Here is a 72,089-nt window from a genome sequence, read left to right as displayed (position 1 = left end):
TTGTCATTTACGTTGAATAGATTTGTCAGGATTTATCAATAATTATGTTAATAATAATTTTAAGATATTCGTCTAAAACAAAATTTTGTTTTTCTTCATTTTGTTTTAACTCAGATTCTCTGGTTCCAGTGAAAATGGTTCAGCTTGGTGAACCAGCAACCTTAAAGTGTGATATATCCAAATACATCAGCAGTAAAGTATACTGGTACAGGCAGAGTGTTGGGGATACACTTAAATTAATTGTGACACTATATCGAGATACAGAACCTGTGTATTATTCTCCGTTTTTGAAATCAAGATTTCCTGCAAAGAACGCAAACAATTTTAGCAAACTGACTATTCTGGAGACAATCCAAGAGGATGAGGGAATTTATCATTGTGGAACCACAACATGGCGTGATCTTGAATGGAGTGGGACATATTTGTTAGTTAAAGGTAATAAACAGACCAACTTTTACAAACTTTTTAATCTTTCAGAGTATTTTTTGAAGAATGTCATTGTAATACATTTTATATTATGCAGGAAACACTGAAAGGACATCAAACTATATTGTTGTACAGCAGCCGATAGAATCAAATCCACTGCGTCCAGGAGACACAGCAACTCTACAGTGTTCAGTTCTCTCTGATTCTGAGAACAAGACGTGTCCAGGAGTTAATAATGTTTTCTGGTTCAGAGCTGGATCTAATAAATCTCATCCAAACATCATTTACACTGATGGAAATAGGACTGATCAATGTGAGAAAAGATCTGACCATCAGGATAGATGTGTTTATCAGCTTTCTAAGAACGTCAGCTCCTCTGATGCTGGGACTTACTACTGTGCTGTGGCCACATGTGGGGAGATATTATTGGGAAACGGAACTACAGTTGAACTTGGTATGATTTTGTTTTATTTGCTGGCATTTATACTAAACTATGTTAATATCAAGATAAGTTATAAGACCTTTTAAGAATGTAATTTTTGTGTTCTTTTTTGTAGAGCGAACAACACAACTCGTGTTTAATCAAATGGCAATATTAATAAGCTGTTTGGCCATTTCAGTCATTGGAAACGTTTTCCTCATCTGCAGACGAAGCGTATGTAAGAAAAGTAAAGGTAAGTGTTATCTGAAGGTAAAGAGTCATGCCTTTTACAAACAAAATCTTTAAATGAGTTTTCCTATAACACCATAAGGTAAATTAATTGTTAATGAATCTGTACGACACCTCCTTCCCCACAGTGACTGCCTTTACTTTGTGTACCTGAATTTGTTTAATGCATGTATCTATGTCTATGAGTGAGATTTTTGTGACAATAAATTCACAAGGTAATATCACATTTAGTGCATTTCACTATTATAATTTATTGTTACAATGTATATTTTAAGGATACGAAAGCGCTGTGACAGAAGTCCAAACCGGCAATTTGTTCCAATCAGTAAGTACGAGAAATTACAGCTGTTCAGTTCACATATGTCTAAAGAGTTCCTCATCACAATCTAAACTATGTTTGTGTGTTCTTATTATAACACAGACTGAAGCTGATATAAACTACGCTGCACTGAATTTCTCTGAACGAAAAACCAGAGGAAGAAGGAAGAGGGAGTTTACTGAGACTAGTGTCTACTCCTAAATGTTGATGAAGTATCAACATATTGAGTATGTCCTTGAAAATAAACCTGACATCCTTTTACAGAGTCTATGTTTGTGACTTTTTGGTATTGTTAGTTTCAGTCTTTGTCATAAATTTGCTTCATCACTAATGCAATTTGTGCTGTCAGTATTTGTTGTACTTGTGACATGAGTAGTTTTTTATCTGTGAAAAATGGTTGCCTTGGTTTTCACATTTAGAAGAAGATTACATTTAGTCCCTATGGGGGTAGGGTGGGGGTCAGTTTTATTTTAAGGGCTGGGGCTGGTGTTGGGATGTTTAATTACTTTGCACAAGAGTTCTTTCAGAATAAATACACATCTATGTGCTTATTTCACCTTCTGTCACTGTCCTGGATCTTCACTCAACTGTTTTGAGTTGCACTTTCTTGTTCTTAGTTAAGCGTATCCTGAGTTTCCTCAGATCTTTGTCATGTCCAGTGTGTGAATGTGCGTGTGAATGTGTGTGTGAATGGGTGGCTGACTGAATGGAGTGTAAAGTGCTTTGGGGTCCATAGGGACTAAGTAAAGCGCTATACAAATACAGGCCATTTACCATTTACCATGCCGTCGTTATATCCTTCATGTTGCACACGCTCTATCAGTCAGCGTTAGCATTTCAGTAAGCCTACTCATACCCTATTCAGTTGCAATTACAAGATGAGTAGCCTCGTTCTCTTAGCATTGAGCCTAAACCTTGGACTCATGATATTATGATGGTTTCCAATGTTCAGCCAGTCCGAGTGTATGGGATTCACATGTTACTTCATTTCAGTGTTTCTTTATATTATCATTTTATAAATGTGTTGTAAGTTATTTCATCAACAGTTTGATAAAATGCACATTTTGCACACTGCTATCTGCTTGCTTGCCTTGCAACCAACATGCACTAGGTGCTAACAAAGCTATCTGTTAACCCTTTAAGACCTACCATAGAACCAAGTCCGCCAGAGCTTATATTCTATTTTTACATGCTGAGGAGACATTTTTGGGAGCATTTCAAGTTGCTATACATCAATACAACAATTATAGCCCAGATTTTAATAATATGTATTCATTAAGTGCATAGTAATTACATAAATTGCAAAAAAGTGCAAAAAACTACAAAAAAATTGAAAATCGTTTTTGCTTTTTTAACATATATTTCTAGTTAGAGAAATTTAAGAGGCTTATCCCTCAAAACTGTAAATACAAAAAAGTTTCCTACCACAGGAAATTTATTTTGAGTGACTTCATAGTTTTATTTTTGAAATACAACAATTTTTATATACTGCAGGAAAAACGAATATAAATATTATACTGCAAATTTGCAAAAAAGCAGCATATGCATCAAAATAAACTATTTCCAGCAGTGCAATATGAGTCCTAAGCATCCCAGAAACGACACAGAAAGTCATAAAGTCAAAGATAACTTTTAAAAACACCAGTATAGGCTCATGAGGCCCTGATGGTAAAAAAAAACTACATTTCCGCAAAAATGACGTCACTTCCGGTTTCGGGCAGGTAATGGCGGACATGCAAAAGTTCGCGCTGACGTCTATTCCAACGTAGGAAGTGTTATGAACAGCTGATCGGATCGGCAAAGCGTGTTTCTGGAATATTATGTTTTTGTTGCTGCAAGTGCTTTTTATGCAGTTTTTGCAAAGCTATATGCGGAAGGAAACTGTGACCTAGGACAAGCTGATGGCATAAGATGTAAGTACAACTCCTCTGGTTTCATATGCAAAAAAATTATTGCGCTAGCTCACATGGTTGCAGAGCTACCGGGATTTAAAAATAGTTACGCAAAACGGAGCGTGCCCGCTCCGACCGGCTCTAAAGGGTTAATAGGTACAGAGTCTGCCAGAATATTAAATAAGGACCAAGCAATCATCAGTCTGCAGAATCTGATTGTTGTTTATGTTTTGAAACAACAAACTTTACATTATCTTAATAAGCTGTCATGTTTTCATCTTATGAGGCAGCACGGTGGCACGGTGGTTAGCACTGTTGCTGCACAGCAAGAAGGTTCTGAGTTCGATTCCAACATCAGGCCGGGGTCTTTCTGTGTGGAGTTTGCATGTTCTCCCCGTGTTTGCGTGGGTTCCCTCTGGGTACTTCGGCTTCCTCCCACCGTCCAAAGACATGCAGCTTGTGGGGATAGGTTAATTGGATAATCCAAATTGCCAATAGGTGTGAGTGTGAATGGTTGTCTGTCCCTGTGTGTTGGCCCTGCGACAGACTGGCGACCTGTCCAGGGTGTACCCTGCCTCTCGCCCTATGACAGCTGGGATAGGCTCCAGCGCCCCTGAAAAAGGATAAGCGAATGGATGGTTTTCATCTTACATCGAAGCTGCAATCCCTATTAAGGATACGTCAAACTTAAATTTAGTATCACTTCATAATCAGTGTCAAGGTACAGTTTAGGTTCAATAATAAATTTGAAAAGAGAACCTTCAGCATTTGCCACCATCATTCTGCAGAATCCTGTAAGTAACACCCTACAAGTTGTCACACCATCTAGCTAAGTCTTGGTTTTAATCTAAAGCATATCCTCTTGTGGAATGTCATGTTCATGTCAATTTTATGTATATTTAAAGTGTCTCATGAAACATAAAGGAGAATATAAAATTCACTAACACTAAATTATGATTGATATTTATTTCAGTTTGATTTACTCAACTCAAATCTGATAGTACATAATATAAAGATCCACATAATCTTAACATATATATTTTTGATTTAAATAGCCAGCATTACAAAACATATGTCCCATCTCTAGCCTAATCTATTTTGCAGTGCTACTAACAATAATATATCAGCACGAAAATTGTTAAATATTCATTCTTGATGAGGAGAGCATTTTACTGGTAGTCTATCATGCCAGAATATATGCTGTCATCTGGTAGCTCCCACTTATTCTTCCATTTTTTAGCTTTTCTCGAGGGGAAGTCCAGCGCCGCATAGTTGACTCCTACTTCTTCACCGTCCTGCAGATTATTAACAGAAATTAGAAGACAGAAAACAGAATTGGAATTTAATAACCATTTTAAAACAGTTTTACAATTTATATTAAACACACAGAACATAGTCATAGTTTGAAGTTGAACGTGAAGTGTGATACTGAGGCCCAGTCAAACTCTTTTCATGCCTAAACTTTACTAAATCTCCCACAGTTTACTTTTAGCAACTTTTTGAAAGGATGTGAGGTAAAGTCGATTACTACCCTGTAGTTTTGCCTGTATCTCAGTATGTCTCGGTTTTCTCATAGAAAATGCTAGCTGTGTGTTTCAGCCCTAAGAATCTGCATTGACTTTGCCACCCATGGCATCTGTCCAGTGTAGGATGCTAACATTATGATCATGTTTTTTGCAGTATTTACAATATGTACCACATTACTCAGTTGATCTGCAGTTGATCTACCCTGGTCATTGATTGGAGGCTGAGTGGAGACGGTTTCTCCTCCTGTTCAGAAAAAGAAAACATTAAGAGTGATTTATTTTTAAAGCCTTTTAGGTCAGATCCAAGAAGCTAATTATCAAGATTATAGTAATACTGCATAGGGCATCCATTTGCTCTAAAAACAGCTTCATTCATGGAAACATTCATTTGAGAGTTTAGTCTTTCCTAAATGAAGCTTATAAGGAAGCTCTGTAGTCACACTTATGTTTGCTTCCTGGGTATTTGCTGGTTAGTTTATGCTTTACATCACTTCCACTTTCCCACACTACCATTGTTCCAATGCTGACATCACTGGTCTGGTCCAATCATCTTTCTGTCCACCTTCTTCAGGCCATTCAGCCTCCTCTCCGCATACATTAAATCTCACTGTTAATCTGTCATCCTGCCTTGCAAACACCTTTGTGAAACCCACCTCCTCCCTATCCCTGCCTCTCTCATGTCCAGCCAACTTTCCATCTTCATCTCCACCACCAGCGTTTCATTCTGCTGCAATGGGGCATCAGAGTCCAATCTCCAAATAGTTTAAGTGAATTCTGCATATCAATAAATCATTTTTAATTCCTTATTGAGCTTGTACCTGAAGATTCATACTGCTAAACTCTTGCTTTACCACTTCTGAAATAGACTATTAGATTAAAATCTGTCTGCTGAAATGACTGCTTAGGTCAAGTGGAGTCATTGTCATGCTAATGAAAGCAGTTTGAAAGCACTTGTGCTTAACGTTTGAGTAATCTATGTTTTTGACTCATCCAGAAAGTCGCCACTTAAAGTTTGGTGACATATATATGTAAGGACTCACACGGCAGGTCTGATCGATCCATGCAGTTGATAATAATTCTAATTCTGACCAAAATGTATCACGCCGTGCATTACTGGGTGCAGAGCACAGGACTGCAGTTCAACATGGTGTCTGTTAGATTTTGTTCCAAGTTACAGTTTCCTACAAAGAACCAACTCTATTTTAAGATATTTTGTTTAATACATAGCTATGTCCTGGTTTTAGTAGCATTTCTTAATGCTTTATCATGTGATTCGTTAGTTCAGTAGCAAAGCCTTGTTGAGTCCAAAGCTGTGTTGAATTTCTGATGTGAAACATTAAGGCAGTTCTAAAGGCAACCGGTACTAGCAAGGTAACTATTACTGTATACTAATGTTATACTATTAATGTGTATACACACAAATGTGGTGTAATGGAAATGTGATACACCACTGTACCTTTGGACTGTTCACAAGTTGGCTTCTTTTTTCTGGAGACAATCAGACCAAAATTTACAAGCACAGAGAAGATCAGCAGCGTCACAAGCACAGCACTGAGCGGGAACTCATCTGGAACGAGAAAACATCCCAGCAGACACTTTACATCCCATTTATGTAATTGTGTACTAGCGCACATCTACATGACTCACTGTTAGACCCAATTAAATTTCATGCAGATGGCTTTTATTGATTTATATTAATTACTAATATTTTACTCATTACCAAGTTAATAACAATAAAAAATAAAATCATTCTCTCCTCGTAGTTTATGGAAAATTGCCTACAGACAATGTTTTTTCTCATCAACCTCAGCTGCACTTTTTTTAACTACACAACAGAGTGTATTGCAATCCAAGGTTCATGGATAATGAATTATGTTGAGCTGAAAGTAAAAGTTTTCAGCATCAGTAAGGCAGATGTCTTTGGACTTGACTTTATCACCACGGTAACATACGATAAAAACACAATCTTGTCTGTAGCAGGTTATATTAGTTTCATTTCGCTGAAAGTCCAATATTTTAGCTAATTATTTTTAGTGAAAGTAAGCTTTAAGAGCAATAAGGATTATCGACTGAAGGAAAACATTTTATACACATGTCACTTGTTAGGTCGTATCATAATAACACCACCATATGAAACTGAAGTTAAAGTAGTACTGCTTGTGTGACATATATGACTTATTTTTATGTTTTGTCTTAATGCTTCCAGGTGTTTTTACATAGCTGCAATTAGAGCTAATAGAGCTCAAGTAAAAGAAAATTATCAGTTACATTTGTTAAGTACTACATTCCTTTTCCCCCCATTCCTCTAATAATGTTCTGATTGGACAAGTTTTTTTAATTGTGTCCCCTTTGTGTAATTGTGCAGAGGTTAAATCTAGGTTAACAGAAAAAGATGAACATGATACCTGTTATCTCTGACTAGATTTTAGGTTTTCTCAAATCCAGCTGCCACAAAGAAGGCCTGGCTATGTTCAGCTTGCTTCATAGTGCAACCCTCTACTGAACATCAACACGTTATTATTTAGCTGTTCCAAGTATGGCTTCACAGATCTTTGATGGGGTTTTCAAAAAACCAAAACTAATACTAACTTGTCTGTATTCTTTATTTTATTATGAAGCGTTGTATTTTGAGATTGTATTGCATCCTAAGTGTTTGTGGCCTCTAGCTTGACATACTTAAAATAAAACCATCTAAACTAAATGCATATAACAATATGGACAGCTAAGATGCAGAGGCCTTTAGGTGACACAGAACGCTGCAGGAAATGAGTAGAAAACATTCACATAAAAGAACAGAAAAAGAACAAAGACAGCAAAGGCAACAAAGGCAGCAAAATGGCACCTGCAATATGACAAACACAAACAGGCTGCGGGCTGTAAGCCTTGAGAACATTATATGTTTATATAATGTATTTAGAATTGTCAGAACCTCAAGCTGATCTAGGTAGAGTTGCTTTATTAGAGGCCTGAAACTAGCATCTGAAGACTTCCAGTATATATTCACAGAAATACAGGCAACAATGATCACTATAAATAATAATATTTTAAATAAGACTTTAAAAACATACTTGTCACCACTTTTGTTCCTTCACCAAACAGGATCTCACTGCATGTCACCACGGCACAGTAGTACGTCCCAGCATCAGATGAGTTTGTTACAGTTTTGGACAGACTGTAGTCACATCTCCCGTCCTCTTTATTTCTGAGACTGCCGTGGTAAATGCTGCCTGGATGGGATTCTGATCCACCTTTAAACCAGTGCACTTTGTCTTCATCTGGACACTGATCTGTGTCATCTTTGTTCTCAGAGAGGAGCGAACACTGCAGAGTCATTGTATCACCCAGATGTACTGACTCCACGTCTGAAGTTTGTTTCACGGTGACAGATTTCTGCAGCGTTTTTGTATCTGAGTGAATTACAAAAAGACACAAAATAGCATTAACTGTAATTATTTGGGCTTAGAAGCAGATATGAAAAAAACAGTCAAATTAAAATACGTTACCATCCACGACCAAAAGTGTGCTATTAAAAAATTCCATTATGTATGCCGTTCCTGCTTGGCATAAGTAAGTTATTTCTGAGACTGCCGTGGTAAATGACGCCTGGGTGGGATTCTGATCCACCTTTGAACCAGTGCACTTTGTCTTCATCTGGACACTGATCTGTGTCATTCTCGTTCTTGGAGAGGAGCGAACACTGCAGAGTCATTGTATCACCCAGCTTGACTGACTCCATGTCTGGAGTTTGTTTCACAGTTACAGATTTAAGTTGAGTTTTAGGATCTGTGTGATTCACAAAAATACATGTCTGTATTTGGTTTGATTTTGACACAGATATAGAAAGAAAACAATAAAATGAATATACTTTACCTTTCACTGCCAAAATTGTGCCATTTATAAATTCTGGTTCATATACCGATCCTGCATGACAGAGGTAAGTTGCTTCATCTTCTTTGCTTACATTTCTTATGATAAGAGAATACACATGACCTACTTTTGTGGCACTGAATCTTGAGTTGTTAAATTGTCCACTGAGGGATATTCTTCCATAAGTTCCTTTAGCAACTGTTTCAAGCAAGTATCCAAAATTCAACTTATACCAGTAAGAAAACTCTGCATTATTTTTCACATATGTCAGATTCACATCATCTCCAAGTTTAGCCTCATGTAAAGACATCTGCTGAGGAATCTCTCTCATTTCAATCAAAGCTGAAGAAAAGAAACCAACAGTAGCAGTTAGAACATGACAGGACAAAATACTTAAAAATATGTATAATCATCATGCAGTTTAAAATATTACAGAGCCTTATACAATTTGTCTTATATGATTTACAATGCTACATCCCACAGTACAGAAAAAGTAAACTCACACAATGTACTTAGAAGAATCAAAGGAACCAGTCTTCCGATCATTGTGGTACCTCAACCTTCTCTTGCACAACTGATGTCTTCCCACTCAAAGGAAGATTTAGTCACAAGAGGATCAAGGTTTAGAAAGTCGAAATCACAGTGATTGGCTGAAACACAGAAAATGCACTTCCTGTAATATTTTACAAGCCCTTTACAGCGAATATAGGCTGTTCTGTTTGTTTTCAAAGATAATTCTCCAGGAAGAGTAACATAATCTGCATTTGAAAACCTGAATTATATATACATGGAAATACAGTTGTATTCAAAACAAAATTGTGTTTTAGTTTGTTTATGATGAACAATCCACACAAGATAACCACAGAAATCTTGAGCAGATAGTTTTACCAATCATTTGAACAAAGATTTAGGAGACTATGATTATCCTCATACCCTCAAACACCAATGAACAACAACTGACAGTTTTTTTTATTAAAATAATATATTTTTTATTATTTTATTATATCTCATCTCACACCCTGAAGTTGACCTTACACTTTCCATAATTTACATACCAACCATGCAAGCAAAACCATCCTTATACCCAAATTACAGATTTTGGCTTTAAATTTAGTATCCAGACTTAAAAAATGCAGAGAGCCACAACTAAATAAATAATGATCAATCAAACAAAGTTAGGTTGGTTGTGCCCAACAGCAGATCCTCTTTGCATTTGCTGTGACTGACAAACTCAACTGGATAGTTGCTTTCAGATGTAGCTACAATACTGCACACATGTAAGATGTAAATACCCTATTAGAAGGTTTGTTCACTAAAAAGATTAACTTTGTTTTAGTCATTTTTTATGTTTTGTTTGAGCATCTGAAACAACAGCAAAGCCTGAGTTGTCTATCTGTAATCAAAAAGATCAGCACTCCCCTCATTGACCAAAGCAGTACAAGAGATCTATAATGCCTTACATTTGTTTTTGCGGGGATCAGAATGAGTGTAAGCAAAACTTATCTCAACTTTTATCTGCAGTGCAGCTGTTTGCTTCCTGCAACTCTCCGTCTCAGTCACACAGCCCAGCCCAACGTTTTTTGTCCCTTATATGCGTGAATTAATAATCTTGCTATCAATTGTGCAAAGAAAGTATAATATTATAGCAAACCTACATTTTATTTCCCTCTATGCTGGCGTTGTCTCATGGCAATCCATGTGACAGTAATTGTTTCATACATTCAGTAAGCTAACCGTTAACTTCGGTCTCAAGAAATAACTTCTCATACACAGCATGTTCTGATCTTTCTCTAAGCAGCTTTTGTTTTATTCATTGTTTTCTAAACCCACTCAAATAAAGCAAAGCTTAATATTAAAGCAGTATAAATGGAGGTGTAATTCATTATTTACATGACTGAGTTTAACTGCCAACTCTTGTCCAAGAACATGAATCATTGGATTAAATTTTGTATAATACTAAGTGCTTTGCGACTTTGTTTTCAGTGCAGTTGTCTACTGAGGTTACTGACGCTACTGGACTCCCACTCAAAAACAAATATGTAATGAAGTAAAATACTGGTGTTTGTCTTTGGGTTTGTTAGGTTTCGGGTGGTTTAGGGTACAATTTCAGTATTTTCAAGAATCCTGTTAATTCTTGTAACTTAGCTTTTGTATGTGAAATGAATAAAGTTTGTTCCTTTTTACCCTTTCAAGCTATGTGTGGATGTTAGTTTGATTTTAATTTATAAACTTTTGTGATTTTTCAAAACCTGCACCACATATTGACTAAAATATTTCCATAGTGCAAATCAATTGCTTTATTGCTGAAATGAAAGATGAAACTTTGAATGAAACTGAAATAAAGCGTGAGAAATAAATGCGGCTTATGATATTAAAGTTCTTCTTTGGAGCAAAAGGAGATCAATTAACTAAACTCATGTTTTGATGGTTAAAGTTCACTGTACACATGCTGGTTGGTGGGCCTTACCACTTCAGAGCAGAATGGTAATCCTCTAATCTCAGGAAATGAGACATGAGACACTACAGGTTACATAAATAAATAATGAAACCCCAGTGTTTGAGTTTTATTGTATTTTGCTTTCCACTTGTGTTCTAGTTTCAGTTTAATTGACCTTATTAAGTGCTACGATGCCTAGGTTGCTGTGTTAGTCCTTTGCTTTGTAGATCTTTTTGTGTCTTCTCCCCTGTTCTAAGTCTCCCTGCTTCATGTCTACCTGTCATGTTTCATGTCTCTGTGGTCAAATTCCTGTCATGTCTCATAATGTTTCCTGTTTATTTTGGAAGTCTTGTTTCCATGTTTTATGTACTTAGTTTTCACTTCCACTGTGGCATGATTATGTTCATCCTAGTCAGCTGTTTCCTCATGTGTCTCCACTTCCCCCGGTCACCTCATGTGTGTATTTAAGCTCACAATCTTCCTGCGTTCAGTGTGGTGTCGTCTGTGTTCCCTCCCCCATGTCTAGTTTTAGACTTCATAGTGTCCCTTCATGTTTCATAGTATTATCAGTCTTCATAGCTTTCATTGTCTCTCTAGTCTTGTCACAGTTTATTAATAGTTGTCTTAGTTTGGTCTCAGCCTGTTTGCTTTATTTTTGTATGCTTAAGTATCAGCCCCCAAAAAAGGCTCATTTTTCGTTAAAGTTAATTCCGTCTCCTCGTCAGTGTCCGCACTTGGGTCCTCCACTCATTCCTCCCGCAGACCGTGACCACAAATTCCTATTTTATTTAAATAAACATGTACTGAGAAAATGTCAGGTTTAAGTAATACATGGATTTTGAATGTATGTAAAAATAAAACATGATGATTAAAATGTGGAAGTGAGTGAGAGAGAGTGAGTGGACTGAAAGAGTAGGCTTTAGGATATTTGCTTTTTCTCCAATTGAGTTTCTGAATTTCTGAGTGAACTTCCTGAAAACCATCAGTCTTTTAGACCACATCCCCACAAGACTGAAAAGGAAGTCATACCACTGATCAACGCGTTAATCTCTATTTATCAGCTATGTACCACAGGCCTTCAATATGGCAGTAGTTAAAATTTCTTTTTTTTCTTTTTTTTTCTTTTTTTTTTTAAATGACATCAGAAACAGCAGTATGCGACATTACGTGATGGCAGAGCTTCAGTTCATCCTTTGTCATTTTTTTTTTTTTTTTTTTTTTTTTTTAATAAATAGGACAGGGGGAATGAATGAGAGAAAGAGGGGGAGAGAAAGAAAGAAAACCAAAGGGGAGAAGAGACGGTGAGAAGGGGGGGGAAGAGAGAGAAAAAAAAAAAGAACTCCTGGGTCACCTGTATGGAGAAAAAAAAAACAAACAAAAAAAACAAAGTAGTTAAAATTTCACTTACATGTCATTACTTGACACTGTGTCAGTTATAGGCCAATCTCAAACCTTACCTCTTATCTCAAAAATTCTTAAAAGGGTAGCTAACTGATCATCTGCTGAGGGATGGTTTATTTGAAGATTTCCAATCAAGTTTCAGAGCTCATCACCGTAACAAAACAGAATTTGTGAACGTTACAAATGATCTTCTTATGGCCTGTGACAGTCGATTCATCTCTGTGCTCATCCTGTTGACGATAATATTTTACTTCAGCAATCATAGCATGCTGTAGATATTGAAGGTTCTGCACTGCAGTGGTTTGAATCACATCTATCTAATAGACTCAGGATCAGTTGAAGACATAACATACGGCCGAAAAATGGCCGAAAAGGCAGAACTGAACTGAACCCAAACGCAGAAACCCAAAGCGGAGGTGGCACAGTGTTTAACAATGTTTATTGATCTAGCACTGGTTGAACTTGACAGTAGCTGGAAACAGTGGGAGAGCTATGGTACAAGAAAACAAGGTAAGTAAAGCATGTCGCAACAAGAACATGGAGCATGGAGAGCCGATTACCAACTGCCAGTGAAGGAACGTCAGCGTAGAGCTTAAATCTCTCCAGCCTGATCGCCTCAGATCAGCTTCAGGTGAGTGGAACTGCTGAAGAGATGACAGGCCTGCCAAGGAAACTCAAGAACCTGGTGGGAATTTCCAGCCAATCATATCGTGACAGCATATATATTCACTGCTACGTGGATAGCACCCAAATGAATCTACCCATGAAGCCAGATAACACACACCAATTGGTTGAACTGCAGTGTACTGCAGGAACGTCTTCAAGATATAAAGATCTTGATGACGCCTAATTTTCTGCTTTTATATTCAGATAAAGCTGAGGTTATTGGTAGTTTTTGACCGGGATGTGTCCTTCAATGTGTATAATAAACAAATATATAGGACACATCCAGCACACATCCTGTCTTAGAGTGATGCTGAAATAGTAGTTCATGCATTTATTACTTCAAGGCTGGACTATTGCAATTCATTTTTATCAGGATGCCCTAAAAACTCTGTGAAAAGCAAGAACTAACAGGGACTAGAAAGAGGAAGCATATTTCTCCTATGCTGGCTTCTCTTCTCTTCTCTTCTCTTCTCTTCTCTTCTCTTCTCTTCTCTTCTCTTCTTGGCTTCCTGTTAAATCCAGAATTAAATTTAAAAATCCGTCTCCTCACACACAAGGTCTAGAATAATCAGGCCCCATCTTATCATATAACCTTATAGTACCATATCACCCCAATAGAGCACTTCGCTTTTAGACTGCTGTTGTACTTGTCGTTCCTAAGATATTTAAAAGTAGTATGGGAGGCAGGGCTGCGTTGTCGTTGGGAATATGACCCCCTATGAGCAAGCACTTTGGGGACAGTAGGAAGAAACCTCCTGCAGAACGGGGCTCAGGGAGGGGAGGCTGTCTGCTCTGACTGGTTGGGGCAAGAGAAGGAAGACAGGATAAAAGACACGCTGTGGAAGAGAGCATGAGATTAATAACAAGTATGATTCAATGCATAGAGGTCTACTTACAAAGTGCTCTAGTGCGAAGTGCTCTAATAGGGTGATATGGTACTACAAGGTCATTAAGATAAGATGGGGCCTGATTATTTAAGACCTTGTATGTGAGGAGCAGGATTTTGAATTCAATTCTTGATTTAATGGGGAGCCAATGAAGGGAAGCCAATATAGGAGAAATCTGCTCTCTCTTTCCAGTCCCTGTCAGGACTCTTGCTGCAACACTTTGGATTAACTGAAGGCTTTTCAGGGAGTTTTTAGGACTTCCTGATAATAATGAATTACACTCGTCCAGCCTGGAAGTAATATTTGCATGAACTAGTTTTTCAGTGTGACTCTGAGACATGAAATGTTCTTATTTTAGAGATATTGTGCAAATGGAAGAAAGCAGTCCTATATATTTGTTTAATATGTGCATTGAAGGACAACTGAAGCGAAAGGTACAGTGGGTAGATTAACCACAGAACCCAGTCACTCAATTAAGCAACCAGGCTGGTGAGTCACCTGTAAGGTCACAATTTGCCTCCAATCATTCTGATGCACAGATAAATATACGTGACACTAATTAAGGACAAAGACACATAGTGAAATTAAATGCAAAACAGAGGAGACTTTTAACTACAAAATGAATTAAGAAGTAATTCAAATTGGAAACATCTCAGAGAGACTTGACAAAAAGACAACACAAAGCAGGCCGATCTAATAAATACTGGAAAATGAGTTAGTAGAAAGCAGAATACAGACATATGAACAGAACTCAGAATGCAAAAACATAGAAACAATAAAAAAATCATCTTTAGATAACAATGAGAAACATCCAGTGTGTGAATGTGTGTGTGAATGACTGAATATAGTGTAAAGTGCTTTGGGGTCAATAGGGACTAAGCAAAGCGCTATACAGGCCATTTACCATAAAACTCTAAGTAACCCAACAAAAACCCACAGTATGACATGTACAGGTGCAATTCTGAAGAGTGTGAACCCTGTTGCACAGATAAAGGAATCATTCAGATGTTGCAAATGTTTTATCGTTGCTTAATCAGGACTCTGCAGAATTCACAAATTTTTGCATGACAGGTGCATAGACAGGAATCTTTTATGTGTGGAGAATATTGCTCTCGCTTGATGCATGTAAACTAGTTAACAATGACCAATGCACATGCAACTGTGCAGATACAGTTTGACAAAATCAACAAGGCTCTTGTACTTTCATTTCAAAGCACTGTGGTATAGGTACGTCAGCGTCTGTGAGAGAACAAGCAAAGCCACATGTGGCGGCTGAACTGTGCGATGCAGGCTGTGGCTGGCTACTTCTCTGCTTCCGACACCCCGCCAAAACCTGTTTACTCAGAACGCATATGAATTTTGGTATCAACAGGATATGTAGCTCACTGAAAACAAGCCTCGGCAAGCTATTTTTAGCTGTAACTGTTAACCTGATAGTTTTCAGATCTGCTGTACTGGACATTGTTTAATTAATGCATTAATGCAGAGGAGTACAAAAAGAACTGCTTTCAATCACAAACTCCACAGAAGTACAGCTGTGCTAAAGATCGAAATAAAAATAATTTCAGTCACGTTTTGAGAGTTAAAATGTGATGATGTTAAATATGTAACATATAAAGTTTAATCGATCAAAGGTCAGAAGAGGTTTGCAGACCACCAGGTTAACTTGGGTGTGATTGGGGAGAAAGTGAAGACAGATATTAGAAACCACAATGATTGCTGTCTGGTTTCTTATGAGGTGGGTCAGGGGATCAAAATATTTGCAGACCCACCAACCACAGTTTGGTTAAAAGTGAACAACCTTTGATTTTTAAACACTGTTCAAGTTTAGTTCATTTACCACAACAGGCTTCATAATATGTACAACATACTCTATGCTTTGAGAGTCTTGGTTTTGAAAAGCAAAAGGCTTTTGGCAAAAGGCTCTAACCCAATTCATACTGAGTAAAGGAAACTCATATAATCAGTATGAATTTGGAACCAACTGAATGGCTCAGAAATGATAGCTTAACCTTTGAACTCTGTATGATGTTGTCAGGTACCAGCTGTGTTTTCCTGTTGTGTGCAATGTGTTCTTTAGCACTGGTTCTCTGACCCTCCAGTCGTGGCCACAGATAACAGCCACATTTACCAAACCTGCAACGTCCTCATTAGGAAACTGGAGGGGAGGTGGTTAGGGTTATTTCTGTTAAGAATTTGTGTTTCACTTCAACTTCCAGATAAATTATAGACACTATATGCAGCTAGATTAAAGTTAGTGAAATATTATAGTTTGAGTTAAAACACGTGCAACTGCCCTCCCTCACATATGCCATAGCAAATGGGCCATTTTAGTAGCTTTGACAAATACTAATTGGCACCCCAGAGATAAGAATAAGATATAGCTAGTATTAAGGGACTATAATATCAGATAGCGATTTGCAGAACTGATGGCTTCCTGTCTGTTGGCATCTCAAAACTTCAAGATAGGCACTAATCAGTTATTTAATATACTAATGTTTGTGGATGCTGTGCATAACATGGCTTACAACATAACTATGTTGCGTGACTAAGCAGTGCATTGCTTTTTCTAAACAAGTTATGAAGGAAACCACATTGCTGCAATGGAAATTCTTACAGAACAGTCGTCATATCACATGTCAAGTGCTAACGTGATGTGCTACGAGTTGCTAGTGCACAAAATATTTGCTTTAACTTTAGTTGCCTTGCGGAAACAGGTTTAAAGTTAGCCCCTGCACAGGAACTAAAAATAGAAAGCAAGAGAGAAAAAAATACCCCCTGTGGATTCACAACACGCAACCACATTACTGCTGATTTTTCCACTCACTGCCTGTGAAACATCAGCTAAAGTATTGTGGATAAATTACCTATTCTAAGTTACTTGTTTATGTTTTTTACATAAAATGAACTCAATGCAAACAGATTGAAAATAAAACTCTGTATTCTTTTTTGTTAATAAAAGGAAGCTGGTATTATATGGATATGATGCAACAGAATTCACTCAAAGCAACAACATAATATGTATAAGACAGCCGGCCAGCTCTCTGCAATGTTGATTTTTCAACTGAACACAAATTTGTTTGGCCTTTTTTTCATTATAAATGTTTTAAGTTATTAAGGTCAATTGTATAAATTATTTTAGAAATAAATTTGAAATATATTTTATTTCTATCTTCTTGATAGGGATAAAAGGCCATAATTAGTCATGTTACTACAATAAAAACTGTTGTTACATTAGCTCTCATTATTGAGTAAAATGAGTGTATAACAGTAATGATGACTGCTCTTATTTGCTGCTGTCTTAAAGGACGACTGAGCTGAGGTCACTGCAGGCCCAACATGTTGACTAAGTTGTGACAAATGCTCTGTTGCCATCTGCTGGTGACTTATTGGTAATTTTACTTAAATATTTCTACGTTGTACAAGTATTATTTAAAAAATCAATACAACTATTATTTTAAACTATTAAATATACTATACTGAAATATAAGTTAAATGTAACTAATAAAAGAAGAGATTTTGACTGAATAAAAAGGAAATACAGAGGTTTTGAAGCAAGTGTTTTTTAACTTTTTACTGTTTATTTGCTCTAAGGTCAGCTACTAAAATTGAGTCCATTAAAGGTTTTTGTCTAGATGTTTGTTGCTGCCTGTTTTTTAATGGAGCAGTTACCTCATGTCATCTTTCATGGCAATGGCAAAGAAACGTTGTAGAAGCCTACTTGACATCAGTGTGAAATCAATAAACCACCAGCCATTTCTCTCCATGTGGGCCATTTTTATTGCACTCGTTTTTAATGCATTTTCTAACAAATTTAACTCCACATTTTAAAAACACTTCCCAGTTTCTTCCTTGAGGTTACAGCCAGCATTCATCCATATTAGGAGACGATTTGGAGAAAATTAAATGATTGCAGAAAATGGCTGTCAGATATGGATGATTTATTGTCATGTACAGTTGCCTGCACAATGAAATTAGGTAACAAAACCACAAAGTTGTGAAAGTAAAGAAAGCAATATACAAGAAAGAAGAAGAAAACCAATATAAGAATAAAGTTGAATATATCAAATATTCACATTCAAGCTCAACAGAATTGTCCAAACTGTTTTTGCTTTATGTACTATATTTCCCAGAGAAATATAAAGAAAGGGAACTGCTGCTCAAGACTTTTGCATGGTACTGTACATGCATTGCTAAATGTCTTGATGCATGCTCACACGTCCAGGTTAGGAAATCCCAAATAGTTGATTCCGTCAACTGCTGTGGAACTTTGGAAAAGAAAGTGGCGCGAAATGACACGCAGCTGCACTACAGCGATGTTAAAGCAGCAGAGTTTACTTCTACGTTTACAAGACAAATTATTGAAATTAAATAACGATATTCATCGAGTTTAATTATTTTACAATCTAACACAAGTACATTGTAAGTAGCTGTGATTAAAATACCTAAAATGAACAGTAATTAGCTACTCTACTTTTTCAGTGGAAAAGTGATTTAATTACAGTAACGCATTACACCCAACACTGGCCTCACTGCTAAAGAACAAAATGCCCCTAAACTCAACATTCCTCTAAAGTGCAGAGCTTGAGGTATTTGATGCATTTCTTGCAATACTAAACCAGACATAGACAATCAAAAGTGAAAAGTGAACAAAGAGAATAAAAAGATAATATGCTTTAGAAACAGATGAGGTTAGGGAGTGTACACAGGGAGTGTACTTTTGAGTGTCTTCTGTGTTAACCAATCAAATTCCTTTCATGATCTAACCCAACACGCTCAGTTCACCAACTTAACTTGCTGAAAACCCCCGAGAAGGAGCAGTGTCAAGATGGTGGTGTTATGGGTGATGTTGCTTCTTCTTCATCAAGGAGGTAAGTACAAATTTATTCTCTCCATAAATCTGAAACTGGATTATTTTTGTCAAATACATCTGTGAGCATTTATCGATAATATTTTTATAATAATATTTTGAAAACATTTTAACCTAATATGAAATGCTGTTGTGTTTTAACTCAGATTCTCTGGTTCCAGTGAAAATGGTTCAGCTTGGTGAACCAGCAACCTTAAAGTGTGATATATCCAAAGACATCAGTAGTAAAGTATACTGGTACAGGCAGAGTGTTGGGGATACACTTAAATTAATTGTGACACTATATCGAGATACAGAACCTGTGTATTATTCTCCGTTTTTGAAATCAAGATTTTCTGCAAAGAACGCAAACAATTTTAGCAAACTGACTATTCTGGAGACAATCAAAGAGGATGAGGGAATTTATCATTGTGGAACCACAACATGGTGTGATCTTGAATGGAGTGGGACATATTTGTTAGTTAAGCTGATCTAACTCATATAACCTTTGAAAGCCTGAACCTAACATGTGAAGACCTCTATTCACTGAAATCAATACAGCTGTAATCAGTACAGATAAACAAAGACTAAAATATGAATTTAAAAATATATTAATTCCGACTTCAGTTTTTTTCACCAAACAGGATTTCTCCATATGTGAGCAAAGCACAGTAGTATGGTTTTAGCATTAGATGATTTGGAAAGACTGTAGTCACATGTCTCGTCCTCTTTATTTCTGATACTGTCATAGGGCCTGGAAGGGACTCTGGCCCATCTCTAAAAGAGACAGAAAACCATTCACACTCAGATTCACACCTATTCAATTTAGAAATATCAGTTAACTTCTCCCCACTAACTGCATGTCATTGGACTGTGGGAGGAAGCTGGAGTACCCGTGTAGCAGGCACGCAAACATGGGGACAACATGCAAATTCAGCACAATTTGTTCCTGTGAGGCGACAGTGCTAATGACTACACTCTGCTCCCTGTATGTGCTGTGTGAGCTGTATTTATTTATTTTCATTCTCATTCCTTTTCATTCTTACTCTATTTCTATGCAAGTACAATACTGTTGTGATTATTCTTAGTTTATCTTATTTCTGTATATATGTATATTTGATTTTTTTCCTCTTTTTTTTTTTACAGTTTTCACCTTTGAGGACGATATTTTGTCCCACTGTATACTTGATGGGTTGACAATAAAACACTTTACTTGTTATGTTAGGGTTAGGTCTCATTCCAAAATGAATTAAATTCATTTTTCACCTTAAAATTCTGAACACAACACCCCATAATGACAAAATGGAAAAAAAAAAGTTTTCTTGAAATTTTTGCTAATTTATTAAAAATAAAATACAGAAATATAACATGTATGAGGAGTAGTAAGTAGAAAGTAAGTAGTAGTAGTAAAGACTGGTGTTCAAAATGGCAGAAGAAAATGAATTTGCTGCATAATCTATCATATACATTCATAACAATAAAGACAGAGATTGGTGCAAAAGTACAATAACAATAAACACAAAAATATAGGTGTGGTGAGAATAAGGCATGGCGGGACCACGGAGTGTCATTCATGTTTTGAGCCATCTTTATTTACATCTCACCACAACAACACACCAACCCCTGAGTCCCCCGTGTTTTAACACGGCGGGCGTGATGTACTTTATTCGTCAAAGGAGATGTAACACAGAATATAGCATAGAATAACTAAATGCATTAACAATATGATACAATGTTTTTTATGACCAAATTCATTCAAATCAATGAAAATTTTAATTGAAAATTTTATATTTTTAGTGCTAAATAAAAAAACAACAGCTGATTCAAGGCGGTTTGCGAGAGTTGTCATTTTGTATGTTACAGCAGCGGCCCGGTACCGGTCCGTGAGTTGTTTGGTACCGGGCCGCGAGAGTTGAGGCTCAGGTGTGAAATGTCTGGTTTTCAGGGTTTTTATCGGTCTTCAGCGTTATTTTGTTATCGTTTTAATCGTTAACTCGGTTTCCCTGGGTCTTGTCACGTGTGTTATGAATAACTTTTCTTTTTTTCGGTACCAGTACTAGTTTTATTTTGTTGTATTTATCCGCGACACCTTAAAGGCCGGTCCGTGAAAATATTGTCGGGCATAAACCGGTCTTTGGCGCAAAAAAGGTTGGAGACCGCTGTGTTACAGTTAGTCAAATATCCTACTGTTAGTCTCACAGCTACAGTGAGTAAACAAAAACCAGTCCACCAGATGTATTATGCTATGACATGGGCCTTTTATATGTTTTCATTAATGAAGCATGCCAATATGAGTATAAAAAGGAATAATTTCATAATCAGTTTTATTAATTCATTGGATTAACCTTTGTTGTCTACAATGTTTTCTTTGATATTCTGGTTCCAAAAATCATGAATGTTCTAAATTTAAGAAAGCAAAGCAAGAAAAACCTTTAGTGTCTGGATAAAATAAGAACTGCGATCACAATCACACAGAGAGCCAGCAGCATGCCGAGCACAATGACAACCGGGTCCCACTTTTGTCCTAAAATCACAAAACAAAATACACTAAATTCTTTCATTCTCATTTATAATTTGTAAACAGAAAATATTATCAAATGTCATGAAAGAAACGCTGAATAGTTTTTACCATAAGTGGATTTCACTTACTAATAACATTTTAAGTCAGTCTCTGTGAGCCATGACATGCTGATAAATGTGGAAAGCATTAAGAAATTAATTCTGGGCTTTTTATTAGGTTTAGAAGTTTAAGAGTTGTATGCCATTTAAGTCCGCAAGTCCACAGGTAACAGTAGCAAATCAAATATTACATTTACATTAATGCATAATATAAGAATTACAGATATTTTTTAAAGTCTTATCAAATGATTCCCTGAAACATAAAAACAGTTTCAGTGAAGTGAATTAACATGTAGGAAAAAAATCAGCAAAAGATTTTAGACAATTATAAGTGTGACCATTTAAGATCTCTATATAATTAAACAAAGTAATTTTAAAAAATATACATACCTATCTCAACCACAGTTCCTTCACCAAACAGGATCTGTCCACATGTCACCACGGCACAGTAGTACGTCCCAGCATCAGATGAGTTTGTTACAGTTTTGGACAGACTGTAGTCACATCTCCCGTCCTCTTTATTTCTGAGACTGCCGTGGTAAATGACGCCTGGATGGGATTCTGATGCACCTTTAAACCAGTGCACTTTGTCTTCATCTGGACACTGATCTGTGTCATCTTTGTTCTCAGAGAGGAGCGAACACTGCAGAGTCATTGTATCTCCCAGATGTACTGACTCCACGTCTGAAGTTTGTTTCACGGTGACAGATTTCTGCAGCGTTTTTGTATCTGTGTGAATCATAAAAAGACACAAAATAGCATTAACTGTAATTATTTGGGCTTAGAAGCAGATATGACAAAAACAGTCAAATTAAAATACGTTACCATCCACGACCAAAAGTGTGCTATTAAAAAATTCCATTATGTATGCCCTTCCTCCTTGGCATAAGTAAGTTGCTTCATCTTCTTTGGTTGCATTTGTTATGGTAAGAGAATAGATATCACCCACTTTTGTGGCATTGAATCTTGAGTTGTTAAATGGTCCCTTTAGTGATATTTTGTCAAAACTTCCTGAGGCAATTGTTTCAATCATGTTTCCAAATTTCAGCTTATACCAGTAAGACAACCCAACATCATCCCTAGGGATTTTACATGTCAGAGTCACATTATCTCCAAGTTTAGTCACAGTTATAGAGCTCTGGAAAGGATCCTCATCCCCTTCGGTCAAAGCTAAAAAAAAAAACAAAAAAAATACGGTATCAGTTAGATTCGAACATGACAGGACAAAGCACCTTAAATTTAACAAATATTACTCAACCCTATATCGCAGTGTCACATGTTTCAGTGCAGAAGTAAACTTACACAATGTACTTAGAAGAATCAAAGAAAGCAGCCTTCTGATCATTGTGGTACCTCAGCCTTCTCTCGCACAACTGATGTCTTCCAACTCAAAGGAAGACTTGGTCACAAGATAATCAGGGGGTACGAAGTGGAAAATACAGTCATTGGCTGAAACACAGAAAATCCACTTCCTGTAAAATTTTACAAACCATTTTAGTCAAACTTAGCTGTACAGTTTGTTTTCACTGATTATTCTCCAGCATAATCTGTATTTTAAAACCTAAATTGTACATAGATATAGGTTAAAAATATATATACATTGAGATTAATGTTTTATCATTGAAGCAAAGCAATAGCTACTAATTCCTACGGTTATAGATTTGGCATTGAGGATTGTAATTACTCCAAAAATTGTAACACAATGCATGATTTCATGATAGTCTATTCTCCACTAAATCTCTTGATTTCTTCCTCTCGTAAAAATTGCAAAAGTGATCTGAATACTTTGATTTTGGTAGTGATAAAGAAAAACCTTGTATTCTTAGTCTGTTTTTAAAGACATCTTCTCATCTAGACAACCATCAAATTCAGTATTTGAAAATGACAGTTTTATCAATTCTTTGATCAGAGGTTTTAAAGGCTGAAATCAATCCGAGACCCTCAAAACATCAATGACAAACAACTGACAATGTTTTGTTTTTTTTCATCTAACATTGCATTGCAGACAGGTACGTGCATTAGAAGAAGCCTTAGCTTATTGAGCAATTCTCAATAAGAGCCCGCCACACAAGTGGTGTCCTCTTTTAAACTCATCAACCACAACATTAACGCCACTGACACTGAAACCAGGCCACATACATACCAGCCAACTACAAACTGCTATAGCCCAAGCAAACCCCTCATGGCAAAGGCAGTCAACAATTGCAGCATCCTCACCTAGAAGATGCACTAGCCCCAGTTTATTTAGCACTACCACAAAAACTGCTCAACAACATTTTGCCCAGCATTCAAACTCAAGCATTCACAGAACGCACTGGAAAAAGCTTGATCCACAAATAACCCATTCTGGATCCGAGACAAGTTGCTGCCCCAAGTGGAGAAGTTTAAAATATTGAGTTCATGAGTAAAGGGATAATGGAGCAGGAGATTGAGATATAAACCAGGGCCACATATTCAGCAATGCAGAAACTATATTAGTCTGTTGTGGTGAGGACAAAGCTCAGTGTGAAAGCGAAGCTGTAAATTTACTGGTCAGTCTATGTTGCTGCCCTCGTATGTTCACAAGCTCCAAATGACTGAGATTGTAGATAGGGTCAGGACCAAACCATTTAGGAGGGGCTTCGAGTAGAGCTGCCAATGTTCTACATCAAAAAGAGCCTGTTGAGGTAGTTCAGGCATCTGACTTCACTCCCTCTTTAACACCTCCTGGGTGAGATGTTTCAGGGATTTCCTACTGGGAGGACACCGTGGGCAAGATTTGGGACTCTGAAACTCTGGAGAGATTTTTCTCTTTCAATTGGTTTAGGAATGCATCTGTGTCCTCCTGATGAGCTGGAGGACTTGGCTGAGGAGAGGGAGGACTGCTTGTCTCTATTTAGACTGCTTCTATGCAATCCAAACCTGGATAAGTGGCATAAAAAACTTAGTTACAGTTATTTACAAGCCAAACCAGTAATTACCTTTTAGAAATAGGGAGTAGCACATGGTAGGGAGGAAAATCACTTGCACCTGGGTGTCACTGGCTTATTGTTGCATATGTTTGTTTGGGTTTTTTATTGCTCAATCAAGAATCTACAAAAATTCAAAGAAGTCTCAAATTCCGACAGCGGCACATACATGAACTGTTTATGTGTGGAAACATAGTGCTTAACGTAGTGCTTAACAGGTCAGGAGCAAGGTTATGAAGGACCATGAAGGTGAGCAGAAGACGTTTTGTATATTATCTGGAATTTCACAGGGAACCAGTGAAGTTCCTGAAGAACAGAGGTGATTTGGTAATAATGTAAGCAACAGAGTTTTGAACAAGTTTAAGCTTATGGAGGGATTTTGGGGGGGGGAAACCATGCAAGAGAGAATTACAACAGTCAATGCAGTAGGTAACGGGACTATGAACAAGAATGGACGTAGACTGAGGGGAAAGAGAAGGACGTAATCGGGAGGGGGGCGCAGAATAGCACGGGAAGGAGCGCAATCACACAAAAACCACACAGTCGCTAAAAGGTCCGCAAAATCCTCTTAGCCTTTACGTTGCTACCAGCCTGTTGCTCGAGCCGCCGTACCGCGACGCTCGCACCGGGGGGGCTGGCGCGTCAGACACGGCCGTTTTGATCCCATGGCTATCCAGCCGTAACGCTCCTCACCTGCGGCACCCAGAACCTGAAAGACAAGACAGGAAGAAGAAAAAAAACAGCATTCCCCCGCAGGGTGGGTGGATGTCAGAAATGTTAGCCCATTAATTCCCTGCAGTTCTTTTTCAATTGAACACTAATTTGTTCAGCACTTTCTTGTCTTTTATACAAAGTACCAGCACAATTAGACCTACTACACAAAAACTGCTGCTACAATTAAAATGGATAGCTATAAGTGCTGATAGATGATAGATAAAAATGACAGCTCTTATTTGCTACTTGTTTAAAAGAATCATAAATTAGTTGAAATGATTTTCAGTTGAATTGAGAAGAAGAGCAGGAACATCTGGCCCAGCAAGGTGACAAATGCTCTGTTGCCACCTGCTGGTAAGTTTTTCATTCTTTTAATGTTATTCCACAGTGATTCTTGAAGAAAACAATTACAAAATATATTGCCTAAATGAAAAATTATACTTTCATGTAAATCTCTCTGCTTTGTAAAAATATTAGATTATGAAAATAAAAAAATATGCATTTGTTAATCTGTCAGTTAAACCAGTAAATTATTAATAAAGACCACCGCTGCTTCTGTTTCTTGTTTCTTGTTTTATTTCTATGCAGAATCTAAATGCATTTTTACACTTCATTAAAAAAAGTAATTATAAAGATGACCTAACACTCTGCAATTACATTGTGTTTGTCATTGTACAATTGTCCTGTATTCGTAAATGCCACCATACCATACCTAATCGTAAGATTCGTAAAGCCCACTTGTTTGGGCAGAAGGAACCAAACATATGTGATATACCACCAGGCCCCAGTGACTCTTCTCCATGTATCCTAAGACTGCTTTGGTCACTAATTTTTAATCCTATTATTACTGACATGTGTGGACAATACATGACTTCAGACTTTAAATCTTAAATCAGTTCCCTGAGGTAACCATCTTATCACTACGATACCATCTCATCCTCGTCAAATTAAATTTAACTGCCTTTATTATTATTATTTACATTCTCTAGTGATAAAAATATGTCACATTAAAAGTGAATTTAACAAATGGTAATGCCAGAAAGGGGATTCTGTCCATCTGGATGTAGTGTTTTTCATTCATCCAAATCAATGTTTTCAGTCTCACAGTCTGATACGTGTATACCATAGTTTTAAAAGATGTGGGACACTGTGTAAAATGTATATAAAAACAGTATGGGACATGTTTACCACTGAGTAGCATCCTCTCTTCTTTTAACAACAGTTCATAATTGTTTGGGATTTGAAGAGACCAGTTGCTGGACTTGGTGAAAGTTGCCCCATTATTGTCCAATAGCTGTTCAACAGTCCTGGGTCTTCTTTGTCATATGTTTCAGAGCCAGTTTTTAGTCAGCCTCCTGTCAGAGAGCACAGGGTTTTCCAAAATGTATGTGCAAAACCTGCTATCCTCTCAGCTTGCAAAGCACCAGCCTTTGGTAATGAAATATGGAAATTCCCATTAGAAATACAAAAAATATACATTCCAGTAGCTCGGCATCAATCTGGCTTTCAAAGACAATAGCCAACTGTCATTTCCATAAGGAGAGGTCATTGGAAAGAATGAACAGAGTGTTGATAGATGCTTGGCTCTTAGACTCTGATGGCCCATTTCGGCAGAAGGGAACCCCAGCTGTGAAAGCGATTGGAGCAGGACCTCGAGCCGAGACGCTGGTAGTGGAGATAAAGGTGGCGTGAATGGAGCTTGAATGATGAGAGGAGGAAATATGGAGGAAGTGGGGTGCACAAAGGCATTTCAAAGGAGAAAGACAGGTGCATAGTTAAATTTAAAGTATGTGTCATGAATGCTGATTGGTGAAAAATTTTTCTCCAGGCAGAGAAGCTTTGTTTAGTGGTGGATGTCACGATCCTGAGTCATTTGACCCAGTGTTTTGAATTTTCTCGTGTTTTGATGTCATTTTGTATTATGTTTCATGTTTAAGTCCTCTTTGGTAGTCTTAAGTTGATTTTCTAGTGCCTAGGTCGTTTCTGTTTAGATTTAGATTATTTAGTATTTCCCCCTTGTGTCTTTGCCCTCTGTGTCTCCCTCTGTGTGGCTGTGATTATCTTTGTTGTGAGTTCTTGAGACTTGCTTCCCTCATGTTTCATTCTGTTCCCTGTCATGTTATCCATATTTCCTCAGTCATGTCTCCGTGTGTCTGTCTGCGGCTCTGTGTGTGTGTTCCCATTACTCCCTGTTTTACTTTGTCTTTTAATACATTACGTCATATCTCTCTTGACTCTCTTCAGTGTACCCTTTCAAATAAAGCCGTCTTCAGCAGACAGTTCAGCTTCTTCACCTCTTTTCAGCAGATAGTTCCTTCTTCAGTTTTTTTCAGCAACACTTCCACTACATTTCTGCTACATGGCATCCACACACCATTTTCACAGGAAATAAAACTTTTTCTAGTACACATCTATAGTTTGTTTTCATTGCATGTGTGGATTGGATGGGTTGTTAATGAGATCTGGTGGGAATTCTATATCAGTAGTACCTTTAGAAATGTGATTACTTAGAAAATTAAAACTTATACACTCCCAGTCAAAAGTTTGGACACACCTTCTCATTTAATGTTTTTTTATTTTTATTTATTTACATGACTATTTATATTGCAAATGTAAATAGTGATAATAAACAAAAAAGTGTGAAATATCTCAAAACATCTTTTATATTTTAGATTCTTCAAACTAGCCACCCTTTGAGTTGATTACTGCTTTGCACACGCTTGGCATTCTCTCGATGTGCTTCATAAGGCAGTCACCTGAAATGGTTTCCCAACAGTCTTGAAGGAGTTGCCAGAGATGCTGAGCACTTGTTGGTCCTTTTGCCTTCACTCTGCTGTCCATCTGTGTGTGTGTGTGACATCAAACTACACTAATATCCAACAGTTGATTCTGTCTGTTCAAGAGACATAGGAACTTTTCAGTGTTCACTGTACTCTAATTCTCACAAGACAAAATAGAATAGAATAGAATAGAACAGTATAGCCATTTATTGTCATTGTACATGTACAACAAAATTGTGGGTGCTCCATACCAGCTGTCCCAGAATAAAATCTAAATAGTAGACAACAGGAATAAACAGCAAACAGGAGAAATATATACAATCAAGAGGAATATATGCAAAATACCATTAAAACACAAAGGCACACATTAGATTAGTTACAAAGTTACAAGTTAAAAAGTGCTTGGAAGTAGTGCAAAGAAAAGATACAGTCTGAACAGAGTCAGTTTGGTTTGCTATGTAATTTTCATATGTAATTTGCACCACAAATTACACATAAGTTCTGGTTTTGAAGAAAATAAATCATGCTGTGTGCTGTTCAACACTACTGAAGAACAAAATGTTATGGTCCCTCAACTTAACATTTCCCTGAACTGCAGAACTTGTGGTGTTTTAGGCAGTTTTTGCAGTACATATTAAACCATACATAGAGAGTCAAAAAAAAGGAAGTGAACAAACATTGTAACAGGAAATGAAAAAAGATCATTTGTTTTAGAAAAAGATCAAGATGAAATTGGTGTCACAGGAAGTTTATTTTAAGTGTTTTCTGTGTTAACCAATCAGACGCATTTTATGGTCTAACCCAGTGTGCTCATTTCCCCTTCGTAACTTACTGAAAAACCCTAAGGTGCATTTTCAAGATGGTCGTCTTATGGATTACATTGCTTTTTCTTCATCGAGGAAGTAAGGGGGGATTTGTTTCTGTTTGTTTGTTTTTTGTTTTATCTGACCATCTGACCAAACTGAACGTGTTATTTATGTTGAATAGATTCATATATAGATAGACATAGAGATAATAACATAAAAACTGAACGTTTTCTTTTACAGCAGATTCTCTGGTTCCAGTGAAAACAGTCCATGTTGGTGAAACAGCAACATTAACATGTGTTTTACCAAATGAAGAGCTCGGCAGCAGAAAGGTTCAGTGGTACAAGCAGAGAGTCGGGGATACTCTTAAATTATTAGTGTCACTTTCTGGAAAACCTTCTTCAGAGTTTTTTCAGTCAAGATTTTCTGCACATAATAGTAAAGATTTTAGCAACCTGACCATTTGGAATGTAGCCCAAGAGGATGAGGGAATGTATCACTGTGAAATAGACACCTGGATTAAACTTGAATGGAGTGGGACATATTTGTTAGTAAAAGGTAATGAACTGACCAACTTTTACAAAATTATTAAATGCCTCTGAGAATGTGGTGAATAATTTACTTGTATTACATTTTGTATTACACAGGAAACACTGAAAGGACATCAAACTATATTGTTGTACAGCAGCCGACAGAATCAAATCCACTCCGTCCAGGAGACACAGCAACTCTTCAGTGTTCAGTTCTGACAAATTCTGAGAACAACACATGTTCAGGACATCATAATGTTTTCTGGTTCAGAGATGGATCTAATAAATCTCTTCCAAACATCATCTACACTCATGGAAACAGAACTGATCAATGTGAGAAAAGATCTGACCCTCAGGATGGATGTGTTTATCGCTTCTCTAAGAACGTCAGCTCCTCTGATGCTGGGACTTACTACTGTGCTGTGGCCACATGTGGGGAGATATTATTTGGAAATGGAACTACACTGGATGTTCAAGGTATCTGTGCCTGATTTTTAAATCAAGACATATAATATACATAAATCAGATAATATTTATCAGAATCAGAATCAGAAAGGGTTTTATTGCCAAATGTTGAGCAGGTTTACAACATTAGGAAATTGCTGCGGTGCTTCAGTGCAAACATACTGTCATAAATTACGCTTAAATAGACATGAAAACAAAAATAAGAATAAGAATTAAAAGTGCTAAGTAGATAGATATATACATGTTACATATACATTTATATTTAAGTACCAGTAATTAATACACGTTTTTATTTCACAACTACTGTAATCTTACTATTAGGCAACTCTAATTTTGTTTTCTCACTTTTACTATTGTTGCAGAAAGCAGTGCATCATCACAGACAGCCAGTACAGTTGTTTTTGTGCTTTGTGCTGTCATGGGTATAAATCTCATTGTTACTGCTGTCCTCATTTACTTAACCAAAAAAACCAACAACAGTGATCACAAAGGTAATTGAAGTTACTCACAGTTCACTATAAACAAAATAAAAGATTCTTAAATTGATATTAACTTGTTGTCTTTCTGTACTATGATCAAGCTCCTGTCCTGCAGAAAAACCTTAGTGATCAGAAAAGACAACAGGTAAAGTATTAAATGCTACGATTACTCTCACAAATATGAAAATTAAAAATAAATATTAAAGGTTAATAAGCATTTTTACATTTTTGAATAGATTAAGGACACACAGATGTTTTCTGCTGTTGTCTTTGCCGTGATGGAAGCTGATATTTGCAACAAAAAGGATGCAAAGGCAGCAGAGAAGCAGCAGATCTACACCGCCATCAAAGCTTTTGGGCTGGATTAGATCTACTTACTCTTGCTTGGTATGAAACAATCTACAGTAGAGGATTTTTTTCATCTTATAGATAATGCGCTTTTATGTGTTGAAATTATGCTCTAGTTCTTTACATATACACTTGCATACACATCTAAGCTGCAAGATTCCTACTGTAGTCTGGTCATGACTGTTTTATTTACAATCTTATGTGCTGTCTTTAATAAAGCCCAAGTTATCAAAGTAATTATGTTAAAAATGGACATTACTGCACCGGGGGTGTGATTAAATGGGTGCCCACATAATTCCCCTACTTTCTTTCCTGTCATGCTAACAACCCATTCCTTTTTAATTAACATTTCTGTAAATTACTGCAAGGTTGTTGTAAAGTATTAATGTAAATATTATTTTCAGGGTGATATTCATGTACCAGGAAAAGGTAGCCAGTAGCCTACACAATTTCCTTAGGGATTAATAAAGTATTCTGATTCAAATTTGATTCAAGGGTCACTTAATTCCAGAGCAGCACATTTTTTGGAACCTTTTCTGCTCGACCATCTCTGATTTGCATAAAAAATGTTCATCTTTCGGCACATAACAATTGCTGTGAAATTTCTGAAATCAAACAACTGTGTAAACATAGTTAAAAGAATCAAGAGCAACCTGATTAAATATGTTAAACATGTCAGAATTTGAATATGTAGAAAAAGTATTTTGAGATTGAAACACATTTAGTCTTCCACTGTTTCCACTGAAAAAAACATTAAAATACCTGCATAGAGACTGTAATAATAAACTATTAATGGAATGGTAAAGTTTTTATCATGGTGTTTGTGAGAAAGACCGTCTTTTTGTACTGTAATCAGTGTTTATGTTGAAATAAAAAATTACTGCAAGAAAATCTGTGTTCCACTGCATATCCTTGATCAATGAGACATAAGATTTTCCTTTCTCTTTGTATGCTAAAACCTGTTAACCAAACTTGACTATTCCCTTTTTAACGTCATCCAACACTGCTATCATTTTTAACAGCTTTTCTTTTTTTCTTTTTTTTTTATTAAAAGGTTACAAAGCCCTGCTTGGCTTAACATATTGGTCCTTCATCCCGTCAGTGTTCTGGAAGGTTTTATTGTTAAAAATTGTTGCTCATTGTCTTTTGGTGTCTTTTGGCCAGTTGTGCTTCAGATGGATGTTCAGTTAGTTACCTGTTGTTGTTAAAATTGGGGCGGCAGGGGGAAGGAGGGGGATGCAACACAGTCTCCCTGTAGTGATCACCCAGCAGGGCAAGGATTCGTAGCACTGCATAGTTTGTCTAATCTATTATAAATAATAACATAACTGTCTGCTCCTGTATTTTATTACATGTTGTAATAATTGTATATATAACATTCAAGAAGTTTTCACAGGTTATCACTTGTTCCACATGTGTCATGTTATAGCCTTATTTCAATGGATTAAATACATTTTTACCTCATATGCTATGACAAAATGAAGAAAGGCTGCTTGAAATTTTTACAAATTTATTAAAGCAATTAAACTAAAATATAACATTCAGTGTAGAAGTTAAAGGTTTTGTGGTGCTACATAGTCTGTCTAATATATTATATACAATAATAATAGACACTGGTGCAAAAGCACAATAACAATCAATACAAATATAAAGGTAACAGTAATGTCTGATAATATGTGGGGTGTAGATATACAGTGTTTTACATGAACAGGCAGACTTTTATACTTTGTGTAGACTTTACAGGTATATACCTAATTTTGTGGCACAGAATATGACATACAACAACTTAATGCATTAACAATATGACACAATGAGTATATGAAAAAAAATATATGTATCACACAGAGAGTCATATATCTTTCTGTCAGTCTCAGAGTTAGAGCTTGTGAGCTCTGCAAAAAATGTGTCATCCAGAGCATGTGTTATGCTCAGACATGTGGATTATTGATTAATGAAACATGCCAATATTAGAATAAAAGGATATTCTGACAATGACTATTATAACTTCAGTATAACAGGCCTTGATTGAACTTTGGTGCTTTGGTGCTCTAAAGCAAAGAAAAACCTTTGGTGTCTACATGAAATAAGACAATAATAAATAAGATAATAATAACAATAACAATAATAATAATAATAATAATAATAATAATAATAATAATAATAGGGCAGCAAAGTCTTTCTGTGTGGAGTTTGCATGTTCTCCCCGGGTACTCCAGCTTCCTCCCACCGTAACAAAGACATGCAGTTTGTGGGGATAGGTTAACTGATTATTCTAAATTGCCCATAGGTGTGATTGTGAGTGTGAATGGTTGTCTGTCCCTGTGTGTTAGCCCTGCGACAGACTGGCGACCTGTCCAGGGTGTACCCTGCCTCTCCCACTATGACCCCCAGCGAACCTGAAAAGGGTAAGTGGAAGCGAATGGATGGATTGATGGATAATATTAATAATAATAATAATAATAATAATAATAATAATAATAATAATAATAAAGTAAAACTCTGAATACATTTACTGAATAGGTTTCACTGATTAGTAATATTTTGAGTCAGTCATAAAATTTTGCAAAAACTTCCTGAAGTAATTGTTTCAGTAATATATCCAAAATTCACTTTATACCAGTAAAATAAGCCAACATCATCCCCAGGGATATTACATGTCCACTTTAGCAGAGCTGAACTGCAGTAAAGTGTTTCATTTCAGTTAAGATTGTAATTATACTGAAAATTGTAATTCAATATATGATGTCAGGATACTGTTTACTCCACTTGGCCTCTTGGTTTTTATCTCTTTTGTCCTCACTCATTTTGTTTAACTGTTTCATAAATTAAATGCATCAAAAAAATTTAAAACCAAATATGTATATTTGGGTCCTCGGAATCAGAGATCCCCTCTTTTTGTTACAGTGTGGTATTCAAACTTTTAAAACTGATCTGAATATTTTCTAAATTGATTTTGGTCAGACAAAGACAAACGGCCTGCATTTGTATAGCGCTTTACTTAGTCCCTAAGGACCCCAAAGCGCTTTACACTACATTCAGTCACTCACACATTCACACACAATGTGAATGTGTGCAGCATTGCAGCCACAGCTGCCCTGGGGCAGACTGACAGAAGCGAGGCTGCCATATCGCGCCATCGGCCCCTCTGGCCAACACCAGTAGGCAAGTAGGGTAAAGTGTCTTGCCCAAGGACACAACGACCAGGACAGAGAGCCCAGGGATCGAACCGGCGACCTTCCGGTTACAGATGCGATTCCCAACCCCCTGAGCCACGGTCGCCCTTTGTAATCCCTCTTTGTAATCTTGCTGCATCATTTTGAATCAACTGAGATTTTTCGGGATTTTTTAGGACATCCTGATAATAAGGCATTACAGTAGCCCAATAATAAATGCATGAACTGTTTTTCCAGCTGTACTTACACTGCTTCTCCTGTGATCTAAACCTTTATAAGTGGCAGAAAAGGAAAGGATGAATGGATACACTGAGGCAACCAGATAATTTTGATATATAACAGCCTTATTTACAAGCTAAACCAGTAAGTACTTTTTAGAAAGAGGCAGTAACACGTTTTCTGCAGAAACAGAGAAACTTTGACATGACTGCTGCATGTACAGGAACTGTTTACATATGAAAACAAAAATGTTGCACTTAGGAGCACATCAAAAAGCTAACAATGGCCAGTGCACACACAACTGTGCAAAGATAGTTTAACCGAATTGACTTATCCTTTTTCATTTCAAAGTGCAGCGGTATTTGTACGTTAGTGCCTGTGAAAGAACAAGCAAAGCCACATGTGGCAGCTGAACTGTGAGATACAGGCCGCGGCTAGCTACTTCTCTGCAAACCTGTTTACTCCGAACACACAAGTATTTTGTTATCTACAGGATGTGTAGCCTGTTCACAGTGTTACGACTTTGTCTTTCATGTCGACTTGCTGATTGGGTGCAGGCACTACCCACAGCTAGGTTGCGGTTACAAAAAGATCAAATACAATAGTTTAGCGCAAAAGAAGTGGACAGTCCTCTCTCACGTATGCCTTAACAAATGTGTGTCACAGCACACATGCAACATGCCACACATAGCACACAAGGACACTTTGTATGCAACTGTCTGCACCAGTAGCTTTCAGAATATGATATTAAATGGCACCCTAGCCTTCCTCTCTCATAGATTCTCAAACCCATTAATTAGGGCAGGCACAATTCAGTTCTGAGTACAAAACAGGAAGCGATGCTTTATATAAATTTAGAGTTTTTGGAAATCCTGATAAGGTTTGCAAACAATAACCCCCATGCACAGACACTAAAAATCAAAGGAGAAAAAAATCCTGTGTGGATTCAAACCAGGCAGCCTCATCACTGCTGAATTTTCCATGCATCATTTGTTTCGCACAGCTTGTGAAACAAAAAGCAAGGAATCAGCCACAAATGACTTTTGTATTAGTTACTTGTTTATGATTTTACCTCATTAACATTACTCCTGCTTCTACCACAAAAGCTGGTTCTACAATTAAAATGTAATAAAAGTAATGATGAATACTCTTATTTGTCAAATCAAATCAAATCAAATCACTTTTATTGTCACATCACATGTGCAGGTACATTGGTACAGCACATGTGAGTGAAATTCTTGTGTGCGAGCTTCACAAGCAACAGAGTTGTGCAAAATACAATAATGTAAACAAGCAAAATACAAGAATGGCTACATCTGAAACTAATAAATATATGTACAATATATAATAGTATATGCATTTCTGGATGTGTATACTAAATATTTTTCTACGTGTGTGTGTGTGTGTGTGTGTGTGTGTGTGTGTGTGTGTGTGTGTGTGTGTACACATATTTTACAAATTAAATAGAGTAAACAATAAATAAAATATATAAAATAAAATATACAGAGTGAGACATGTGCAAAACAGTGGCGTTACTGTACAGTATGGAGTGCATAATGTTAAAGTTCCAGTAGTGAAGCTGAGGTGTCTATAACGTGTTCATCAGTCTGATGGCCTGGTGGAAGAAGCTGTCTCTCAGTCTGCTGGTTCGGGACCGGATGCTGCAGAACCTCCTTCCTGATGGAAGTAGTCTGAACAGTTTATGGCTGGGGTGACTGGAGTCCTTGATGATCCTCCCCGCTTTCCTCAGGCACCGCTTCCTGTAGATGTTCTGGAGGGAGGGAAGCTCACCTCCAATTATCCGTTCAGAGCACCGCACTACTCGCTGGAGAGCTTTGCAGTTGTAGGCGGTGCTGTTGCCATACCAGGTGGTGATGCATCCAGTGAGGATGCTCTCAATGGCACAGTGATAGAAGGTCCTGAGGATGCGGGGGCTCATGCCGAATCTTTTCAGTCTCCTGAGAAAGAAGAGGCGCTGCTGCGCCTTCTTCACTGTTTTGTTTGTGTGTACTGACCACGTAAGATCCTCAGCCAGATGTACTCCAAGGAACCGGAAGCTGCTCACTCTCTCCACAGCAGCGCCGTTGATGGTGATGGGGGTGTGTACTTCTCTGCACCTCCGGAAGTCCACTATCAACTCCTTTGTCTTTGCGACGTTGAGGGTGAGATGGTTGTCTTGACACCAGTGGGTCAGGGCGCTGACCTCCTCCCTGTAAGCCGTCTCATCACCATTGGTGATAAGACCCACCACTGTAGTGTCGTCCGCAAACTTCACAATGATGTTGGAGTTGTTAGTGGCTGTGCAGTCGTAGGTGTAGAGTGAGTACAGGAGAGTACACATCCCTGTGGAGCACCAGTGTTCAGTGTGATGGGGGATGAGGTGATGCTGCCCAGTCTGACCACTTGGCGTCTGTCAGACAGGAAGTTAAGGATCCAGCTGCAGAGGGAGCTGCTCAGTCCTAGATCCTGCAGTTTCCTGTCCAGCTTCGAGGGAACGATGGTATTGAATGCTGAGCTGTAATCTACAAACAGCATTCTCACATACGTGTCTCTCTTCTCCAGGTGTGACAGGGCAGTGTGTAGTGTCAGGGCTATGGCATCATCAGTGGACCTGTTGTGGCGGTATGCGAACTGTAGAGGGTCCAGTGAGTCGGGTAGTGCAGAGCAGATGAAGTCCCTGACCAGCTTCTCGAAGCATTTGCTTACGATGGGGGTCAGGGCTACAGGTCGCCAGTCGTTCAATGAGGAGATGGTGGAGGATTTGGGTACATGGACGATGGTGGCCATTTTGAAGCAGGCTGGGACTACAGACAGAGAGAGGGAAAGGTTGAAGATGTGCGTGAACACTCCAGCCAGCTGAGCCGCGCATGACCTGAGGACGCGGCCGGGAATCCCGTCCGGACCAGTAGCTTTGCGTGCGTTCACCTTCCTGAAGCACTTCCGCACATCCTCCTCAGACACAGTGTGCGCACTGACGTCATCCGCGGTGCGCACACTGTCCGGTCTCATGGTGTTCGCTGTGTCGAATCTAGCGTAGAATACGTTTAGATCCTCACACAGAGAGGCCGTGGTCTGCGGTGTGCTGGTTTTCCCTCTAAAGTCTGCGATCGTGTTTAGTCCCTGCCACATACTCCGAGGGTTGTCAAACTGTTGCTCCACCCTGTCCCTGTACTCACGTTTGGCTGCTTTGATCGTCTTCCGGAGTTGGTAATGTGCGTGTTTGTAGTCCGATGTGTTCGCGGAGGCAAAGGCGGTGTTCCGTGCCGCCAGTGCCGCGCGAACATCTCCGTTAATCCAGGGTTTTTGATTTGGGAAGGATTTAACTGTTCTGGATGGGACGACATCTTCCACGCATTTCCTGATAAATCCACAGACTGAGTCTGTGTATTCATCAATGTCCCTAGCAGCCACGTGAAAATTTCCCAGTCCGCGTGATCAAAACAGTCCCGCAGCGCAGACTCCGATTGGTCCGTCCAACAGTGCACCGCCCTCCGGGTTGGAGCTTCCTGTTTCAGCTTCTGCCTGTAGGCGGGCAGGAGCAGGATGGAGCGGTGATCTGATTGGCCGAATGGGGCGCGGGGGAGGGCTTTGTACGCATCCCGGAAAGAGGTGTAGCAGTGGTCGAGTAGCCGATCTCCACGAGTGTTAAAATGGATGTGTTGGTGGAGTTTGGGTGAGACTTTCTTCAGGTTTCCCTTATTAAAGTCTCCGGCTGTGATAAACGCTGCCTCTGGGTGTGCGGTTTCCTCGCTGCTGATCGCGCTGTACAGTTCCCTGAGTGCTCGGTCAGTGTCGGCTTGTGGGGGAATGTAAACAGCTGTAATAATCACTGCTGTAAATTCCCTCGGTAGCCAGAATGGCCGGCACTTAATCATCAGGTACTCCAGGTCCGGTGAGCAGAAGGATTTGACCGGGTGCACGTTCGCATTTGGTGCTGTCTTGTGAGCTAAAGTGAGCTAAAGTAATTGAACAATATACATCCATACAAATGTGTCGATCTATCAGTTAAACCAATGAATGAATAATAAATGAAGACATTTTGAGGTAACAGATTATCTGTACTGTTTATTCATTCTAACGTCTGTCAGCAAAATTGTGCCAGTTTAGGGTTTTATTGATAAAACCCTATAGCGCTTTTTCTAGTCCCTAAGGACCCCAAAGCGCTTCACACTACATTCAGTCATTCACACACAGGTGATGAAGCTACATTGTAGCCACAGCTGCCCTGGGGCGCACTGACAGAGGCAAGGCTGCCGGACACAGGCGCCACCGGGCCCTCTGACCACCACCAGTAGGCAAACATGGGGTTAGTATCTTGCCCAAGGATATTTGGCATGCTGCCAGGAGGCAGCCTGGGATCGAACCATCGACCTTCTGATTAGTGGCTGACCGGCTCTGCCACCTGAGCTACAGCCACCTATTATTCTAGATGCTTATGTACTTTGTTGCAGCGGTAATCATAATTTATCTTACCTTATATTGGATGGTAATGAAAAAGAAACTTTACCCTTGGAGCTTTTGCCAGTTGTCCACTGGGCTGGTTTTGAATGAGGATAAATTTTGAAATTTTGGCACCACCGCTGTTTCTCCCACCTATTTCATGTGTTTCTATAAGTACTATGTAAATGCATTTTTACACTACAGGATATCGGCCAAGACATGGACATGTTATGTCATAGATTTCCCACTGAAGCAGGAGCTGAACGTAGGAGACACACCTTAGTATTAATCCTGGAAATGCTGCAGATTATCGATAAAGATGTCTGGCATTTCTTCTTAACAAAACTGAGGTAACCAAAGTGGATGGATAGAATTTTATTACTTAAGTAATAAACTTAAGATAATTAAGTGTCTGCTGCTGTTTTCTATGAAATGCTCTACAACTTGCATATTAGTTCTGTCTTTGAAGAAGCAAAACCATTTAGTATTTGTTCATCCTGCTCTTCAGCTCTTCCGAAGAATAACATGACATGGCCTTGCACCAATGAAACATGCAGGTTGCAAATTTTCTCTAAAGTGCAGAGTATAATGTATTTGAGATATTTCTTGCAGCAAGTAGTACAACCAGGAATAGAACTGCATTTTACTGTTTCTGTGATTAACTTCTCCTATCAGATAGTCAAATGTGAAAATTGATTAATCTGAAATATTCAGAAAACAAGAAAAAGAGTTTTTTCTAAAAAAATTTCTAAATATGTTTTAGAACGTTCATGTGGGGAGGTAAGTACACATCCAGTGTGACAGGAAGTGTACTTTTAAGCCTGCTCTATGTTAACCAATCAAATACATTTTATAGTCTAACCCAACATGTACAGTTCTCCTCTTAGACCTGCTGAAACACCACAACAAAGGAGCAGTGTCAAGATGATCATATTATGGGCTGCATTTAACATTATGCACTCCATACTGTATATAAATGCCACTTGTTTTGCACATATTCAACTCTGTATATTTTATATATTTTATTATTATTATTATTATTATTATTTTATTTTTATTTTTTTTACTATTTAATTTGTAAAAATGTGTATACACACACACACACACACACACACACACGTAGGAAAATATTTAGTATACACATCCAGAAATGCATACACTATTATATATTGTACATATATTTATTAGTTTCAGGTTGGCCATTCTTGTATTTTGCTCGTTTGTGTTGTTGTGTTTGCACATCTCTGTTGCTTGTGGGGCTCGCACACAAGAATTTCACTCGCATGTGCTGTGCCAGTGTGCCTGCACATGTGATGTGACAATAAAAGTGATTTGATTTGATTTTTTTGATTTGATTGCTTTTTCTCCATCAACGCTGTAAGTGCTTTTTTATTCTGATTATATGTCTGAAATATAATTATTTATGTTGAATAGATTTGTGTGTATATACAATAACAAGAGTATTTTTAAATTTTGAATTATTTTTGTCTCGTGATTTTTTCTATGTTTTGTTTTCACTCAGATTCTCTGGTTCCAGTGAAAACCGCTCATCTTGGTGAAGCAGCAGCTTTAACATGTGCTAGAACTACTAAAGAGATCAGCAGTAGAGTCCAGTGGTACAAGCAGAGTGTCGGAGATGCTCTTAAATTAGTTGTTACATTTTATGGAACTACACAACCTGTTTATACTCCAGAGTTTCCTGAATCAAGATTTGAGGCAAAAATTGATAAAAATTTTGGCAACCTGACTATTGTGAAGACAGTCCAAGAAGATGAGGGCTACTATCACTGTGAGCAAGGCAGTTGTGTTAGTGGTGAATGGAGCGGGATGTATTTGTTAGTAAAAGGTATTCAACTGTTCTACTTTTACAAACATTTTAAAAATCTCTGAGCATGTTTTGAAGAATGTCTTTGTGTTTTGTATTACACAGGAAACACTCAGAGGTCATCAAACTATATCGTTGTCCAAAAGCAGATGGAATCAAATCCAGTCTATTCAGGAGACACAGCGACTCTCGAGTGTTCAGTCTTCTCCGATTCTGAGAACAAGACGTGTCCAGGAGATCATAATGTTTTCTGGTTCAGAGCGGGATCTCATCCAAACATCATCTACACTGACGGGAAAAGACATAATGAATATGAGAACAGATCTAACCCTCAGAAAAGATGTGTTTATCGCTTCTCTAAGAGCGTCAGCTCCTCTGATGCTGGGACTTACTACTGCGCTGTGGCCACATGTGGGGAAATAATATCTGGAAATGGAACTATACTTAATATTCAAGGTACCCGTCCCATTGATTTTTAAATTAATCCATATAATATGTAAATTATATAATATTTAAGTGCCAGTATGTACAGTGACAATTAATTAATACAATTTTTATAACTTTGAGGTAACATCAAACTTGTTTCAGGAGACACTCCGTCGTCACAGCCAGGAAGTACGATTATTTTTCTGCTGTGTGTGGGTATAATATTGTTATAGCTGTCCTCATGTACACATTCAAAAGAAACAACAATGATCATCACAAAGGTAATCAAAGTTACTCACAGTTCGCTACAGATCAAAAGTTAAAAAATCTTACATTTGTATTTATTGTCATCTGTCTATTCTGTAATCAAGCACTTGTCCAGCAGAAAAACTTTTGTGGTCAGAAAACACAACAGGTAAAGTACTTAATGACAGCAATATCCTCAGAAATATGAATCTTTTATGGTTAAGTTTTGATCGTTCCAATATTTTTTTTCTTTCTCCATTTCCCAGAATAAGGACACATGGATGTTTTCTGCTGTTGTCTTTACCATGATAGAAGCTGACAGATGCGAAATGAAAGAGTCAAAGGTGGAGAAGCATGAAATCTACAAAGCTGTGAAGCCCTTTGGCCTTGAATAGGTGATCAAAAGCATGACTGCTTATAGTTAATAAGATTTTAGTTTTGTTGTAGTTGTGTATGTAAATTTGCATATCCATGTAGATCAGAGCTGAACTGCAACATTGCTGTATTTCTGACTGAATATTGCATTTTTTAAATCTTATTTCTTATTTTTATGTCTTGGCTTTAATGAAGCCCAAGAAAAACAAAAATATCATCTAAGTTCTAAACACATCAAAGTAATTATGTTGAAAATGGCCAGATGTGACGTAATAGATGCTCACAGTGGCCTAAAGAAGCAATGCAGAACGATTTTAGGAGAAGATATTTATTCTTTAGATGCTTAATACATGCATATATTTATAAAAATAATATAAAAAGTATTAATAATGATATAATTATAATTATAATAATATAAATACTATGTAAGAAATTGCAACGTTTTATGACTATAATAATGATGTCTGTGAAAAAGAAATTCCTTATGTACTGTAATCAGTCTTTATTCAATTTAATTATATTTTATTTATTTTGGGACAAATCACAAGAGTTGGAGCACACTTTGTGTTCATGGATATTTCATCTGGGCCAACGGTAATCACTGATTACATCCAGAAATGGAACTTTTTAATCAACCAGCTTCATCCTATAAGTCCTGGGATTACTCTTGAATGGCCCTTGTCATGAAGGACTTAAGCTCATATCAGGAGCACCCAGAGGAGGTGAGAGTGGACAGATGGCCCATGGCACAGAGAAATTTGAAATTCATATCCATTAAACCTCATCATTGAACAAGCTAACCTGCTTTAAAATGTCATTTTTGAATGTAAAAATAAACATTTATCCTTAATGAGCTAATATATAATAAGGTTGCGGTGCCATTATAAAGTCTAAATAAGCAATTAAAAAAGTATTTTAAGCACATTTATGTATACGGTGATTAAGATACACTGTAATCCCTAACAGTTGTCCTAGCTCATAACTAATAAGCTCATAACACTCAAATGTCGTTTTGTAGTTGAGCAAACTATAAAGTATTGAGCTCTGTTGGCTTTTATGCAGCTTTAATTGAATAGGGCTCAATATTTTTTAGCTAATTTTTTTGGAACGCTCAAAAAGTTTAAGAAGCATATATTAGTGACGTTCTGGTGGGTGGAGTCTTGTTGCTCCCTCAGGAAAGCTGAGTCAGCCATCTTGAATTTACCTTGATGCAGGGAAGATTTGGCCAGCCCGTGTGGATTAAGAGTCCCCAACTTCAACCCTCCACGACCACCACCTTATTTTTTTTCATCAACTGCCCTAAATTTGGTAAGTCTAACGTGTTTTTGTTTTGTTTAAATTTAATTTCGATAAACATTCTTTTTTTATTTTTTACTGGAAATATATTCGTACTTTGTGCACAGTGAATGTTTGTTATAAATGAATTCGAATCCAAGTAATTGTAATTTTAGAAGTTTTCGAATGTGACAAATACGTAATGTTATTTCAAATTAGAATGGTGTAACGTTTTGGCGGTTTTCCGTGGGGGACAACATTTCCCATAATGCATTGTATTCTTGCCCGGGAGGTTGACGGTGGCAGTTCTAGCTCCATGCGTTTGAACTTTCTACCAAAACTTTCTACTGTCCGTTTCTACCGGTTGTCGTATTCGCCGGTAATGCACGTGCGTATTGTGAGTATACTTATTTCAATAATTGTCCGTGTTACACAGTCAGTAGTTTACGCTGTTGAGCTGTGTGTGTGTGTGCTAGCATGAAGCGAACAATAATAAACAACATGAGTGTGTTATCATTATTATTATTTCAAGTTTGTTATTTAAGTTATTAAGCTTAGCAACACACCTATCAACATTAGTTTGAAACGGTTAACATTAACAGACTGAACTGGACTTAATAACAGGAGTGCATATAATCTTAGTAAATTATTGTGGTGAGTATCAGCTGCACTGGGTATGTAAATCGGGCCATCCAGCTGCGGTGCTGATTCGACGTCACACAAATGTCACTTGATCAAGGAGCAGATCTGCATCAGATGAGATGAGCTGACTACGTGTGTGTGTGCTGTGCAAAAAATGTTTTTGAATATTAATAAGTCGTCTTTGTGCACATATTGTTTACAGATATCAGACTGCAAAGAGTACTACAGAGAGTCAACATTTCACCAGTTGTCAGTGGGTGAGTTTTATAATTTGTCCTAATTTAAATAAAAAAATAAATACAAAGAAACTAGAGAATTTTGCCCTGAATTATTCAAAATTTTTAGATTTTTTTGGGTTACCCTTCTAGATTGACAAGTTTAGCCCGTTACACAAAAAGTTTGGACACCCCTGATCTATAACAATGACAATCAGAACATGGCTATCCAACACTTTGTTTTTACTCTGCATTTGTGTAAATACTATTCTAATAGATATTGTATGTTCATCTAGGAACAGCATGATGTAAATACAAGACGGGCCCTCGTCCTTCGTGCACTTCCTGTGTACCTGCGTGAAGATGCCTCCACGTTATTCAGGACTTGTGATGTAAGTGTACTGGCCTCAGCATCAACCCCTTTGCCTAGCTGTTCAGTCAAACATATGACATCACTCAGAACTCAAGGAGAACCAGGGTGTATATCAGGAAGGAGGTTCAACACAGTCCTCATCTGACTTGTTTTCTCCCATATATCAACTATTGTTGAATAAGATTGCAAGAAGATTGTTACGCATAAACCAGAAAACATGAAAATAGTTGAAAGATTATTAAACAAAAACAAATCCACAGATAAAAACTCTCCCTTTTAAAATTCAAGTGTTCTATTTTTTTGTAGGTGCCATGTTGTGGTCAGAGAAATGTTTGGTAAATAACAAAAACAAATATCTTGGCATATATTTATTATTGAAAACATTTATTTAAACATATGTTTTGAAACCAAACCCAAATTAAGATTATTGTAATGCATCATGATGTATCGCAATATCAAATTAAATCGTTGACATTATAATCCTAAAAGAAACGTGCGACTTATGAAGATTCACACCTCTAATCAATAGCATGATTTGTGTCCTTGTGGGGCTGAACTCATTCTTGTATTATTTTTGTTTTGCAGTCAGCAGATGGTCCAGACCCTACTGACACTCCTGTGGCTCTGCTGTGTTAGATTATTCTGTTATTATATGTTACCTTATATATGTAATCAAAGTAGTTGAATTAGAATACTGCTGTAGATCACATTATACCCTTTAATATAGAGTGTGTGAGCTGTATGTAGTTTAGTTCTCATTATACTTTTGAGTTAACAGAACATATTCACATATTAGTTCATTAGATAAATGTGCATCACTCTGTATCCTTGATCTGCTGGGAATGTGTTACACTGTTTTCTTGACATGCTTAATTGTTGAATCATGAAGAGAAGGTTGTAAGCAGGAGACTCTGTGTCTAAAGACAGGGGAGATAGATAGACCACATTCCACACCCCCACCTTACAGAAAGCAGAGAAACAACTGCCGAGGTCATAACTTAGGCGCTGTAACAGAGAAAGAATGTGATGTTTTGGCTTTTACGACTAGCTGGGGGCCACTAGAGACTATAAAAAGCTGAGCAACCCGTCACCATTTTGAGACATGTGCCTGACCCTCTGGTAGCATCTCTCCCGTCCGGACGTTGTAATGCTCTGACTGTTGAATTGTATGGAAATAAATGATTGTTGATTGAGCATTGATACACCGAGTATTGTCCTTCCTTCAGCCCAAAGATTCAAAGAATTGGGAGATTTCAACAACTTGGTGCCGTGTGACCCGGATCTTTGGTGTGCTGAGGAGGTGTAGATTTGGCCTTTGGTGAGATCGTGGGGCAAAGTGAACAGAAGGCCGGCCTAAAACAGAAAGGTAAGCACAGCCTGTTGTATTATAAATACCAAATGTGCATATTGGGCTTTCCAAATTAATCTGTTCACTGAGTTACATGTATTTTCACAGTAAATTTGTCGGTGTCTGGTTTTTGGCGCAAGATACTAACAACATAAGTTGAGGCTGAATTCCAGTGTGTTAAGTAAACTGCTTCTACCGAGATACTAATAACATACTACGTTGGACTAGTTGCAGTAAACTGCTTCTACCGAGATACTAATAACATATTACGTTGGACTAGTTGCAGCCACTTTACCCTCCACATTTAACTTTGTCTATGACTGGCTTCTGTTGCAAGAAATGGGGAAAACTTCTAAGACGCGGCCAAAGTTTAGCATATGAAATAGAGGTGAAATAGAGTCTGGCTTATGGTGTGCTTGCATTTTCAAAGGTGAGCTCAGAGGTTTCTGTGTGTGTTTCTGCTTGTGAGACGCGCTCTCTGTGTGTTTCTGTGTGTGAAATATGAACATGGTGACAGTGACGGTTGATGTGTGAATGGGAGGACATTAGAGCAAAGACACATTTTAGGATCAAAGGTTGATGCCTAGTGTACCTGTGGAAATAATTTTGTTCAAGGTGTGGCGACCCTCCTGGTCGTGGACGCGCGGCCAGTCCCAGCGGCGTCTGGATGCCAAGGTGGCAACTTGGGAACTGAGGACTCCCGCATTAGCTACGGAAATAACACTGGAACGGCCGTGTAATCGCGGGTTCACATTTATTCCGGACTAGAACAAGACACATTTTGCAAACAAAGGTTGAGTCTAGATTAGTAAAGAAATATAAAAAGGTTGAATTCCTCGTTTCAGTGGTTGAAATTGTTGTGTGCCTGTCCCCTGACGAGTGTGAAATTAAAATAAAGAGGGAATTTGGAGCCACATAGAGATAGACGGGCATAATTGGGTGTATTACTCTGTGGTGTAATAAAAATAAAAAGGAGAGATAGTAAGAGGTGTGCAGTGGAGAATTATGGAGGAGTACAGAGAGGAATGTGTTGGGAGACTGGCGTACAGTTTACGCTGTCAAGGTAGGCGTGTGGCCTGCTTATCTGTTTAACATGTGATGAAAATGAAATTAAAATAAATCTCTTAGTGTGTTAATACAGGAAGCTGCGGACCTGGACCAACTGCCCCCACAAGCACAGCGGCCGAAGCAAAATTATAGGTAATGGGAACCACACCCAGCACGAATCAGCAGCTGTGAAAAAGACAGCAGCGAGGAGAGAATTAGAGGAGAAATTAAGAGAAGTTTTAACACATAAAATTGGGGCCAACGGACTTGTGGAGGTTGGGAAGGCGTCCGGAGCATCACAACAAAAAGGTGAAACAAAAACACACAAGCAGAGAAATCTGAGAGAAAGGCTCCTTTTAAGGTAACGCCTAGTTTGAGAAAAAGATAAAATTAACCTGCCTGCCTACAAATGCACATACACGCAATGAAGAAACAGCTTACACTCATGAACACGTGAAGATTTTCCAGCAAGGCTACAGCAGCGAAACTTAACATACATCTGGTGTTAAAGGATAAATACATTACTGACAAATAAACCCTCTGGGTTGCAGGACAACAATTTAACTTAAAAAAAAAAAAAAAAAAAAAGGGGACACTGGTCTAACCAACCAGGCAAGACACAACAAATTTAGTGGTTAAAAGATTCAAATTGTGACATGTTTTCTGTTGATTGATTAATAAAAGTGATTACTGAATGAAAGAAAGTTCCTTTTTTGGGCTTTTAAACATGATCTTAAGAATTTTAACAGGTGCATGTTGTCCTGTGAACTTGGTGGGTTAGGAGTTGATTATATCGGGAGAGAAAAAACAAAAAAAGGGGGAGAGAAGGCTGACACAGGGCCTGGCCCCGTTGTCTCCCCTCTGAATAACACAGCCAACACAACATCATTTTCCTGTTCGTTTGTTTTTGTTTTTCGTTTGTTTTTGTTTTGTTTTGTTTTTGTTTTTTCTATACATATTTAATTACAGGCTGCTTTGCCGGCCCTGAAAGCCGAGGCTGACTGGACTCCTACTCTCCCCCATACGTGACACTGACCAAATGCTGCAACAGCTGGACCCACAACAACGACCTGAGAATGTCAACAGACCTGCAGGAATGTGATCTCATGCAGCCGAGACGGAGAGCACTAAACCTAAGGCCCGTTTCACTACACGGGGGAAAATTCCCAGACTGCGTCAGCTGACAGAGCTGTGACGAGACGCCCGCCAAGCCCGAATGAAAAGTAAGGCCGAGCGAAAGAATGCTGACCTTGATAACTTTGCATTCACACTGTGCAGGACAGTGATGGACCAACACGGATGATCGGGCGGCAAAAAGGGCGTGACCGAGACAGGAGGAGTAACTGAGGACAGAAGGCACCTCAGAATGGACAAAAAACACAGAAGAAGATGCAGGTTTCACCTGCGGTGAACATCGACACTGGAGAAAGGACTGCCCCAATTGGGGTCAGAACCAGGACGGACTGAACTTTGAGCAGCAGCAGCAGCAATGGTCGCAAACAAACTGAAAAGGAGGGGGGGCAGGACCCCAGGGCACGCTTCAGGCCGTGGTTTACCCAGAACACCAGAACAGGAAAGTGATGAACAAACAAACACACACACACACACACACACACACACACACACACACACACACACACACACACACACACACACGTCTCCAAACACACAGATTCAGAATGAAGTGAAATACACACATATACACACACACATACACACACACACACACACACATTGGAATGCTGATTCACTGAGAAGTGATGCACACATACACATGCACACGCTTGTGCAATGAAGAGTGATCCACACGCACACACACACACACGCTGATGCAATGAAGAATGCTTTGCTTATGCTGATATGCAAAATGCTGCACACAAACATCCCAATGCATAATTTTTATGAGGAGCCATTGATTACCATTAAATACTTAGAATGTGTTATATGTCACCCAGAGGGCATTTATGTAGATTTTAGGAATAAGGTCTAAAACGGTTTGGTTATGAAAACAATGTCTGTGCGTGAGGTCTGTTTATGGCTCAAGGCCTTGACTGAATTCTTTGCTGTGCTTCACACAGCCCTGATGAGGAACAGTGGCACAGAGTGAAAATGATGAATTAATAGTGTAAGTTTAGGTTGGAGTACGGCATTTTCTGTGATTGAGATTTAATTCAAGGAGGAACGAAAGGTGTTACAGCACCTGAGGTTCTCATTCCCACACAATATTGTCCCGGCAGGAAGCAAAATGTTCCTGTGAATTTCTGGTTGATTGTTTGGTTTTGCTTAGCGCTAGCTTGATTTTATCAGTGAGCTTTGGCTTGTGTTCTTTCTCGTAAGCGAGAGAGGATAGTTTTATGTTTGGACATGTCTGCAACGGGCCCTAGTTTGTGTTATTGTTAGTAGTGTTTTGTTGGTTACGTCTGTTTTCGTTTTTGTTACAGTGCACTGAAGAAAAAACATCTGAGAGGTGTGATCCACCGGTGGTGATATGGTGATATGGTGATATTTTGTGAGTTCATGATTTAACAATCAGCTCTTTAAACCAGGCCTGAAAGATTGAAATTTAAAGCGCTATAAAATATTATTACTGTAAACAGTTGCAAAGTGTGTTTCTCCATGATTGTAATTGGCTTGGGAGAAATTCACTTATAGGGAACACTGAGAAGTTCTGAGTCTAAAAGGATTGCACCGAGTCAATCCGGTCCAAAAAACAAGAAGGAATTGTTTTCCTTTAAAATGATGACGTCATCTTGCTGGTGATGGATGCTCGAATAGGTTGCGCGTGAGACTCCATTATCAGCAACATCTGGTATGAATGTGTATGGATGTATGCATGTGACTGGACTGTGATGGACGGACTGGAAGCTTTGACTGACTTGATACTGAGACAATGACTGCACCCACTTTAGGATTAGTAAATGCCAATAAACAATTCACCCAGCGGACAAGAGAAGGGTGGATGCTTCGCTTTGTTTTGTTTTGTTTTTTCAGGAGCAGGAGGATAAGAGAGACTGGAGGAGGAGACTGTAGCTTCACATAAGTATGAACTGCAGACTTAACACTGTGGTTGCTGATTTTGAGTTACTGATGTTTGCATCAAGAAAACTGTGCTATATTAGCTGTGTTTGGACTAAGGTATCATGTTATATTATTGGGAATGCCAAATGCTACAGTGGAGAAGACTTTTGATACCACTCATGACTGGAATATGTTATTATTAACCATAGCAGGCCACTGTAAAAAGTCAATTAAATTTTATAGAGGAAAATCGCCAAAACCTTAACAATACCTATGAATGACTGGCCACATTCAGGATAGAGATATGCCATAACAAACATTGGTCCACGTGATTTAGGTTCTCATTTGAAATAGTAAGTTATTAGATGTAGAATATAATCGACAGGGACATTTGATAGGATGTGGTACTGCAAAAGAACAAGAGCAAAGTAAAGAAAGAAAACCTATTGTGTTTAGTTTGGATAAATTCAGATTAAAATGTACCATTATGCTCAGAGGATCAATATGAAATTCAATATATGCTAATTTTGTAGGAAGTACATGACTGATAACTGTTCTGTCCTGAGCTTTTGTTTCTATAGCACCCACTTGACTACACCAACAGTTTCTCGCCACCAACAGGGGGTATTTGCAAAGAATAGGGAGGAATATCATCAAAACTGGGAAAGGTAAGCCCTGAAGGGGGTGATGACACCATAACTTTCACTTATGGTCAAATTCTTAAAATTTAACCCCAAACTGGAAAATTCTTCAAACATTTAGAGACAGAGTGGATAAACATAATGTCGCAAACCACATAAGGATGGAGCATTTGAATCAATAAGATGGTGAAATAACACGCAGTAAAATGTGGATCATGTTGATTATGTTGATTATGTTTATTCCAGTGTGCAGAGGAGTCAATTCCCTTCACAAAGTTTATAAATTCACTTGAACCAAAATTAGGAGCACCCGGTGCTGCAAGAGTTAATAGTCACAATACCCAAGGATAAGCACAAGAGCATGACTGATATGATGGGACTGGGATTTTGCTACACTTAATTATTGCAGACACAACTAAAACTATAACTGTAACTAATCAAAACTAAACTAAACTAGCAAACAATTGGTAAAAACTGATTAAAACTGATATAAAATTGAAAATCTGAAGTCGAAGCTAAATAAAAATAAAAACTGATGAAAATTGCAAAACTATTACAACCCTGGTCCAGACTAAGATGGCGTTGGACATCTTCAGGGCAGAAAAGGGTTGGTGTGACCAAGGTGTGGTTTGGCTTGTTGTATGTACATTTGAGATCATATGGCTCTGGATGGACCAGTTACCAGGGCATGCAAGGATGACAGACTTTATTACATGAGGAGAAGGGAAATTTTCGGGATTGAAGATCCTCTGAGATGACAAGGCTGGAGCAACGGTACTCGAGAGAAGAATTTCTGATACTTTCTGAGATATGATGTCACTAACCTTCTCTTTTAATTGTCTAGCTCCAATGAATTGACACATGGGAGTGTGTCAAAAAGGGGGAGTTGAGTCCGAACATCAAACAATGGTTTTATGAACATCTTATGACGTTATTTCTGTGTTTAATAAATTAGCTATGGTAAAACTTAAGCTTATAATGTGTTAGACTTAGAAAGGGTTCACTAATTTTTGATTTCTTTTACATACACATAGATTATGATTAGAATAAGTCCCTGGGTCAGAGAGTCCTGAACATAATATTTTAAGCCAAATTTGAATCATTAGAACAACAATGGATAACAATATTAGATTATTAAGCCTAGGGAGAGAGGTGTTTTGGTTTTCTGTCTCTTGCAGAGAAAGGAACAGACACCAGACGGGGACCCGGAGATATGAGGACCCTTCACAGCAGAGACAGATGTAGGGACTGCCGAGACAGCAACTGGGGTCAAGTGTCATGGCGTTTGGGCTCCTGGAGAACATGGATCCCACAAACACAGCAATAACCATGAAGGGGTTGGCGAAAACCAGGAACACCAGACCAACGAGGTTCAAGAGGCTCTTGGCAAAAAGGGGGACACGGCGGTGACCCCAAAACACACAGATCTTTGTTTGAAATCGGGGCAGAATAATCCCCAGAACTGTGCAATGACTAAAGGGTGGTCTAAACCCGGAGGTCGAAGAAAGAAGCTGAGAATCACCCAACTGGAAGACACTGGTAGCTGCAGCAATAAAAATGAAGGTTAAAAGCTCCTTAGACAGAGGTTCTAGTCTAAGTACATTTGAAAGGTATAAGGGGGCATTAAAATGGGAGTGGAAAACTGGAGCACCAAAATAAAGCTGTGGGAGAATTGGGAATGATGGGAGTGTCATCTGTAACTGCTGTTATGGTTGTAAATCTAACTTTGCTTGCATCTGAACTGCGTGAACACAGAGGTCATCCCACATATGGTCCACCCGTTAAAGGGGGACAGAGGGCCTCAGGATCAAGAAGACCTGGACCTTGCAAATGCTGGAGTGCATGTTGTAAGTGATCTCTTTCAGAGATCAAAAGGGGGAATTGTTAGATTATTCTGTTATTGTATGTTACCTTATATATGTAATCAAAGTAGTTGAATTAGAATACTGCTGTAGATCATATTATACCCTTTAATATAGAGTGTGTGAGCTGTATGTAGTTTAGTTCTCATTATACTTTTGAGTTAACAGAACATATTCACATATTAGTTCATTAGATAAATGTGCATCACTCTGTATCCTTGATCTGCTGGGAATGTGTGACACTGTTTTCTTGACATGCTTAATTGTTGAATCATGAAGAGAAGGTTGTAAGCAGGAGACTCTGTGTCTAAAGACAGGGGAGATAGATAGACCACATTCCACACCCCCACCTTACAGAAAGCAGAGAAACAACTGCCGAGGTCATAACTTAGGCGCTGTAACAGAGAAAGAATGTGATGTTTTGGCTTTTACGACTAGCTGGGGGCCACTAGAGACTATAAAAAGCTGAGCAACCCGTCACCATTTTGAGACATGTGCCTGACCCTCTGGTAGCATCTCTCCCGTCCGGACGTTGTAATGCTCTGACTGTTGAATTGTATGGAAATAAATGATTGTTGATTGAGCATTGATACACCGAGTATTGTCCTTCCTTCAGCCCAAAGATTCAAAGAATTGGGAGATTTCAACAGCTGACAGTTGTCACGGATGACACTACTGATTCGGCCCTCTTCAGTCCCGAAAGCATCTGCATTGTCGTTGAGGATGAAATACTTGTGAATGGTCCCACAAATCTGGCTGAGTCATTTCTCCTGCTCTTTGGGTACATCTATGCACTAGACCTACAATACCCAAAGAAACTTGAGCTTACATTCACATTTATCCAGAAGGTTGTGATGTGCCTTGAGGACAACAAACCACTGAAAGGGCGTCTACTGATGCTGAAGAATGATTTGTTCAATGAGTGAATCACTCAGAATGGACTACTTGTTGAGCTGAGTATTGAGGAAGCTTTTTTTTGTTTGTTTTTTTCCTAATCATTTGCCTCTTCTACCTCACATTTAAGATGAATGACTGTTCAGTTCATGCACTATTCATGTTTAATGTTCTGTTGCCTAATACGTAAATGCACTGCCTTGATGTTTGTTCCCTATAAGTACAGCAGTGGAAACAGTACTGTTTTTTTATGTATTTTTAAAAAAGAAAGTGAGCTGCAGCTGTCAAGGTACAGTAAGTGTTAAATGCCTCAATGTTCTAATAGCTGCAATTGCTGTTAATACTGAAAATGTTATTGAATTTTAGAATTGAGATGGAGACCCTTGGAGTCTTTTTTCTCTTGTTTTATTTATGAAGCACTTTTTTATGAGTGAGCTCTGTTGTTTGTGCCTTTTTAAAAGCACATTGTGTTTAATAAAAAGTTGTTAAATTGTAAGTGTTGTTACTTTCATGTTTTCTAACACTTTTAGCTGATTATAATTTACTGGGCAAACAGTTTAGAATTATTTGTAAGTGTATTTCCCACAGTATTTTAAAAATATTGAAGATTTTAAGTGTTATTTCCCATATTATAAGTTAGAAAATATGAAAAAGTTTGAGTTTATTTCCCACATCGTATGAGTTGCAATATGTAAAATATTTTAAGTGTATTTCCCACCTTAATTAAGTTGAAAAATATTGAACATTTTGAGTTTATTACTCCCTAATTATAAGTTGAGGAATATCAACATTTATGAGTTAACATTGAGGTAATTTAAGGCAACTGCAACTATAATTTTTATTTTAGTTAAACTTAAAACTTTTAAAAACATCACTAAAAAATTGTTGTGTAATCTGTTACACAACAATTTTTGAGTTCTGTGAACTTATTAGGTTTTACAGTGTATGAGCTTATTTCATTTGTAATTAATTGGTAATTCAGGCAGTTACAAATATTTATTGGCAGATGCAAACATAACCCACCTGAGGTTTGCAGAATGAACAGAGTCAAAACCAGAGTTTTTAAGGTTGGTTAAATCAGTACAGTAAAACATACAGTAATATAGTGAATATTATTAGTACTGTATACTAAAGCGTCTTCATCCATCCATCCATTCGCTACCGCTTATCCTTTTTAGGGTCGCTGGAGCCTATCCCAGCTGTCATAGGGCGAGAGGCGGGGTACACCCTGGGCAGGTCGCCAGTCTGTCGCAGGGCCAACACATAGGGACAGACAACCATTCACACTCACATTCACACCTAGTGGCAATTTGAATTATCCAATTAACCTATCCCCACAAGCTGCATGTCTTTGGACGGTGGGAGGAAGCCGGAGTACCCGGAGAGAACCCACGCAAACACGGGGAGAACATGCAAACTCCACACAGAAAGACCCCGGCCTGATGTTGGAATTGAACTCAGGACCTTCTTGCTGTGCGGCAACAGTGCTAACCACCGTGCCACCGTGCTGCCTAAAGCGTCTTCATTTAAAATAAATCCAGGTTGTAAATAAATATAAATAAGTTTATCACAAAATCACAGTGAATGTTTCACAGAGCTTCACAAACAAGTGTAAACACCATTATCATAATAAATGGAAAATCTCTCTGGGATTTCTTTAGTTCATTTATGAGGTTCAACTTTCCAGGATGGAAAAAATCATTCAAGACAGAAATGTTTTGCATCCAGTAAAATGTAACTTTTCACCACTTCCAGAACAATTAGAAACAACCGATGAGCACACTGTGAATAAAGATTAATGGGTTCTGTTATAAGATGTGTTGAACGTCAGACTTTTCAGCGTCACAAAGGCGGCTCTTCTTTAACATGGCAAAATCAACATACTAAATGCATTACATGGTCAGCAGTAATATTAATACAGTAACCTTTAAGCGCCAGACATATTATCTACTGAAGGAATATGTTTTAAATATGTGACTTCTTAAGCTGTACCTCACTAACACTGCTGACTGAAGCCCAGCTGTAAATTTGCAGTAGCACAAACTGTATAAGCCACGTTGTGATAGGAATTTACTTGATAACTGATAACATCTATCAACCACACACTGTCTCTGATATAGGTGCAAGAAAAATCACCGTGTGACAGACTGCACCACAGGAAATGAGAAGAAAACACACACACGGAAAAATACAGAGAAAAAAAAACATAGCGAAGCTGACAAAGGCATCAAATGACACCTGTGAGGTGACCAACATATGTAAGCTGAAGAACGACTTTATAGGTTTTCAACGCCTGTGATGCTTTTGTTCAGTACTGCGTGACTTTGAAGAAGAAAAAGGAAGAAAGAAAGAAAAACAAACAATCTCAACTTTAGTTTTTTTACCAAACAAGACCTGAGTTTGTTAAACTTTTGGACAAACTGTACATAATAATCAAGTACAGCGCGTGTCATTCATTTCAACATTCATGACTTAATTTTAACTTATAGAACAACAATAGTAATAATTGTGTCTTGGACACACAGTTATTACAGACACAAGACAAACTGCTTTGGTTTATTAGGATTAATCCAGTGTGTGTGTGAGATGGAGTGCTTGGTTAGAAATGTGAATGAAGAAAAATAAATAAATGAATGAATAAAACTGAGTGAATAATAATACAAACAACAGGAATCGATCTATCTACAGTGCTATCTGTTAAATATATAATACTTAAACAGTTATAGAGCACTATCCTAGAAAGGCACTCCTAACAGTGCTTATGCATCTAGCCCAGAAAACATGTTACTGTGAGAGGACGCCTGGGCAAATTAGCAGGGTAGGTCAAGCAACTCAGTAAATAAATTAAGTAATTAATTCTGGGATATCAGAATTCTTTTCTCTTACATCTTTTTTTAGGTTTAGAAGTACAGGGAGTGCAGAATTATTAGGCAAATGAGTATTTTGTCCACATCATCCTCTTCATGCATGTTGTCTTACTCCAAGCTGTATAGGCTCGAAAGCCTACTACCAATTAAGCATATTAGGTGATGTGCATCTCTGTAATGAGAAGGGGTGTGGTCTAATGACATCAACACCCTATATCAGGTGTGCATAATTATTAGGCAACGTCCTTTCCTTTAGCAAAATGGGTCAAAAGAAGGACTTGACAGGCTCAGAAAAGTCAAAAATAGTGAGATATCTTGCAGGGGGATGCAGCAGTCTCAAAATTGCAAAGCTTCTGAAGCGTGATCATCGAACAATCAAGCGTTTCATTCAAAATAGTCAACAGGGTCGCAAGAAGCGTGTGGAAAAACCAAGGCGCAAAATAACTGCCCATGAACTGAGAAAAGTCAAGCGTGCAGCTGCCAAGATGCCACTTGCCACCAGTTTGGCCATATTTCAGAGCTGCAACATCACTGGAGTGCCCAAAAGCACAAGGTGTGCAATACTCAGAGACATGGCCAAGGTAAGAAAGGCTGAAAGACGACCACCACTGAACAAGACACACAAGCTGAAACGTCAAGACTGGGCCAAGAAATATCTCAAGACTGGTTTTTCTAAGGTTTTATGGACTGATGAAATGAGAGTGAGTCTTGATGGGCCAGATGGATGGGCCCGTGGTTGGATTGGTAAAGGGCAGAGAGCTCCAGTCCGACTCAGACGCCAGCAAGGTGGAGGTGGAGTACTGGTTTGGGCTGGTATCATCCAAGATGAGCTTGTGGGGCCTTTTCGGGTTGAGGATGGAGTCAAGCTCAACTCCCAGTCCTACTGCCAGTTTCTGGAAGACACCTTCTTCAAGCAGTGGTACAGGAAGAAGTCTGCATCCTTCAAGAAAAACATGATTTTCATGCAGGACAATGCTCCATCACACGCGTCCAAGTACTCCACAGCGTGGCTGGCAAGAAAGGGTATAAAAGAAGAAAAACTAATGACATGGCCACCTTGTTCACCTGATCTGAACCCCATTGAGAACCTGTGGTCCATCATCAAATGTGAGATTTACAAGGAGGGAAAACAGTACACCTCTCTGAACAGTGTCTGGGAGGCTGTGGTTGCTGCTGCACGCAATGTTGATGGTGAACAGATCAAAACACTGACAGAATCCATGGATGGCAGGCTTTTGAGTGTCCTTGCAAAGAAAGGTGGCTATATTGGTCGCTGATTTGTTTTTGTTTTGTTTTTGAATGTCAGAAATGTATATTTGTGAATGTGGAGATGTTATATTGGTTTCACTGGTAAAAATAAATCATTGAAATGGGTATATATTTGTTTTTTGTTAAGTTGCCTAATAATTATGCACAGTAATAGTCACCTGCACACACAGATATCCCCCTAAAATAGCTAAAACTACAAACAAACTAAAAACTACTTCCAAAAACATTCAGCTTTGATATTAATGAGTTTTTTGGGTTCATTGAGAACATGGTTGTTGTTCAATAATAAAATTATTCCTCAAAAATACAACTTGCCTAATAATTCTGCACTCCCTGTATAAGAATTGTGGACCACTCATAGACCACAGGGAACACTAGCAAATTAAAAATTCTTTCTACATTGGTGTGTAATTTACAGGACAAATGGGTGGATGGAGGGATGGATACACTGACACAACTAGATAATGTTGATATAACTATAACAACAACAATAATAATAATAATAATAATGATAATAATTTTATTTGAAAGCACCTTTCAAGGCACCCAAGGATTGCTTAATCAAGACTCTACAAGAATTCTAACAATTCATAAATTTTGACATCTGCATATATTTGAGAACTGTTTCTGTGGGGAAAAGAAAATATTGCACTTGTTAGGTGCACAAGATGACATGAACTGTGCAATCATAGTTTACCCAAATTAACTTGTACTGTGAAAGAACAAGCAAAGCCACATGTGGCCGCTGAACTATGAGATACAGACTGTGGCTGGCTACTCGTCTGCTTGCAACGGCCCCCCAAACCTGTTTACTCAGTACGCACATCAATTTTGCTATCAACAGGATCTGTAGCTTTTTCACAAGAAGCCTTCCCCTGTCAGGACTGTTTTATTTTGACTTGTTGAATAAGTGTAGGCACTACCCGCAGCCAGGCTGACAATAAGAAAAGATTGTGCAGTAATTTGGGTTAAAAGATACTGAATTATGCCTTACAAATGTGTATCACATGCCACACACTGCACACACAGACACTTTGTATGCAACTTGTATCTACACCAGTAGCTTTGACAAAATGATATTGCATACAGATAAGAATAAGATGTATTAAACTGCTTCCTCACATCTGCTTCATGAATATGAAGAGTTGTGGTGGGAGGAGGTGGTGTGAAATCCTCCTTGGTGTGGGGTTTGGAGGGAGGTGTTGTAGGTGAAGTGTTTGATGGGGGTGATGGCTCTATGGAGGGGGGAGAGGTGGGGGAATGAGTGTCCAAAGTGTCTCTATTGTTGGGGCCGTTGGAGGTGTGAAGGCTGCCTGATGGCTCGTCAAAACGGCAGTAAAAGTCGTTGAGGGTGTTGGCTAAGAGCAAGTCATCAGTGGAGTGGGGAGTTTTAGGCTTGTAGTTGGTGATATTCCTAAAACCTTTCCACACAGAGGCCGAGTCATTCTCTGAGATCTGCTGCTGCGTCTTCTCAGAGTGCTGATGTTTAGCAACGTCCACTTCTTTAGTGAACCTGTACTTGGCCTCTCTGTAGCAGTCCCTGTCTCCGCTTCTGAACGCCTTTCTCTTTTCCAGCCACAGCTTTTTGAGTTTAGGAGTAAACCAGGGTTTGTCATTGTTATAACTCACCCTGGTGCGTGATGGCACAATGCTGTCCTCACTGAAGTGGATATAGGAGGTGACAGTGTCCGTAAACTCGTCCAAGCTGTTAGAAGCAGCCTTCAATCATGGACCTAACTGTAGGGTGAGGAGCTCATTCATCTGAGAGGTGATCAGATTAACTGAGATGTGTTGTGCTGTTCTACAAATCATAATGGCGGAGATAATGGTGGAATAGTTTTTGATAGCAAAGCTGTTCTCTGGATATATCCTATTCTCCACCTGTTTCTCAACTCTCACTCAGAGAGCTGCATTTACACTGTTTTATTCTGGCTAGCATGTTACTCCCTACCTCGCGCTGCGTCAACAGGTCTGCTGGTTTTTTAACCTCAAATTTCACATCCTCATTTAACGTTTGATAGTGTTTCAGTAGATAAAGGTGAATGGCTTGGACATTAATTGAGCTGTGGTTTGGGGGAGGCCTCGAAGGGGACTGGTGACGGCTCCCGATGTACAAAATAGAAGAGAAGAAGTTGAAAAGGCGAGGGAGGGTGTGAACTGGGGGAACATATCCGGTCGTTCAGTCTGCTGTAGTTACATCCTAAGGTTTTAAAAACTGAGCTTAAATAAATGATTAGAGGTAATAAAAGCCGAGGGAGGTCAACGGTGATCACTGACTGTTTTAGGAGCTTTTTGAGATTAAATAGAAGAAAATACAAAACATTAAACATGTTAACAACACAAAAGCCATATTAAACGCAGACTACTTTAGGCCCGGAAGTAGGATTCGTCACGTCATCGCTTAACGACCGGACATTGATCAGAACCGGAAGGAGCATGTTTGGAGGTGTGGTCCCACTCCTGAAATTCCAATACTTCCAATTTGCTATACTGTTGGCAGAAAGCTGGTTGATACTGAAATGAACTGATTGCAACTTTATATAAAAACTAGTGTGGTTGCATCATGCAATTTTTATATTCTTCAAAATATTAGTTTAATCAGAAAGTGAAACTCTTCAGATTAAGAGTATCTATAGTAAGAGCAGTGGCAGAAGAAACCAGAACTCCCAGTGAACACCCACGTAAGCAAACTCTACACAAAGAGGTCCACTCTGGGGTAACCCAGGAACAGCAACAGCAATGGTGGTCATTACTGAGCCACCATGCCGCCCTCATTTGTGTTGATTAAAAAATGCCACAGATTACTCTGTTTAGAACTCAGTCTTCTATTATTAAAGTCAAATCAGGTTTGAAAGTGTCGGTCAAGGATGCATTCAGATGAGAAAAACGTCATGGTGTGCAAGTCAATATTTCTTTTGGTGTCTCATTATCAATCCAGATGAAATTTTAATGTTGCCATTTTCCACTTCCATTCTGCTTGATCATTGTTTTAGGGAGGATCGCTGCCTCAGGAATGTTCAGAACATGTCCCTAGTTGATGGCAAAGACTTAGAGTTCTACAGTAAGTTGCTTCAGTGAACAACATACAGCATGTACACATGTAATCACATCAGTTACATCTGTCACTCAGGTGTGTGATGTTTGTCACAGTACAATTTGCATGCTCAGTTGATCAGAATTGTTATCCTCCCATCATGAATGCTTGTGTTTTGTTGCACAGTGAAAATTGCCAGTTCCTATCACAGGTTCCTGCAGACCTGCCCTGACTGTCTGCTCATGCACACCTACGATAAAGTAGCCAATCACCAATTGTTCTACTTGTTTGGTAAGTATGAGCAGTGATGGAGCATTTACTAAAAGAACTGACAAGTAAAACAGTAAAATATTTACTTGATGGACTATTCATTGTATATTTTAACTGTAATTAATGAGTTGTAGTCAACTGACAATTCTTTGGCTATTTCAAATAAGGGTGGAAGGGTGGACCACTTTGGCATTCAACTCATCATTTCTTTTAGTATCTCACTTTCCTATTTGTGAAGAAGTAAGAAAAGAATATAAAAATCCCCAAACCAATGAGAAACTAGTTGTAGAGCCCAGTATGGATTTTCGCAAATGGATTTTTCTTCAACAAGTTAACTGATCAAGTGATTAATCATTTTAATATTCATCAACTAGACTATAATTGTCTTCCATCTAAATTGTAGCCATGTCTGAATACAAAGTAGCTTGAATTCAATCAGGGCTGGACTGGGACAAAAAATCGTCCTGGGCATTTTGACTAGAGAACCACAAAGACATAAAACCTTTGAATGAAAACAAATGCTGTTGTGACAGTGATGTACACTGTCTTGTTGGTATATATGTATGATTTCTATACATTTTGCATCAGATGACCACTTTGGTTGTTTTGAGAATAATAGATTGCTGAATATACATTAGAGCTAAAGAGACTGTATTTTAGGGTGGCTTGCAAAATTATAATATGGAGTTTGCTAGTGTGTAAGAATACAAACAGAAAAGGCCTGGAATGTGAACAATGAACTGGGGTGCAGGGCAGGAGAAGAATTAACCCCCACCCCCAGGACAGAAGCAAGAGTTACTGCAAGAGTTACTGAGGGTGAGGGGCAGACAAATAACAAAAGGACACTACCTTAAACACTTAGACCCCCGGAGAGCAGTCATTTTGCGTTTCTACCTTTAAAAGCCGGAGAGCAGTCAGTCAAATGCTGGAGTCATTCATATGTATATTAGGTCGTTACCTGAGAATTCTGGAGGGGAGTGGGTGTGTGTGAATGATTGCTGATGTCTAACTGCCAACTGCCTCTTTGTGTGTGTGTGGGGGGGGGGGGGACGACTTCCTTTTGTGTTGAGGTGGATATAATCTCACTGCATTTAGCCTAATCCTTCATTGCCCTGAAGAATTCTGTGGTGTACGAACCTCCTCTCCAAGGAAAGAAAATGCAGCAGGCCTTGGAAATGATCTTGAGTGAAGTCAACCCTTGTGACTCGGATGGAGAAGACCTAGAACTTCAGCCGGATTCGGACTCGGAGCTGTCTGATCAGTCTTCAGGTTAGATTTCATTTCATATTATTTCCAATTTCATTTCAAACAAGTAAGTGAAAAATACTAAAAAAGCAGAGCAGGATTAGGGTTAGCTAGTAACCCTAACTTTTATTTAGGAAGACATTTCATATCATTTCCTATTTCATTTCAAACAAGTAAGTGGATGTAGTAAGTAAGATATTTCAGACATTATTCTGATACAGATGAGGAGATACTGGAATTATAATTAGTATCTATGCATGCATTTGTGATTTCGTTTGACCTTCCCATTGCTCACAGTTTGAATTTGTTCACACTGCAGATGAGGAGACTGCTTCTCCACCTAAAAAGAGAGCTTGTTTGGGGACTGAGACAGCAAAAGATGGCACAGTGTGGCGTGAAGAACATGTGGGGACCCGTCTCCCTTTCACCCCAATAGAAGCGTACGCTGCAGATGGAGAGCCAACGGCTGAGGCCAGGAAAAGTATCTCGAGTCGCCTTCAGAGCTTCCTGTGTTTCATCACTCTTGACATGCTTCATAGCATTCAAGAATGGACTATTCAACATGCACAGGAAACGGAGCATGTTCATTGGTTCATGGACCTCCCTGAACTAATGGCATTTATTGCAGTTGTCATCTTGCGGGGGGTTTTTAGGGTTCCATCGGTAAATGACTGCTGGTCAGCAAACCTGGGAAACCCACAGATCATTGGAACTATGGCACGAAACCGCTTCCAAGACATCATGCAACACCTACGCTTTGATGACAAGTCCACCCGCAGTGATCGAGCAAAGACTGATAAGTTCGCTGCAATTTCCAGTGTGTGGGGATCATTTGTCACCAACTGCATCACGTGCTACAACCCTGGTCTACATATCACCGTTGATGAGCAGCTTTTCCCATCAAAGACTCAGTGCTGTTTCCTGCAGTATATTGCAAGTAAACCGGACAAGTTTGGGATCAAGTTTTGGGTGGCTTGCGACCTAAAATCCAAGTACATTTGCAATGTCTTCCCATATCTTGGCAAGGACCCCAATCGTCCCAGTGGGGAGAGACTGTCTGAAGATGTAGTGATGAGGCTGATGGAACCATTCCTAGACAAGGGCAGAAATGTTACCACGGACAATTTCTTCACATCGCTTTCACTTGCGCAAAAACTTCTTAGACGGAAAACCACCATCCTCGGCACAGTCAACAAGATTCGCCGGGAAATTCCTCAATCCACTAGACAGACAGATCGCAATGAATTCACCACTCAGGTATGTTGCAGGTCTTTTGTGGTTCTATGTTTATGTGTTTCATTGTGTGTAAAAGTGCTATGGAAATAACAATTTATCTTATTTCTTAGGTGTTTTCAACCTCTGCTGCCACGCTGACGGCGTATGCGGCCAAACGGAAGAGGACAGTCTATATTCTTAGCAGCATGCACAGCGTGGTTCAGACTGATAACACCACCAAAAGGAAGCCAAACACTGTCACCCTTTACAACAAAACAAAGTGTGGCGTGGATGTGATGGACCAGATGGTTCGGGAGTACACTGTCCGCAGAGGAACACGGCGCTGGCCAGTTGCCGTGTTTTATAACATGATTGACATGGCAGCACTGAATGCACATGTGCTGTATCAAGCATGCACCGGGACGAAGGAAAGACGGGTGGACTTCCTGGTGGAGCTTGCAAGGGAGTTGGCTCGCTCTCATGTAGCTGCGAAGAAGGCAAGAAAAGATCAGTTGCTTCGGACACAACCCTCCACACCGAGCCCTGGAAAAAGGGCCACGTGTCAGGTCAAACACAGATGCAAAAAAAATCAGGCCACTGTGCGATGTGTTCACTGCTACAGGTACACATGTGGTAAATGCAGACGACAGATACCGTGGCAGTGCCAGGATTGTGAGTGATTGCTGAAAATGTTGAAATGTACTCACTCACTTTTTATCATTATTTGTAAATATGTGTACAAATGGTTGGTTTTTTGTACTGTTTTCATCAATAAATGTCAGCAACAAAGGACATACAAAGGACATGTGTTGATTTCTCCCTAAGATGGCAAACTGAAACACTCCACTCCCCCACCCCCTCAATCACTCACCCCCACTCCCCTCCCTCCAGAATTCCTAGGTAACGACCTAATATACATATGAATGACTAGCCAATTTAGCTTCCACTTCCAGCATTTGACTGCTCTCCGGCTTTTAAAGGTAGAACGGTAGAAGCCTGGAAATCCCAGTGTTAAAAGGAGATGGGGGTCAGGGTGTCAGCACCCCTGGCTACTGTACCAGTGTTTTTCCATTGTGGGGGTGTTTACTATAGGGGGAGGATACCAGAGACTAAAACTGTAGCTGTTGTGTTGAATTCTTGAGATCAGCCTTTAGAATAGGACTGCAAAGGACTGCAGTGTGCTGATCTCCAGATGTATCTGTAAGGAAAAATGGGTAACAAAAGGATTGTGTGAAACTTGGAAACATCTCTGCATGATCTCTACCAACACGAAAGGATCGGAGAGAGCGGCGTTGTCTCCCACAGTTGTAAGATTCAGACATTTTAAATGAGAATAAGAAAGAAAAGTATTTCTTTGTGCCCCCCTCCTCTCCCTGTTAATGCTCTACTTGGCCCCCTGGCAAAACTTTGCTAGACCCGCCCCTGCACAGTTACCAGCTGTCAGCTACATAAAAAAAAGGATGCTGGTGTTATTGGTCTCTCAGAAACAGTTCATAACTTCCCTTCACTCATGTCACCTATCATGTTTCTCCATCACCTGTTCAGCTCTGATGATCCAGTAAGGACATCTCCTGGTTTCATCTTCATGTTTCCCTCTCACCAGATAACCAACCTGACATCATGACCAGCAGCTTTACGGCTGTGGCTCCAACAAACATCAGCAGATCCTAGAAAGTAATATTAAATCAATTAAATAAATGATTTAATAAATAAATTAAATAAACAACTTATCAGGCTTTAACATGCTGCATGTATGTTTAGCGCAACATCCGCTGGTTTCCTCTTTCTGGCGCAAAGTGGGCGATAAACAAACAAGAGAGACGGGACCTGAGACAGAAAAGCCGATCATTGATCATTGATCAGTGATCAGTTTCATAACTGAAGTAGCAACAGGAGAGGGAGGGGGAGAGAGTGAGAGAAGAAGAAGCTGTGCAGCGGAGGACACAGATTAACTCCAGTTTTGTGTCTGTTTTTTTTATTCTAGCTGAAGCACGGGACAAACTGCGTTCCTTTTCGCCTCAATACCATTTTCTTCTGTTTGAATGTGATGAGACTGCTTTCAGAGCCGTTGCCCAAACAAGGAGGAGAGTGTATCCGACCTCCTCGGCTGTAATTGTTCCAGCCCAGAGTCGATCATGACCAATTGGCCAATCGACCACCTGTCATTGTTTATACCGTTACAAAAAAACATAAAAACTAAAAGTCACCATCGCCCTTTGTGCCCGATACTCAGTCACAGTACTTCAAAAACACAATTACATTCCATTTCTGGGTTTAAAAAGTTCCCTGTCATTTTTTTTTTATTTAGCAAAATTCAATTCACTTTTATTTATATAGTGCCAAATTGCAACAATAGTTGTCTCAACGCACTTAAAAAAGAGTGAGAAAAGGACAAACAAAAGGTTGTTTTTACACCTGGCTGTGCAGACTGCCCTCCATGTGCTATACAGACTGAGTACTGGCCAATACATTTAGCTAACATGTCTGACTTCTGTTTGTTGTTATTTCATAAAATTGTTAAACAACACATCTGTGTTAATTGTAGCAGGTTTATATTGTAACAGATATTGTAACATTTAAGTAACCAGCAGGCTAACTGAAGCTGTCAAATAAGTGCAACATAGAGTAAACTCTTTTAAGTAGTGGAGGTAGTTCTTTAAGGAGGCAGCTGCCCGATCACACGAAACAAACAAAATACGCTTTAGGATTCAAACATCCTCGAACACTAGTGTGAGCACAATACATTCTAATGGTGCTTTTCCTGCTGTTGTTCTCTGCAGCGAGGAACAAGACTGTGACAGCTTCTGATTTAGAGACCTTCAGAAAACAAGGTGAATGCCTCAGGTTTCCCACGACACCCAAGTTTAACTACAACCCTAACAATGGTAAGCACCACATATCGTCTACATTGAAATAGAATATGAAATCAATCTGCTACATAACTTAAATGCAGTAGATTGCCCAGTGAGCAAGTTACTGATAGGTTCGTAGCATAAACCTATTGGCTGGAACGTTCAAGACAATTCTACTACACAGCAAAAGCAAGACACAAGTAGTCAAAGTTCTTTGTGTTACTCATGCATGAGGGAGAGGACTGGACGATAGTGATGGGTCGTTCGCGAATGAAATGGCTCTTAGAGCCGGCTCCTTGACGTGAACGACGCGAGCCGTCACGTGGGTTGTTTTTTTTTCTTTCTCTCACCCTCTCTCGCACTTTTTTTCCGCTTCACTCTGCACGCGAGCCTTTTGCTTTACGCTGGGCAGAGGGGGGGAGGGTATGGAGCGGTAGTTACACACAGGAACAGAGCCAGAGGGAGAAAGAGAGAAAGAGAGCCAGGGACAACAACGTCACATTAGAAAGGTATAGTAATCATCCACAACTATTTTTGGTTGCAGATGATGAAGGATTCAGAAAGTTTATTCATGCGGGCCCATATGACAGAGAATATGCATGTTCTTTTTGTTTTCATATTATAATTTATATTTAATTGTGTTGTGGTTTGCAGTGTTTTGTGTTGTTTTCACTTTAAATTTGTAAAAGGAAAAAGCTGAAAATTTAAATAGTTAAAAGTTGAAATGTGAATAGTTGATTTTTGTATTAGATGATTTATTTATTACATTTTATGTGGAGTGAATAAATAAGTCAAAGTCAAGTCAAAGTCAACTTTATTGTCAATTCTGCCACATGTACAGGACATACAGAGAATAGAAACTACGTTACTCTCAATCCCTAGATAAAATAGCAAATGAACATTTAAATATAAGAGTGATTAAAAAATGCAGGTAAAATAATTAAAAAGTAAAAATTTAAATAAATACAATACAATTTTACATATAACAAGAAAGCTATACAATATACAATATTGTAACGATGGTTAAGTGTTATTGTACAGTGACATGTTGGTGATCTCTGCACACTGTTGTTGTTCCTTTAAGATTCATGTTTGGTTGTGGTGTACAGGAAGGGGTGGGTGGGACCTGGTTGTTCTGTGTGTGTGCCAGGCTGAAGAGAGGTGGAGTTCGAGAGCGCTTCCCCCTGAGTTAACAACCCGCTGGCTTATGTGCCAAATAAACGGACAAACTGAGACCCCAACCGTCTGGTTCTTGTGAACGTTACATTGGTGTCAGAAGTGGGATAAGAAAAAAGAACCCCAGAACGCCCGACACCCTGTTGCTGGCGACGCTTGCCGTTACGAGACGAGGATGTTGCCGGGCAAGATTAAGAAGGAGACGGAGGAGAGGGAGGTTCGTCCGCGCTCGCCCGCCCATGGAGTGAGGGAAACGGCGCTGCGGCTGTCTGCCGAGGCTGGATTTTCTCCAGGTTTGACTAGGCTCGGGAACTGTTCGCACAGCGGCCGCGATTCCGGCGGGAAGGAGTCGACCTCGCTTGGCGCGCCGTCACGTGATGTAAACAAACATGGCGGCGCCCAGCAAGCTGCAGCGAATATAAAAACGCCTAAGTTCAGCGGCAAGACGCCATGGGAAGTGTTTATCGCACAGTTCGAGCTGTTAGCTGTCGCAGCTGGCTGGGCTGAGGAACATAAAGCTCTCCAACTGGCTTTGTGTCTGTGTGAGGATGCAGCTGCATGCCTGCTGCTGCTGACCGAGGAGCAGAGGGGAGATTATAATGCTCTGGTCGGAGCACTTCAGAGGCGCTTCGGGCAGTATAACCAACCAGTGCTGCTGAGGTCGGAGTTCCACAACAGACGCAGATTGCCAGGCGAGCCCCTCCGCATTTTGGCCCATGAAATCGAGTGCCTTTGCCGGAGGGCGTATGACAGCATGCCACCATCAGTGCAAGCGGAGTTAGCTCGGGACCAGTTCCTGCAGGCCCTGAGCCCTAAAGAGCTCCGTATGCAAACTCAGCTTGCTCGGCCAGCCACACTCAGTGCAGCCCTGGAGCTAGCGTTGGAGAGGGAGATGCTTGCAGGATCCTCTGGGGGCGCTGATGACGCACACGTGGTGAGGGCTGTGTCAGCACCTGTGGAACAGATGGAGACGCCAGCGGGCTTGTGCAGTTTGGTGCAGGCGGCTTCGCTGCAGTCGCCTTCCCCTCGGGCTGGCCCACACCGCCGACCACAGAGCTGCTGGGGATGTGAACAACCCGGAAGCTTGCAGCGGTTCAGGGAAATGCCCACGGGCCCGTGTAGGCGGGAGTACACGGGCCTGGGAGAACGACATCCCCACACCACCGCCACCTCCACCCGGTGCGGCCATCGCTGTGGGCTGGACCCAGGTTGGCGGCTTTTGCCATGTTCCAGTGACGATCGCGGGGGTGTCCTGTACGGCCCTGCTGGACACGGGGTCCAATGCAACGCTGGTCCGACCCGATATTGTCCCAACCGGAGCTGCTGTGCAACCGACTAATGTGCAACTTAAGACTGTGACCGGTGATCTGGCCCCAATGAGAGGGAGGGGAGTGTTCCAGTTCAAGGTGGGGGACCTCGGTGTGTCTTATGCTGCCTGGGTGGCTGACGTGCAGGACGCCTGCATCCTTGGGCTGGATTTTTTACGAGCCATTGGCGGTGTACTGGACTTAGGCAAAGGCTTCCTCGTAACCCCTGATGGGAAGAAGGTGCCGCTTATTCCTCCCCCGGTCTGCACAGCATCTGCCGCGGCGTCCACCTCCACCGCAGAGACCGCTGCAGACCCGCCAGCAGAACAGCGAGCGGAGGAGGAGGAGGAGAGGCTCTTAGCAGTGAGGAGTATCTGGTCAAAGAACTGTGAGGGGCTGACTCCACAGCAGCAAGAGAGTCTATGGCAGGTACTAAAAGAGTTTAGTGACATTTTTGCCCTGAAAGAAAGTGATGTTGGCTTGACACACTTGGTAGAGCACGTCATTGAGACCGGGGATGCCCAGCCTATTAAAGTGCGCCCACGCCGCCTGCCCCTGGCTCATCAGGAGGCTGCGGACAGAGAGTTGTGTGAAATGATGAAGGCGGGCATCATAGAGCCATCTGATAGCCCGTGGGCCTCCGCGGTGGTGATGGTGCCTAAGAAAAAAAGTCCTAGGATGCGTTTCTGTGTGGACTACAGACCACTCAACAAAGTGACGAAGAAGGACTCTTACCCCCTTCCCAGGATTGATGAGTCTCTCGACTTAGTAGCCGGGTCCTCCTGGTTCTCCACCCTGGACCTGCGGAGTGGCTACTGGCAGGTGCCACTGTCCCCGGAATCCAGACCGAAGACAGCCTTCTGCACTAACAGGGGACTATGGCAGTTCAAAGTCCTGAGCTTTGGTCTTTGCAATGCTCCTGCGACCTTCGAGAGGCTTATGGACAGTGTGCTGGCTGGCGTCCCACGGCAACGGTGTCTGGTTTACCTGGATGACCTTCTAGTGCACGGGAGCTCCTTTGATGCTGCCCTGGATGCCCTGAGACAAGTGTTGGAGAGGGTGGCAGCTGCAGGCCTGAAGCTGCACCCCGACAAGTGCCACTTCATGAGGAGGGAGGTGGAGTTTCTGGGCCACAAGCTGGGTCGTGAGGGCATCAGCACGTTGGAGGAAAAAATTCACACCATTACCGAGTGGCCCACACCAGCAGACCAGAAACAGCTCAAAAGCTTCCTAGGACTGGCGTCTTATTACAGGAGGTTTGTGAAGGGCTTTTCCTCCATAGCCGCACCACTCTTCCACCTGCTGCAGAAGGACCGTGACTTCATCTGGACCCGGGACTGTCAGCAGGCGTTCGACACCCTCCGCAGATCGCTGACAGAGTCTCCAGTCCTTGCCCCCCCTGACCCCGCCCTGCCTTTTGTCCTGGACACTGACGCAAGTAATGTGGGGCTGGGAGCGGTGTTGTCGCAGGTTGGGCCGGAAGGGGAGAAGGTGGTGGCGTACTTCAGCCGGGTCCTGAACAGGAGTGAGCGGCGCTACTGTGTCACACGACGAGAGCTGTTGGCTGTGGTGGCGGGGGTGAGACACTTTAAGTACTACCTGTGCGGCACAGCATTTGTTATCAGAACTGATCATGCTGCCCTTCAGTGGCTGATGTCTTTCAGGGAGCCAGAGGGACAGGTGGCTCGCTGGCTGGAGGAGCTCCAAGCCTTCAATTTCACTGTGGAGCACAGAGCAGGGACGCACCATTCTAACGCAGACGCCCTCTCTCGTCGCCCATGTGCTGCAGCTGGCTGCCGTTACTGTGAGAAGCGAGAGGAAATAGAGCGGGAACTCACGACAATAGACGGAGCAGCACAGCTCGCCTGCAGGGCTCTTCTGATGGTGGATGCAGCGGAGTGGAGGGCACGGCAGGAACAAGACACGGACCTGCTGCCGGTCCTGCAGTGGCTGGAGAAGGGGGAGCAACCCCTTTGGGATGAGGTCACTGGGTTTTCCATCTGTACCAGGGGGCTATGGGCCAAGTTTGCAGCTCTCAGGCTGAAGGAGCGGGTGTTGGAGCGTGCCTGGAAGGATCCTGCCACGGGGGAGGAGAGGTGGCAGGTTGTGGTGCCAAGGTCGCTGAGGTCAGCTGTGCTGGAAGCCTGCCATGGGAGCACTGGCTCCGGCCACTTTGGGGTCTCCAAGACTCTCCGCCGCCTCCGCCAGGGCTATTACTGGGGTCAACAGCGGAGGGACGTGGAGGACTTTTGCCGCAGCTGTGATGCATGTTCCTCACACAAAGGGCCACAGGACCAGTCCCGGGCTCAGCTTCAGCAGCAACCAGCAGGAGCCCCAATGGAGCGAGTAGCTGTGGACGTCATGGGCCCATTTCCTCGCACAGACAGAGGAAACCGCTATGTTCTTGTGGCCATGGACTATTTTACCAAGTGGCCGGAAGCATACGCCATCCCAGATCAGGAGGCTGAGACGGTCGCTGATGTATTAGTGGAGGGGATGTTCAGCCGCTTTGGGACAGCAGAGACCCTCCACAGTGACCAGGGGCGTAACTTTGAGTCCAAGGTATTTGCTGCCATGTGTGAACGCCTTGGGACTAAGAAAACCCGCACCACCCCACTTCACCCCCAAAGCGATGGGCTGGTGGAAAGGTTTAACAGGACGCTGGCCCAGCAGCTAGCCATCCTTACCTCAGAACACCAACGGGACTGGGACTACCATCTTCCCCTTACCCTCATGGCCTACAGGTCGGCAGTACAGGACTCCACCCAATGTACGCCTGCCCTGCTCATGTTAGGGAGAGAGCTGAGAACTCCTGCAGAGTTGGCTTTTGGGAAGCCCCCGGACGCGCCAGAGGCACCACCGGGCCGGGACTACGCAAGGAAGCTGCAGGACCGGCTGGATTCTGCACATTCCTACGCCCGAGAGCAGCTGGCGAAGGCAGGCCTGCGCCAAAAGAGGAATTACGACATCACCACTAAGGGGAGGCACTTCCATGCTGGGGAGCTGGTGTGGGTCTACAGCCCAAAGAGGAAGAAGGGACGGTGTCCTAAACTGGATAGCAGCTGGGTGGGGCCTTGCAGCGTCCTAGAGCGAGTAGGGGAGGTTGTTTACAGGGTGCAGTTGCCTCCTAGGGGGAGGATAGTAGCGCTGCACAGAGACCGGATGGCCCCCTACAGAGGGCAGTCCCTCCCCTCCTTTCCAGAGGGACGTGTACAGAGCGTCCGTGACCCTGCTCAGAGGGACCCCCGACCAGGGCTGCGTTCCCCTCCCTCGGACTCTCCACCCCAAAGCCCCGAAGCTCCGCGTCCACCTCAGGGGCTCAGGAGGTCAAGGAGGGAACGTAGGCTACCACCCCGCCTCAGAGACTGTGTCGTTCCCTCGGGGACGAGGAACTTATTGCTGGGGGGGCAGTGTAACGATGGTTAAGTGTTATTGTACAGTGACATGTTGGTGATCTCTGCACACTGTTGTTGTTCCTTTAAGATTCATGTTTGGTTGGGCTGCAGGAAGTAGTGAGGGTGGTGTACAGGAAGGGGTGGGTGGGACCTGGTTGTTCTGTGTGTGTGCCAGGCTGAAGAGAGGTGGAGTTCGAGAGCGCTTCCCCCTGAGTTAACAACCCGCTGGCTTATGTGCCAAATAAACGGACAAACTGAGACCCCAACCGTCTGGTTCTTGTGAACGTTACAATATAATGGGTAAATGACATTGAGTGTAAACCAGGCAGAGTAGTGCAAGTAGGCAAATAGTGCAAATGGAGATTTAGTAATGTACGGTAAGAGATAGTGTAACAACAGAGTCTTATGAGGTAATGGCAGTCCAATGCTCCACAAAGTGACTGGTAACTGGTGCAGGCCAGTGAGTGAGTCAGAGAGTGTGTGTGTGTGACAGAGTTCAGTGAGACCGTGGAGGAGAGAGGGGAGAGGGGGCAGAATCGGGAGGGAGTTAAGCTTCCTGACAGCCTGATGGATGAAGCTGTCCTTCAGCCTGCTGGTCCTGGCCTGGAGACTCCGCAGTCTCCTCCCCGACGGCAGCAGCTTGAAGAAGCTTTGCATTGGGTGCGTGGGATCAGCCGCTATGCAAAGGGCTTTTTTAGTGAGACGGGTGCTGTAAATGTCCTGGAGGGAGGGGAGAGAGACACCAATGATCCTCTCTGCAGCTCTCACTATGCGTTGGAGGGTTCTATGACAGGACGCATTGCAGGCTCCA

The 72,089-nt window shown here is 40.1% G+C and overlaps 4 protein-coding genes, 1 long non-coding RNA gene and 1 pseudogene across 5 annotated transcripts in view; 4 read left to right on the top strand and 2 right to left on the bottom strand.

Annotated features, from left to right (window-relative positions):
• LOC146638048 (signal-regulatory protein beta-2-like) overlaps positions 1-1,616 on the top strand; it is a 1,683-nt gene extending 67 nt beyond the window's left edge. The window contains exons 2-6 of the mRNA XM_085359898.1: positions 115-435; positions 524-880; positions 984-1,100; positions 1,372-1,421; positions 1,518-1,616. Coding sequence (XP_085216024.1) covers positions 115-435; positions 524-880; positions 984-1,100; positions 1,372-1,421; positions 1,518-1,616 — 944 coding nt within the window. The remainder of the gene's footprint in view (positions 1-114; positions 436-523; positions 881-983; positions 1,101-1,371; positions 1,422-1,517) is intronic.
• Positions 1,617-4,476: 2,860 nt separating this feature from the next.
• On the bottom strand, positions 4,477-9,246 carry LOC146638047 (uncharacterized). Its single transcript, XM_085359886.1, has 7 exons — positions 9,204-9,246; positions 8,704-9,042; positions 8,458-8,616; positions 7,902-8,081; positions 6,290-6,400; positions 5,004-5,077; positions 4,477-4,602 (listed from the first exon to the last, which is right to left on the bottom strand). Exons 1-7 carry the CDS (start codon positions 9,244-9,246, stop codon positions 4,477-4,479), a joined length of 1,032 nt encoding a protein of 343 aa, XP_085216012.1.
• A 12,126-nt stretch (positions 9,247-21,372) lies between these two features.
• Positions 21,373-22,904, bottom strand: LOC146638046 (twitchin-like). The gene is made up of 4 exons (XM_085359924.1): positions 22,862-22,904; positions 22,385-22,729; positions 21,950-22,288; positions 21,373-21,464 (listed from the first exon to the last, which is right to left on the bottom strand). Exons 1-4 carry the CDS (start codon positions 22,902-22,904, stop codon positions 21,373-21,375), a joined length of 819 nt encoding a protein of 272 aa, XP_085216050.1.
• Positions 22,905-28,860: 5,956 nt separating this feature from the next.
• Positions 28,861-30,649, top strand: LOC146638045 (signal-regulatory protein beta-2-like). The gene is made up of 6 exons (XM_085359873.1): positions 28,861-28,903; positions 29,051-29,365; positions 29,455-29,814; positions 30,165-30,293; positions 30,383-30,426; positions 30,518-30,649. Exons 1-6 carry the CDS (start codon positions 28,861-28,863, stop codon positions 30,647-30,649), a joined length of 1,023 nt encoding a protein of 340 aa, XP_085215999.1.
• A 9,173-nt stretch (positions 30,650-39,822) lies between these two features.
• On the top strand, positions 39,823-41,353 carry LOC146638044 (signal-regulatory protein beta-2-like; annotated as a pseudogene).
• A 16,820-nt stretch (positions 41,354-58,173) lies between these two features.
• On the top strand, positions 58,174-65,593 carry LOC146638043 (uncharacterized). The gene is made up of 3 exons (XR_014906577.1): positions 58,174-59,845; positions 60,005-60,109; positions 65,329-65,593. It is a non-coding gene; the product is annotated as an uncharacterized LOC146638043 (long non-coding RNA).
• The last annotated feature ends 6,496 nt before the right edge of the window (positions 65,594-72,089 follow it).

The sequence above is a fragment of the Diplotaxodon limnothrissa genome, linkage group LG2 (assembly GCF_057381915.1).
Source record: "Diplotaxodon limnothrissa isolate DT_005_m linkage group LG2, D_limnothrissa_male_GT1.1, whole genome shotgun sequence".
NCBI classification, from domain to species: Eukaryota; Metazoa; Chordata; class Actinopteri; order Cichliformes; family Cichlidae; genus Diplotaxodon; species Diplotaxodon limnothrissa.
The sequence above is the reverse complement of the archived record's forward strand: the minus strand, read 5'-3'. Positions and strand labels throughout refer to the sequence as shown.

Bases quoted from the DNA above. Each gene is read 5' to 3' on its own strand.
- LOC146638047 (XM_085359886.1), bottom strand. From the start codon at position 9,246: ATGATCGGAAGACTGGTTCCTTTGATTCTTCTAAGTACATTGT. The intron at 9,043-9,203 runs GTGAGTTTACTT...TCTTTTCTTCAG, and splicing joins GATTCTTCTAAGTACATTGT to CTTTGATTGAAATGAGAGAG. The intron at 4,603-5,003 runs GTACATATTGTA...AATAATCTGCAG, and splicing joins CAGATCAACTGAGTAATGTG to GACGGTGAAGAAGTAGGAGT.
- LOC146638046 (XM_085359924.1), bottom strand. From the start codon at position 22,904: ATGATCAGAAGGCTGCTTTCTTTGATTCTTCTAAGTACATTGT. The intron at 22,730-22,861 runs GTAAGTTTACTT...TTTTTTTTTTAG, and splicing joins GATTCTTCTAAGTACATTGT to CTTTGACCGAAGGGGATGAG. The intron at 22,289-22,384 runs GTAACGTATTTT...TGATTCACACAG, and splicing joins CACACTTTTGGTCGTGGATG to ATACAAAAACGCTGCAGAAA.
- LOC146638045 (XM_085359873.1), top strand. From the start codon at position 28,861: ATGGTCGTCTTATGGATTACATTGCTTTTTCTTCATCGAGGAA. The intron at 29,366-29,454 runs GTAATGAACTGA...TGTATTACACAG, and splicing joins GACATATTTGTTAGTAAAAG to GAAACACTGAAAGGACATCA. The intron at 30,294-30,382 runs GTAATTGAAGTT...ACTATGATCAAG, and splicing joins CAACAACAGTGATCACAAAG to CTCCTGTCCTGCAGAAAAAC.